General features: G+C 40.5%; 1 protein-coding gene across 1 annotated transcript; it reads left to right on the top strand.

The window, feature by feature from the left end:
- Window positions 1–33,234: 33,234 nt before the first annotated feature.
- LOC101829585 (vomeronasal type-2 receptor 116-like) lies at window positions 33,235–70,623 on the top strand. The gene is made up of 6 exons (XM_021223947.2): window positions 33,235–33,434; window positions 48,485–48,776; window positions 49,141–49,941; window positions 58,978–59,205; window positions 67,527–67,650; window positions 69,695–70,623. Exons 1-6 carry the CDS (start codon window positions 33,235–33,237, stop codon window positions 70,621–70,623), a joined length of 2,574 nt encoding a protein of 857 aa, XP_021079606.2.
- Window positions 70,624–72,089: the final 1,466 nt, after the last annotated feature.

Here is a 72,089-nt window from a genome sequence, read left to right as displayed (position 1 = left end):
AGGATTATTTGCCATCTTAAATGTTACTATATTACATTTGGACTACATAAAAGCACCAACAAGATTATTTAACATTCTTGCATCTTCCCTCTGCTCCAGCCCATCATCTTTCAGGTGCTCACTAACAAACACTGACAATCACACATGTCTCACACACTGCTGCACTCTTGTCTCTTTACCCTGTTCTCTGAGCTGTATTCAGTCTGTGCACTGCTTGTCTGCTGTTTGCTTCCCGCCACTTCTTTCATCGTCCTCTGCTAGAAGCGCATCTTCAAGACTAGAAAGTTCTGCCCAATTAAGAGGCTCCTTGACTCTACTCTTAGGAGTACAAAGGGACACAGTACCCCACTCTAAGACTACCAACTACATAACACCCTACAGGCACTGACTACTTCTATTTAAAAGGTTTGTTAGTAATTTATTTCCTGACTTTGGTTTGTTTGGGGGGAGGGGTGTTTGGTTTTCCCAGTCTAACCAGATAGTCTCACTTTATTCTTAAAAGTGTGTTTTATTGGTTTCTTTGCTTATGACTTTAACATAACGTTTACTGACTCTTTGGGAGTTACACATCATGCACCCCAATCCCACTCATTTCCCAGTCCCTCCGTGTCCACATTTCACCCTTGCAGCTTCCCCACCAGCTCCACCAAAGTAAAATTATAAAAGAAATAAAGATACAAATAAAAACATTGATGAAAAGCAAACAAAACAACAAAAAAAGAAAAACAGACAAACCAAATACAGTGCTCCTCCATCTTTCCCATCTGTCCATCACCTCTACATTAGGATTAATGGCACTGGGAGCTGCAGTGTGTCACATGTACCCATTTGTCCAATCAGCTTTACTTGCAATTGCTCAATGCAATGTGTCATTGGTCAGACCCATGGTTCCCTTCCACCCACCCAGGCCGACTGACAATGCTCAGGCTGTGGCTGTCCTCCATCTGCCCACTTTCCTTATGCTTTTTTAAAAATGGATTAATTTCCTAATGTGTATCATACTCTATTTCCATCTTGCTAATTTTCATAACATCTACTGTTCCCTTTTTTTAATTAACATCATTTCTGAACAGGATGTGGTGCTACTGATGGTACTACACTGGAGAAGGAAAGAAAATAAAGGGTTCAAGGACAACCTTGGCCACATAGCCACTCTGAGGTCAGCCTAAGCTATATAAAGCTAAAACAAAATCTGTATTACTGAGGGAATGTATTTTTCTTTTCTGAGCTCTGAAGAGAGTGGTAGAGGGAGAAAAGGCTTCCCATAAAGCATATCTGATGCTTTGTTGTCATTTGATTTGGCTCATCTATTGGTTGCATTGGTTGTGTTTTCTTATTGTGAAAACACATTTTCCAGGGAATTTTCATCCTTCTTTTTACTCTTCTTATACGATCTTTCTTGAGTGCTCATCAGTGCTTGTCTATAATTAAGTGGCCTTCTTTCCTTCATGAGGCTCACTTCCTATAAGTACAATCTGGTAAATGGTCTATTTGTGCTGCAGTAACAGGGTACCAGAGGCTGGCATTATAGAAGGAATGTGATCCTCACAGCTCTGCAGACTGCATCCAGGACTAAGATGCTGTCAAGCTTGGCTCTTGAGGCAAGACTGTCCCCCATCCCCCGATACTACCTTGAACACCAGAAGGAAAGAGCATCGCAGCCTGTAGTAGACAAAGTCAGAGAGCAGAGGTACACTCCCTGTTGTAAACTTTTTTGTAAGGAAACTTAAACTTGGTTTTGAGTCTTGACCCAGTCAGTTCCCAAAGGCTACATTCTGTTACATTAGGGACTGTGTTCAAGCATGAATTTTGATAGAGCCAGCAAGGTTCCAATACAGTCATCCACTACCAATGTCTTAGTTCAAGGAATCTGCCTTCTGTTGTAAATGGGGTTGGTCTACTATTCCCTCACACTTATGAACCAAACACATGGAGCTTTTCCTTACACAAACTAAAATCCAACTCTCAAGATACCAACCTACAATTTAACTCACCTCTGACACAAACTACTCATTTTAGAATAGATCTCCAAGGTGAAGGAGCCCAGTGTCACTAAGACTGCCCACCTCACAAAATTTCTACATTCCCATGACCCCATATCAACCTTATCCTAGTAAATTAATAAGGGACAGTATTCCAGCCACCATCATGCACAAGGGGAAGACCACGGCTGATGGGCAGGGCTGGAGGGCCATCCTGACACTCGTCACTGCCCTTGGCCATGAGCTGCTGCACTTTGATGTGTTCTCGGGGCTCTTCCATCTCAGCCTCCTTGTGGATCTCATCAATAGTCTTGGGACACTGATCCCCTCGGCACCCAATTGCTCTGCCGCAGATCCAGCACATCATATAACATAAAACGGATTCGAGATGAGGTCTTCTTTTCTTTTCTTTTTTTTTTTAATTTTATTTTCCAGTTTAAATTTAGATAAGAAACAAGGTTGCTTCACAAGTCAGTTCCAGGTCCCTCTCCCATTCCCTCCCTTCCTCCCGTGCCCTCCCCGAACCCCCCCCCCCCGTTATCCCCTCATTCCCCCAGGGAGGGTGAGGCCCTCCATGGGGGTGTCCATAGTCTGACATTTCATATAGGGCAGGGCCTAGACCCTTCCCCAAGAGTTCAGGGTGAGAGTGCACCTCACATTGTTCTATGGGAGTCCAAAGTCCGTGTGTATACTCGGGATGGGTACTGATCTGCTGCCCAAGGCTCAATAGATTCCCTAGGCCTCCTCACTGACACCCACATTCAGGGGGTCTTGACCAGTCCCATGCTGGATTACCAGGCTGATGCCTGGGATTCAAGAGTTAACCTTTGTCTGGTCAGCTGTTTCTGGGGGTTAAACCAGCCCAGTCTTAATCCCTTTGATCATCAGTTCTCCCTCTCTGTTACTTGCTTTTTTTGAGTTCAGCTCAGTACTTAACCAAGGGAGTCTGCCTCTTCTTCGATCAGCCACTAAATAAAGTTTCTGTTTCCCAGACTCTCTGGCCATAGGATTGTAGGCTGGCACTCCCCAGATCTATGTCTAAAATCCATATATGAGAGAGTACATGCCATGTTTCTCTTTTTGTGACTGGGTTACCTCACTCAGGATGGTTTCTTCTAGTGTCATCCATTTGCCTGCGAATCTCATGATTCCATTATTTTTTTCTGCTGAACAGTACTCCATTGTGTAGATGTACCACATTTTCTCTATCCACTCTTCAGGTGAGGGACATCTAGGTTGCTTCCAAGTACTGGCAATTACAAATAAAGCTGCTATGAACATAGTGGAACAGACATCTTTGTTGTATGAATGGGCATCTTTTGGATATATGCCTAAGAGTGGAGTTGCTGGATCTTGTGGTAGGTTTATTCCCAATTTTCTGAGGAATCTCCATACTGATTTCCAAAGTGGCTGAACCAGTTGGCACTCCCACCAGCAATGGAGGAGTGTCCCCCTTTCACCACATCCTCTCCAGCATAAATTGTCATTGGTGTTTTTGATTTTAGCCATTCTGACAGGGGTGAGATGGTATCAGAGTTGTTTTGATTTGCATTTCCCGATGGCTAAGGATGTTGAGCACTTTCTCAAGTGCCTCTCAGCCATTTTAGACTCCTCTATTGAAAACTCTCTATTTAGTTCTGCAGCCCACTTTTTAATTGGATCATTTGGTGTTTTGGAGACTTGTTTCTTGAGTTGTTTGTAAATTTTGGAGATCGACCCTCTGTCAGATATGGGGTTAGGGAATATTTTTCCCATTCTGTGGGCTGCCTTTTGTCTTGCTGACTGCGACCTTAGCCTTACAGAAGCTTCTCAATTTCAGGAGGTCCCATTTATTAATTGTTGAACTCACTGTCTGTGCTACTGGTGTTATATTCAGGAAGCTGTCTCCTGTACCAATTCATTCAAGGGTACCACCCACTTTCTCTTCTAAGAGGTTCAGTGTAGCTGGATTTATGTTGAGGTCTTGAATCCATTTGGACTTAAGTTTTGTGCATGGTGATAGGCATTGGTCTATCTGCCTTCTTCTACATGCCAGCATCCAGTTATGCCAGCATCATTTGTTAAAGATGCTTGCTTTTTGCCATTGTATATTTTTAGCTTCTTTGTCGAAGATCAGATGTTCATATATGTATGGGTTAATATCAGGGTGTTTAATTCATTTCCATTGGTCTACCTGTCTATTTTTGTGCCAATATCAAACTGTTTTCAGGACTATAGCTCTATAATAGAGCTTGAGGTCGTGGATAGTGATGGCTCAGATGTTGCATTGTTGTGTAAGGTTGTTTTGCGTATCCTGGGTCTTTTGTTTTTCCATATAAAATTGATTATTCTTTCAAGGTCTGTGAAGAGTTGTGCTGGTATTTTAATGGAGATTGCATTGAATATGTAGATTGCTTTTGACAGGATTGCCATTTTGCTACATTGATCGTACCTATCCAAGAGCATGGGAGATCTTTCCATTTTCTGAGGGCTTCTTTAATTTCTTTCTTTAAAGACTCTAAGTTCTTGCAATACAGGACTTTCACTTGTTTGGTTAACATTACCCCCAAGATATTTTATGTTGTTTGTGGCAATTGTAAATGGTAATGTTTCTCTGATTTCTTTCTCGTCCCTTTTATCATCTGTATATAGTAAGGCTACTGATTTTCTTGAATTGATCTTGTAGCCTGCCACTTTGCTGAAGGTGTTAATCAGCTGGAAGAGTTCCCTGGTAGAGTTCTTTGGGTCATTTATGTAAACTATCATATCATCTGCAAATAGTGAAAGTTTGATCTCTTCCTTCCCAATTTGTATCCCCTTGATCTCCTTTTGTTGTCGTATGGCTCTGGCTAGAACTTCAAGTACAATATTGAAAAGGTATGGAGAGAGTGGATGGCCTTGTCTTGTTGCTGATTTTAGAGGAATTGCATTGAGTATCTGTCCATTTAGTCTGATGTTGGCTGTTGGTTTGCTGTATATAGCTTTTATTATGTTTAGGTATGTTCCTGTTATCCCAGACCTCTCCAAGGCCTTTATCATGAAGGTGTGTTGGATTTTGTCAAAGGCTTTTTCAGCATCTAGTGAGATGATCATGTGATTTTTGTTTTTCAGCTTGTTTATATGGTGGATTACATTGATGGATTTTCGTTTGTTGAACCATCCCTGCATCCCTGGGATGAAACCTACTTGATCGTGGTGAATGATTGTTTTGATGTGTTCTTGGATCCGATTTGCCAGTACTTTATTGAGTATTTTTGCATCAATGTTCATGAGGGATATTGGTCTGAGGTTCTCTTTCTTAGTTGTGTCTTTGTGTGGCTTGGGGATCAAGGTTATTGAAGCCACATAGAAAGAGTTTGGCAAAGACCCTTCTGCTTTTATTGTGTGGAATTCTTTGAGAAGAATTGGTATAAGCTGCTCTTTGAATTTCTGGTAGAATTCTGCACTGAGGCCATCTGGACCTGGCCATTTTTTGGTTGGGAGACTTTTGATGACTGCTTCTATTTCCATAGGGGTTATAGGTCTATTTAAATTGCTTATCTGTTCTTGATTTAATTTTGGCAAGTGATAGCTATCCAGGAAGTCATCCATTTCCTTTAAATTTTCGAAGTTTGCTTCTTTGTGTTCTAAAGTTTTCAGCTGTGCTGTTAATTCTCTAGTATAACTATTCTCCAGTTTCTTCTTATGGGCAATTAGTGCTATGAACTCCCCCCGTAGCACTGTTTTCAAAGTGTCCCATAGGTTTTGGTATGTTGTGTCTTCGTTCTCATTGAATTCTAAAGTCTTTAATTTCTTTTTTTAATTTCTTCTTTGACCCAGCAATGGTGCAGTTGTGCATTATTCAATTTCTATGAGTTTGTAGGGGTTCTGCAATTTGTGTTGTTGTTGAATTGTAATTTTAATGCATGGTGGTCTGATAATATGCATGGATTATTCCATTTTTGTGGGTGCTGAGGTTTGATATGTTGCCAAGTATGTGGTCAATTTTTGAGAAGGTTCCATGTGGTGGTGAGAAGAATGTATATTCTTTTTTATGTGGATGGAATGTTCTATAGATGTCTGTTAATCCCAATTGTGTCATAACTTCTATTAGACCCTTTGCTTCTTGTTGAGTTTCTGTCTGGTATTCTTGTCTAATGGTGACAGTGTGGTGTTGAAGTCTCCCAATATGTGGGACTTTATACGTTATTTAAGTTTTAGTAATGTTTCTTTTACGAACATGGATGCCTTTGTATTTGGAGCATAGGTGTTCAAGACAGAAACTTCATCTTGGTGGATTTCACCTGTGATGAGTATTTAATGACCTCCTTCATCTTTTTTGATTGATGTTATTTTAATGTCTAATGTTTTAGATATTAGGATTGCTACCCCTGCTTGTTTCTTGGGTCCATTTGATTGGAAAAATCTTTTCCCAACCTTTAACTCTTAGGTAATGTCTGTTTTTGAGGGTGAAGTGTGTTTCTTGTATGCAGCAGAAGGATGGCTTCTGTCTTCGAATCCATTCTGTCAGTGTGAGGAGCCGCCCTCGCTATCGCTATTGCCGTTAGAAGATGGCGCTGACATCTGCTGTCAGTTAGAGTTAACCGTTTAAGCTGTGCCTCTCCCGTGGCGTCATCTGGGGTGATGTGCAAACCACCAATCCCGGCTCTACACGTCTCACTCGGAGCTCCTAGGCTTATATAAGGGGCTGGGTTTCTTAGCTTGGGGTCTCCCTCTAAGAAGCTGATCATCTATCTCTCAAGATGCATTAAAGCTTTACTGCAGAAGGATCCGAGTGTTCTGCGTCGTTCTTGCTGGCGAGACGGTAGCGCGGGACATCTGGTGCCGAAACCCGGGAACTCTTCAACATCGCCGGCGCCGCGGGAGACCCCTCGGAAGACGGGGCGGATTCAGAACTGCAGGGACGTAAGTTCAGAGAGGTATGCTTTATCCTGAATACCCCCTTTCTCGACTTTGGCCTTAGTTTGTCATCACCGTGGGACGGGTCAGTGGAGGCTTTGGTGCTAGTCCTGTTTGTCCTTCTCCTTCATCGTGGCTGGTGCTGACAGAACGGTGCTGTCAGTCTGGTGCTGTCAGTCTGGTGCTGTCAGTCTGGTAACGGAGTTGAGCGCCGTTTTTTAGATAAGCCGCCAGCGCGATGGGGTTGTCACAGTCAGTGGTTACTGCCCTACAGACTGTGCTAAAACAAAGAGATCTTAAAATTGCACCACGAACACTTCAAAATTTTGTGAAGGAGGTAGATAGAGTGGCACCATGGTATGCTTGTTCCGGGTCCCTCACTGTGGCCTCATGGAACAAGCTAGGTAAAGAACTAGACAGGAAGCATGCAGAAGGAGATCTCCACTTAGGTACCAAAGCCATTTGGAAGCTAGTTAAAAACTGCTTGGAGGATGAGGCCTGTCACCCTGCTATAATAGAAAGTCAGGGAACCTTAGAGGAAGTTCAGGATAGCATGTCAGAAACTGAACGGAGTGAGAGAATGGGAGCTCGCAAAAGGAAAGACATGTCTAAGAAAAAAGGCCCTCCCCAAGAAGTTAAGAAAGGGGGAGAGAGAGAAGGGAGTGATCATTCACCCCCTAACAAATCTAAGAAAAAGAAAAAGCCAGAATCTAGTCTATACCCTACAGTAGAGCTAGAAGCCTTGGAGCTAGATAATTCTGATTCTGACACTCTGTATTCTAGCGAAGAAGGTGGTCTAAAGGAGGAGGTGGCACGGTATGAGGAAGAAAGATATCACCCTGATAGACACCGGCCACTGAAAACAAAAATGAATGTGAGGCCACCGCCTATAAATCCGGCGGGCTCACGCCCCTCAGCGCCTCCGCAGTATGAGCTTCGGCTGAATACTGGTACTGACTCCTTTTTACCTTTAGAGGAACGGAGAAAAATACAAGTAGCTTTTCCAGTATTCGAGAATGCGGAAGGCGGAAGAGTACATACCCCTGTAGATTACAATCAAATCAAAGAATTGGCCGAATCCGTTCGTAATTATGGGGTCAATGCTAACTTTACCACATTACAGGTGGAAAGGCTTGCTAATTTTGCCATGACTCCCACTGACTGGCACACGACAGTGAAAGCAGTGCTTCCCAACATGGGACAATACATGGAATGGAAGGCTCTCTGGTATGATGCAGCCCAGGCACAAGCTAGAGTTAATGCCACGGCTGAAGATGAGAATCAGAGGCAGTGGACATTTGAAATGCTGACAGGTCAGGGTCAACATGCCCTTAATCAAACCAACTACATCTGGGGTGTCTATGGTCAGGTGTCGGCCGCCGGTATTAAAGCATGGAAGGCCCTCACAAAAAGGGGAGAGTCCAGTGGACACCTTACAAAGATTGTCCAAGGACCCCAAGAGCCATTTTCAGACTTTGTGGCCAGAATGACAGAGGCCGCCAGTCGCATCTTTGGTGATTCAGAACAAGCTATGCCCCTGATTGAGCAACTTGTCTATGAACAAGCAACCCAGGAATGTCGAGCGGCTATCGCCCCTCGCAAAAGCAAAGGTTTACAAGATTGGCTCAGAGTGTGCAGGGAGCTGGGGGACCCCTAACCAATGCAGGACTAGCTGCCGCCATTTTACAAACGCACAGGTATAGAGATTTATCTAATCGAAAAGCTTGTTTTAATTGTGGGAGAATGGGGCACCTTAAGAAAGATTGTCAAGCCCCTGAAAGAACAAGAGAATCGAAGCTTTGCCATCGTTGTGGTAAAGGTTATCATAGGGCTAGCGAATGCAGGTCAGTCCGGGATGTAAAAGGGAGGCTTCTGCCCCCTATTGAAGAACCCAAGGTACCCCAATCAAAAAACGGGTCACGGGGCCCATGGTCCCAGGGCCCTCAGAAATATGGGAACCGATTTCAGAAAAGCAATCAAGAGGAAGGAGAGACTTCCGAGGAACCCCCGGAATGGACTTGCGTGCCGCCTCCGACTTCTTACTCATGCCCCAAATGAATGTTCAACCGGTCCCAGTCCATTCCCCTGGACCTTTGCCCCCTGCCACCATTGGGCTTATTCTGGGCCGTGGCTCCTTAACTTTACAGGGACTCATTATATATCCTGGGATTGTTGACCCGTATCATAAAGAGGAGATTCAAGTTCTCTGTTCTAGCCCTCGGGGTGTATTTTCTATAAAGCAGGGAGATACAATTGCACAACTGGTGTTGCTGCCCTCCCTCGGGGATGGAGAAACCTACACTTTACAAAAAAGGGCTATGGGATCTTCTGGAAGTGATTCAGCCTATCTGGCTATACCCCTAAATGAGATACCTACAATAAAATTGTTAATTAATGGAAAAGAATTTGAAGGGATAATGGATACGGGAGCAGACAAAAGCATTATTTCACTCCATTGGTGGCCGAAGTCTTGGCCCACTGTTGTTTCATCTCATTCTCTACAAGGTCTTGGATACCAGTCCTCTCCTGCCATCAGTGCCTCAGCCTTAACCTGGCGGAATGCTGAGGGCAAACAGGGATGTTTTACCCCCTATGTGTTGCCACTCCCTGTAAATTTATGGGGACGGGATGTGTTACAAGCCATGGGCATGACCCTAACTAATGAATACTCCCCCAGGCATCAGCCATTATGGCAAAGATGGGGTATACAAACGGTAGAGGCTTGGGTAGGCAAGAACAAGGCAGAATAAAACCCATTACGCAACACGGAAATCGGGGTAGAAAAGGACTGGGTTTTATTTAGGGGCCGTTGAGGCTTCACGACCCATACCGTGGAAAACAGAGGAGCCGTTATGGGTCTCTCAATGGCCTCTATCCTCTGAAAAATTAGAGGCTGTCACAAGATTAGTGCAAGAACAGGAACGGCTGGGGCATCTAGAGCCTTCTACCTCCCCATGGAATACACCAATTTTTGTTATTAAGAAGAAATCTGGGAAGTGGAGATTACTCCACGACCTGCGGGCCATTAACAATCAGATGCATCTTTTTGGCCCTGTTCAAAGAGGCCTTCCTTTGCTTTCTGCACTTCCTCAAGATTGGAAGCTTATTATTATAGATATTAAGGATTGTTTCTTCTCTATTCCACTTTACCCACGGGATAGACCAAGGTTTGCCTTCACTATCCCTTCTCTTAATCATATGGAACCAGACAAGAGATTTCAGTGGAAGGTACTGCCGCAAGGCATGGCCAATAGCCCAACAATATGTCAGCTGTATGTGCAGGAGGCTTTGGAGCCAATTAGGAAGCAATTTACATCTTTAATCGTTATCCATTATATGGACGATATTCTTATTTGTCACAAAGAGTTAGATGTTTTACAAAAGGCTTTCCCCATGCTGGTGGCTGAATTAAAACAGAAGGGATTAGAGATTGCCTCAGAAAAGGTTCAAATTGCAGATACAGGCCTCTTTTTGGGCTCAATGATTACTCCCAAAAATATAGTTCCTCAGAAAATAGAAATTCGCAAAGACCACTTACAAACATTAAATGATTTTCAGAAACTTCTGGGAGATATAAATTGGTTGAGGCCCTTTTTAAAAATTCCATCTGCTGATCTAAAACCCCTCTTCGATCTCCTGGAGGGTGAGCCTCATATCTCCTCACCCAGAAAATTTACCCCTGCCGCCCACCGAGCCTTACAGATGGTGGAAGAGGCCTTACAGGAAGCACAATTACAACGTATTGAGGAGTCACTACCTTTTAATCTGTGTGTTTTTAAGACAGCTCAATTGCCAACTGCAGTCCTGTGGCAACATGGACCATTACTTTGGATTCATCCAAATGCTTCCCCTGCTAAGATTATTGACTGGTACCCTGATGCTGTTGCACAGCTCGCGCTCGCGGAATAAAAGCAGCTGTTACACATTTTGGCAGGGATCCTGATTCCTTGATTGTGCCTTATACTGCTGCACAAGTTCAGACCTTGGCAGCCACATCTAGTGATTGGGCAGTTTTAGTTACTTCCTTTTCAGGACAAATTGATAATCATTTTCCAAAGCATCCAATTTTACAGTTTGCCCTAAACCAGGCTATAGTGTTTCCACAAGTGACAGCTAAAGACCCACTCCCAGATGGGACTGTGGTGTACACTGATGGATCAAAAACTGGTATGGGAGCTTATGTGGTCAAGGATAGGGTTATATCTAAACAATATAATGAAACTTCACCTCAAGTTGTAGAATGTCTGATAGTACTGGAGGTTCTTGAGGCTTTTCCAGGACCCCTCAATATTGTATCAGATTCCTCTTATGTGGTTAATGCAGTTAATCTCCTTGAGATAGCTGGAATAATAAGATCCTCCAGCAGAGTTGCTAACATCTTTCAAAAGATACAAGCTGCCTTGTTAAATAGGAGATTTCCTGTTTTCATTACCCATGTCCGAGCACATTCTGGACTCCCAGGTCCCATGTCCTTAGGGAATGACTTAGCGGACAAGGCTACAAAGCTGGTGGCCGCTGCCTTGTCTACCCATGCACAAGCAGCAAAAGAATTCCATAAGCGCTTTCATGTGACGGCTGAGACCTTGCGCCGTCGTTTTGCTCTATCCAGGAAAGAGGCTAGGGAAATTGTTACTCAATGCCAGAATTGCTGCGAATTCTTACCTACTCCCCACATGGGAATAAACCCACGTGGCATTAGACCATTGCAGATGTGGCAGATGGATGTTACTCATATTCCCTCTTTTGGAAGGCTTCAATATGTTCATGTTTCTGTTGACACCTGTTCTGGCGTAATGTTCGCCACACCCCTAACAGGGGAAAAGGCCTCATATGTGATTCAACATTGCCTTGAGGCCTGGAGTGCTTGGGGAAAACCCAGAATTTTAAAAACAGACAATGGACCAGCATATACCTCTCAAAAATTCCGACAGTTTTGTCGGCAAATGGATGTTACCCATCTAACTGGCCTACCTTATAACCCTCAAGGACAGGGCATTGTGGAACGTGCCCATCGTACACTCAAATCATATCTGATTAAACAAAAGGGGAGTATTGAGGATGTTCTACCCTCGGTACCAAGAGTTGCTGTATCCATGGCACTTTTTACCCTTAATTTCTTGAACTCTGATGCCCAAGGCCACACTACGGCCGATCGCCACAGTTTAGAGCCTGATAGGCCAAAAGAATTTGTAAAATGGAAAGATGTCTTGACTGATCTCTGGAAAGGCCCGGATCCTATTCTTATAAGATCCAGGGGAGCTGTGTGTGTGTTTCCACAGGAGGAAGAAAACCCCCTGTGGATCCCTGAAAGACTCACTCGAAGAGCTCCTTCACAACTCCAGAATAAGAAGGATGGAGGCCAAGTGGGTGATGAAGACTCTCCTACTCGGGATGATGGTTCCTAGTATGATGGGAGAGTTACGGTGGGCCATCATGTCTACCTTCCCCCTACCGATGCCAGTGATGCAGAATGCCCAGGTGTTCCCTAGATTTTTCACAACTAATAGAGAGTTGGGGCTTGCCTTTTTGCCTTTAGATCCTCAGATACAGAGTTTTCAGGATGAGAGAACCTTGTCATTAGTAGGAAGCTTGTGCTTTACTGTGATTTCTTCATTAAAGGATAATTTTATTCATATGGATCCAGAAAGATCTAATGCTAATCCTTTTGAATTAATGGAAGCTGTACTGATCTTTCTCCTATGGCAATGATTGCTGGAGGATATAGTGAGAAGGGACAGATTACTTTTGATTGGAAAGGGGCATTAGGCAACAGTCTGAGTGAGGGACAGAGCTATGGATCATCTGATTGGTCCTCCTCCAATGTTAAGTATACCCCTTTTAAGAGAACTAATTATTCAGCTGCCCTTTATTTGGGTTGTGAGTAATGATACCTTAGGTAAGAATCAGAAAGAAATAAATTGCTCTGCTTAGAATTGTTTTTATGCATTATGCTGGGATGCTATTAAGCACCCTTTTGCTTTGGTAATGCGCATGCCTCGATTTGTTCCAGTTCCTGTTGAGACGCCAAGTAATTTGAGTTTGTTTAGGGAAAAGCGAGATTTTTGGGATCTCTGCTATTATTGTGGGCCTGATAGCCACCGCCGCGGTTACTGCTTCGGTTACCGCCTCGGCCCTTGCACTTTCTGCCACTGTGCAGACAACTCAAACCATTAATGAACTATAGGCCACTGTGACCATGGTCCTAGATAAACAGGCCACTGCCAATTCTCAGATACAAGGAGGCCTGATGTTGGTAAACCAACAGATTAATTTGGTTCAGGAACAATTGGATATATTGTGGCAGATGGCCCAATTGGGATGTGAACAAAAGTTGCCTGGCCTTTGTGTCACTTCAGTACAATATGAGAATTTTACAAGAGCAGCTAACCTGTCAAAAGCTCTGTCTCAACATTTATTACAGAATTGGACTTTTGAGTTTGAGCAGACACTCCGTGAGTTGAGAATGGCGATCCTGCAAGTGAATTCGACGCATCTGGATCTTTCTCTGATGGAAGGCCTCTCCTCCTGGATTTCATCTGCATTTTCTTATTTTAAGGAATGGGTGGGGGTAGGATCATTTAGCCTAGTTCTCTGCTGTGGAATAGTGTTGATGCTTTGGATGGTGTGTAAGCTCAGAGCCCAAACAAAAGAGACAAAGTGGTGGTGGCACAAGCACTTGCTGCCTTAGAACACGGAGCCTCCCCTGACATTTGGTTAACCATGTTAAAGCAATAGGTCGCTGGCCTCCCAGCTCTTGCACCCCACGAGGCTAGTCTCATTGCACGGGATAGAGTGGGTAGGCTTCAGCAGCCCAAGGAGTTGCAAGGCTAAGCACTGCACAGGAGAGGTCTGCGGTATAACGACTTTCTCCTGGGAGATAAGTCATCTTGCATGAAGGTTCTATGTCATGATCTCCTTCCCCCAGAAAAACGACATCGGACTGGTCAGGGCTCCCTCTGGGGATAAGACCCTGGAGAGGAGCTTTGTACATGTTCCGAATTTGCACATGGGGATTTGACCTCTATCTCCACTCCAAAGTTGTGGGTGTCCTATTGCTTCAAAAATAAATGAATAGGGGGAGATGTGAGGAGCCGCCCTCGCTATCGCTATTGCCGTTAGAAGATGGTGCTGACATCTGCTGTCAGTTGGAGTTAACCGTTTAAGCTGTGCCTCTCCCGTGGCGTCATCTGGGGTGATGTGCAAACCACCAATCCCGGCTCTACACGTCTCACTCGGAGCTCCTAGGCTTATATAAGGGGCTGGGTTTCTTAGCTTGGGGTCTCCCTCTAAGAAGCTGATCATCTATCTCTCAAGATGCATTAAAGCTTTACTGCAGAAGGATCCGAGTGTTCTGCGTCGTTCTTGCTGGCGAGACGGTAGCGCGGGACATGTCAGCCTGTACGTTTTTATGGGCAAATGAAAGCCATTAATATTGAGGGATATTAATGACCTTTCATTGCTCATTCTTCTTTGATTTGGAATGGTTGTTGGTGGTGGAATTATGTGTGGAATTCCACCCCTTTGTTCTTTTGGCTGTTGGTAGACTGGGATTCTCTAATGCCTATGTTTTTCTGGTTGGAGTTAACTTCCTTAGGTTGGAGTTTTCCTTCCAGAACTTTCTGTAGGGCTGGGTTAGTGGATACATATTGCTTGAATCTAGTTTGTCATGGAATATCTTGTTTTCTCCATCTACAGTGATTGAGAGCTTTGCCGGGTATAGTAATCTGGCCTGGCATCCATGGTCTCTTAGTGTTGGTAGAATATCTACCCAGGACCTTCTGGCTTTCAGAGTTTCCATGGAGAAGTCAGGAGTAATTCTGATAGGTTTGCCTTTATATGTTACTTGGCCTTTTTCCTTAGCTGCTCTTACTATTCTTTCTTTATTCTGTATGTTTGGGGTCTTGATTATTATGTGGCCAAGGAACTTTTTTTGTGATCCACACTATTTGCTGTTCTGTAAGCTTCTTGTACCTTCATTGGCATGTCTTTCTTAAGGTTGGGAAAGTTTTCTTCTATGATTTTGTTAAATATGTTCTCTGCCCCTTTGAGTTGGTTTTCTTCATCTTCTTCTATACCTATTATTCTTAGGTTTGGTCTTTTCATGGTGTCCCATATTTCCTGGATGTTTTGTGTTAAGGATTTGTTGTAGTTAAGATTTTCTCCTAGTGTATCTTCAACACCTGATACTCTCTCTTCCATCTCTTGTATTCTGTTGGTAATTCTTCTATTGGTAGTACCTGACCATTTGCCCAGCTTTTATATTTCCAGCCTTTCTTCAGATTGTGTTTTTCTCCTCTATTTCAGTTTTCAACCCTTGCACTGTTTGAATTGTTTCTTGCAATTTTCAGTTTATCTTTTCGTCCATTTGTGGCATTTTATGAATTTTTTTTGGTTTGTTTTTTCTTCCATTTCTTGCATTTTTTGGTTTGTTTTTTCTTCCATTTCTTGCATTTTTTAGTTTGCTTTTTCTTAAATTTCTTGGATTTTTGGTTTGTTCTTCTTCAATTTCTTGCATTTTTGGTTTGTTTCTTCTTCCATTTCTTGCATTTTTTGGTTTCTTTTTCCTTCCATTTCTTTGAGGGATTTTCCTATATCCTCTTTTAGGGCCTCTATCATTTTCATGAATGTGTTTTTAAGGTCATTCTCTTCTGCTTCATTTTCATTGGAATTTTGGCGTCTTGCTGATGTGGAGTCTCTAGAATCTGGTGGTGTCATATTTGTTTTTCTGTTGCTGAGTGTGTTTTTGTTTTGTCTCTTTCCCATCTCTTCTTCTAGTGGGAGCAGAAAGAGCCCCTCACTGATCTGGTGGTTAGGGGACCAGAGTTCCCTTTCAGTGGGTGCAAGCAAGTCCAATACTTTGGTAGTTCTTCTATTCTTCGTCCTAGTTCTGATTCTGTGGGTGGAGAAGAAGCCCAGGAATCTGGGGTGCATAGTATCCCACCTGGTCCCCTGGTCTCGTTAGTGCAAGAGAAGACCTGGGATCTGGGGTGCTTGGCTCCCGCTGGGATGGGAAGCTCTGTGGCAGTCTCCAGGCATTCCCCAGGCACTGTAATGCAGGCCTGGATACAGGGCCTGTTTTACCTGGTCCTGAAGCCTCTGGACCCGCTGGTCCCCTGGTCTCCTTGGTGGAAGAGAAGACCTGGGATCTGGGGTGCTTGGCTCCCGCTGGGATGGGAAGCTCTGTGGCAGTCTCCAGGCATTCCCCAGGCACTGGAATGCAGGTCTGGATACTGGGCCTGTTTTACCTGGTCCCTCTGCTGGCCCTGCTCAGGCTATTGCTTCTTATCAGAAACTCAGGTGAAGTTATTGACTTTAACTTCCTCTAGTTTGTCCTTTTGCCCAGGGCTGCTTTTATTGTGCAGTACTTTAAATTTAGTTCAATGAGCTACACCTACAGGTATTTTTACATTCACTTAACCCTGCCTACAATATCCTGTCTCATAGAAGGCTCTTATTCATCATTCAAAATCCATTCTTTAGTAGGGACACACAGATTGCCCTGGGAAGGGGAAATAGATGAGATCTTCTAGGTAACCTGGGGGTGAATGGGTGGTAAAGGGGAGGGGACAGGAGATAAGGACATGAGGGAATTGGATGGTGGAGTGGGTAAAGTATGTAGGAGAGCAATGAAAGATACATCTCCATGGAGGGAGTCACAGCAGGACTAGGGAGAAACCTGACACTAGGGAAGTTCCTAGGATTCCACAAGGATGACCCCAGCTAAGGCTCTTTGTAGAGGGTGCCCACACTGATTTTCTCCTGTAATCAGATTAGTGAATACCCTAACTGTCATCATAGAACCTTTATCCACTAACTGCAGAGGAAGGAGGGTTTATATGAGCAAGCAGGGTGGGTGGGTGGGTGATCAAGATCATGATGGGGGAACCCATAGAGACAGCTGACCTGAGCTAGTGGGAGCTAGTGGGGACTCGAGGCTGACAGCTGGGGATCCTGTGTGGGACCAAACTAGGCCCTCTGCATGTGGGGAGCCTTGTTTTTTTATGGGACCCCTGTCAGTGGGACCAGAATCTATCCCTGGTGCACGAGCTGGTTTGTATGTTTGTTTGTTTGTTTGTTTGTTTGTTTTTGAAGCCCATTCCATATGGTGGGATGCCTTACTCAACTTTGATGGGTGGCTTGGTCCTGCCTCAACTGAATGTGCCAGTCCTTGTTGACTTCCCATGGGAGGCTATATTTGTTTATATCCTGGCTTCTCCCTCTCCTGGGGTCCCGGGCAACCTAGCTCTCTCCCTGCTTCCCTCTCCTCTCCTTCTCCCACCACAGTGGTTTCAACTCAGTTCCTGCCTGTCACTCCACACCAGTCCTGGCCAGAGCCTGGGCCTTCTCCTTAGGGATCTTTTCCTGGTCTGAGGACCTCTCTAATACTTGGGCTCTGTCCCCTCCCTGGGATCGCTCTTCTATGGGCGACCTTCCCTTTCCTCGGGACCTATCTTTGACAGGGGATTACTCCTTGAGGACAGCTCCAAGGCTGTCAGAGGTTTCATGGCTACATACAGACTCTGCATGAAAAAAAGAATGCTTAACTAGACCCAGTCTTCCTGACATATGCAGGCTGATCTGCCTTGAAGCTGATTGTTTTAACCAAATGGAGCTAGAGAGATGTTGCAACACTTTAGAGCACTGTCTGCTCTGCCAAAGGACCAGGGTTCAATTCCCATCACCCACATGGTGGCTTACAACCACCTGTAACTCAGTCTTTAGTGGGTACAGCTCCCTCTTCTGGCTTTTATGGGTACTGCACACATGTGATGCACAGACACACATGCAGGCACAACATCCATACCTGTGTGTGTGTGTGTCTGTGTCTGTGTCTGTGTCTGTATGTGTATATGTGTATGTTCACAGTGGTAGGAGTGAGTGAGTAAGGATTATACAGATCCCTGATGACATACAGATCACAGAAAGATGTCACAGAAAGATGATAAAGATGGCAAATATCTACCTTCTTCCTCACTCTCCTGTTTTGAAACAAATGCCTGAAAGGCATTACAATAAGTTTCAATGTGGGACAAGGACATCTTTACTCAAAATTTGAACCTTTTAGCTTCCCTTTGTTTGTTTAATTATTTTGTATTTAAATGAGAAACAAGCTTGTTTCACATGTCAACCCCAGCTCTCTCTCTCTTCTCCTCCCCTACCCCACACCAAACCCCCACCCTCCACCCAGTCCCAACTCTGATGACCGGGAGGGTGGGGCCCTCCATGTGGCATATCCAAAGTCTGTCATATCATCCAGCCACAGCCTGAGCCCTACCCCTTGTGTCAAAGCTGAGAGAGCATCCCTCCATGTGGAATGGTTTCCCAAAGTCCACTAATATGCCAGGGATAAATACCGATCTACTACCCGAGGCCCCAAAGATTGCAAAGGCATGCTCACTGACACCCAAATTTAGGAGGTCTGAATAATTACCATACAGGCCTCTCAGCTGTCAGTCTGGGATCCATGAGCTCCCCCCTGTTCAGGTCAGCTGTTTCTGTGGGTTTCACTAGCCCATTCTTGACCCCTATGATCATTACTCTTCCCTCTCTGCAACTGGGTTCCAGGTGTTCAGTTCAGAGTTTGGCTGTGGGTGTCTGCCTCTGTTTCCATCGGTCATTGGATGAGGGCTCTAAGATTGCATATAAGGTAGTCATCTATCTAACTATTGGGGAAGGATATTTAAGGTAGTCTTTCCATTATTGCTTAGATTGCCAGTTGGTGTCATCCTTGTAGATCTCTGGAAATCTCACTGGTGCCAGATCTCTCCTCAAACCCATAAGGACTCCTCTGCTCTCTATTCTTCCCCCAACTCAATCTTCCTGCTCCCTCATTTCTTCCTCTCTCCTCCTGTGCTCCCTCTCTCTTTCTCTCTGGTCCCTCTTGTGTCAGCTCCTTTGGTGATAAATAAGACTCTTGCCCCATGGTTAAAAAAAATCAAAAGACCAGTGAAAATGAGTTTCTAATAAAGTTCTTAGCTGGAGAGGTGACTTGGTGGTTAGGAATACTACCTATTCCTACAGAAGATCCATGTTTGGTTCCTTTCGTCCAGATGGAGCTCACAACCTTGTCACATCAATAGCATTATTATAATCATTTTTAAGCTTCATTGCTTCCTTTACAGTTACCAAAAGCTGAACTTTGCCTTTTAAGAGAAACTGCAGAAGATTGGCACACTGATACTGACAAAGGTTTTATGCTGTTGAGTGGTTGATTTAATCTCAAGGCACTATAATTATTACCTTGTCTATATTTGCAACCAAAATAAAATCTGGCTTTTAGAAGTCTATGTCCTCTGTCTGTCTGTGTGTCATGTATTTACTCTGTGTATTAATAGTAGGCATTAAAGGCAGACAGTGTGTACAGATGAGAGCACAGAGGTCATCAGGATGCACCTCCAGTACAGAGTGTCTTCATCAGTTCCTGCAATTCAGTCATTGGTGTTCATGTCTTTTCATGCTTAAGAATATTGCCTGAATATATCCAAATGAGGCAAATTCATACAACAAGGGCATCTGCTCCACTATGTTCATAGCAGCATTATTTGTAATAGCCAGAACCTGGAAGCAACCTAGATGCCACCTCAACTGAAGAGTGGATAGAGAAAATGTGGTACATTTACACAATGGAATATTACTCAGCAGAAAAAACAATGGAATCTTGAAATTCGCAGGTAAATGGATAGCGCTGGAAGAAACTATCCTGAGTGAGGTAACCCAGTCGAAAAAAAAAACAAGCATGGTGGGTACTCACTCATATATGGATTTTAGACATGGATCAGGATAGTGCCAGTCTGCACTTCCACTGATAGAGAGTCTGGGAAACAGGAAAGAATCTAAAAGATATGCATATATGCATAGTACCCAAGAGAAGAGGATTGAGACAAGATCCTCTGAACAGATGGGGAACACAGCGAGGGGTGGGGGAGAGTGGGAGCTGGGAAGAAGAGGGGGGAGGGGAAGAGAGAGTAGGTCATGGGGGAACAGGAAGTTTGAGTGGGGAGGGTAGAATAGGGGGAAGAGGGAATCATAGGTTAGAAGACAGATCAGGCACCAGTGTGACCTCTAGTGATCTAAAGGGATGACACCAATTGGCAAGCTAAGCAATAGTGGAGAGACCACCTCGAATGCCCATTCCTGATAATGAACTTGATGTCTATAACCATCCGGGAGCCTTCATCCAGTGCCTGATGGAAGCAGAGGCAAACACCCACAGTTAATCACTGAACTGAACCCAAAGAACCCAGTGACAGAGAGAGGGGGGGGCGATGAGCAAATTGACAAAGAATGGGCTGGCAAAACCAGCAGAAACAGCTGATCCGAACAGGGGAGAGCTCTTGGACCCCAGACTGACAGCTGGGAGGCCAGCATGGGACTGATCAGACCCCCGAATGTGAGAGTCAGTGAGGAGGCCTGGGCAACCTATGGGGCCCTGAGCAGTGGATCAGTGTTTATCCCTGGAATACAAACAGACATCGTGTGTCCATAGCACAACGAGGGATGCTCTCTCAACCTGGACTCTTAGAGGAGTGCCTGGACCCTGCCCTGAGTGAAATGACAGACTCTAGATATTCCCTATATGGAAGGAATTGGCAATAGGGTGGGAGGCTGGGGGATGGGGGGAGCGGGAGGAGGGGAGGGAGAGGGAACTGGGATTGACATGTAAAACAAGCTATTTAAATTTTTTAAAAAAACTTTAAAAAAAGAATATTGCCTGATAAAACAAAATTCACTCAGAGCGCGCCTCCATTTATGACCCTTTGTAGACTAAGACATTTGGTCTGGATTGGCCACTGTGTTGGCTGGGTATTTGTCTCAAGAAATGACTAGACTATCCCACCCAGATAGACTAGAAGCCCTACAGGAATATAGGACAGATCAGGGTCTTTCTACACCTGATCCACTTAATATTAACTTAAGTTTTACATTGTAAAATGTGTTAGTTCCAGACTGACTTATGAAGCAACCTTGTTTCTTATCTAAATTTAAACTGGAAAATAAAATAAAAAATGTGTTAGTTCCAGAAAGATTTTATATTCTTATGTGTTTGTTAATAAGTCTGTTACATCGTGTGTGTGTGTGTGTGTGTGTGTGTGTGTGTGTGTGTATGAGAGAGAGAGAGTATGGTGTGTAGGTGTGAATGCACATGTATGTGCTGTGGTATGTGGAAGACAAAGTAATTAAAGAAGATACCAGAAAATGGAAATATATCCCATGCTCTTGGATAGGTAGGATCAACATAGTAAAAATGGAACTCTTATCCAAAGCAATCTATAGATTCAATGCAATCCCTATCAAAATCCCAGACCAATTATTCAAAGACTTTGAAAAGACAATTCTCAACTTTATATGGAAAAACAAAAAACCCAGGATAGCCAGAACAACCCTCTATAATAAAGGAACTTCAGGAGGCATCGCCATCCCTGACTTCAAGTGCTACTATAGAACTATAGTAATGAAGACAGCTTGGTATTGGCACAAAATATATAGGTAGACCCTAGAATTGAAGACCTTGATATTTACCCACACGCCAAAAACACCTGATCTTTGACAAAGAAGCTAAAACTGTACAAGGGAAAAAACAAAGCATCTTCAACAAATGGTGCTGGTATAACTTAATGTGGACATGTAAAAGATTGCAGATAGATGTATATCTACATTCATGCTCAAAACTTAAGTCCAAATGGATCAAAGATCTCAACATAAATCCAACAACACTGAACCTCTTAGAAGAGAAAGTGGGAGGTACCCTTGAATGAATTGTCACAGGAGATCACTTCCTAAAAATAAAGCCAGTAGCACAGACATCGAGATCTGCAATTAATAAACGGAACCTCCTGAAACTGAGAAGCTTCTGTAAGGCAAAGGACACAGTCAATAATACAAAATGACAGCCCACAGAATGGGAAAGATCTTTACCAACACCACATAAGATAGAGGGCTGATTTCCAAAATATACAAAGAACTCAAGAAGCTAGTCACCAAAACACCAAATACTTCAACTAAAAAGTGGGGTACAGGACTAATCAGAGATTGATTTCCATTTTCATGAGGAATCTCCATACAGATCTCCAAAGTGGCTGTAAAAGTTGGCATTCCCACCACGTGTGGAGGAATGTTATCCTTTCTCCCATCCTCTCCAGCATAAATTGTCATTGGTGTTTTTGATTTTAGCCATTCTGACAGGAGTAAGATGGTATCTCACAGTTGTTTTGATTTTCATTTCCCTAATGACTAAGGATGTTGGGCAATTTCTAATGTGTCTCTCAGCCATTTTTAACTCCTCTACTGAGAATTATCTGTTTAGTTCTGTACCCCATGTTTTAGATGAATTGTTTGACATTTGGAGAGTAGCTTCTTGAGTTCTTTGTAGATTTTTGAAATCAGCACTCTGTCTGATGTGGGGGGGAGGTAGGAGAAAGAGGAGGGGACAAGAGGAGAGGTAGGAGAACAGGAGTGATCAGGAAGATTGAGTGGGAAGAGGAATAGAGGAGAGCAAGGAAAGAGACACATGAATAGAGGGAGCCACTATAGGTTTAAAGAGAACTCTGGCACTAGGGAATTGTACAGAGATCCAAACTAATGACCCCATCTAGAGCCCAAAGCAATAGTGGAGAGGCTGCTACATTAAATGCCTGTCCCCTATAATGAGAATGATGACTACCTTAAATGCCATCCTAGAGCCTTCATCAAGTAGCTGATGCAATCAGAAGCAGAGATCCACAGCCAAACACTTAGCCAAACTACTGGAATCCAGTTTCAGAAAGGGAGGATTGATGAACAAAGGGGTCAAAACCACCACGGGGAAAACTCACAGAAATGCCTGGCCTGAGAAAGTGGAAACTCATGGACCCCAGTCTGACTGCTAGGGATCTGACATAGGAATATACCAGGCCCCCTGAGCGTGGGTGAACTTTAGGAGCACTGGGCATTCTATGGGGCCTCTGGCAGTGGATCCAGAATTTATCCCTAATTCATGAACAGATTTCAGGAGCCCATTTTCCATGAAGGGATACTTTCTTAGCCGAGATAAGCAGGACAGGACCTGCCCAAAATGACTTGAAAGATTTTAATGATCCCTCTTGGAGGGCCTCACCATTCCTGGGGAGTGGATGGGGGATATGATGGGGGGTCTTTTTGGGATATGGGAGAATGGGAGGGAGAGGGAACTGGGATTGGTATGTAAATTAAGATTGTTTCTAATTTAAATAAAATTTATATATAAAAAAGATCTACATTTACATTGGAGTAACTCTAACCAAGCAAGTGAAAGACCTGTATGACAAGAAATGTAAGTCTTTGAAGAAAGAAATTAAAGAAGATATCAGAAATGGAAAGGTCTCTTATGCTCTTACATAGTTAGGATCAACATAGTAAAAATAGCCATCTTACCAAAAGCAATCTACAAATTCAATGTAATCCCCATCAAAATCCAAACACAATTCTTCACAGACCTCAAAGGAACAATACTCAAGTTTATATGGAAAAAAGCAGTATAGCTAAAACAATCCTGTACAATAAAGGAACATCTGCAGGCATCATCACCCCTGATTTCAAACTCCATTGAAGAGTTATAATAATGAAAGCATCATGGCATTGGCACAATGGACCAGTGGAATCAAGTTGAAAACCCTGATTTTAACCTACACACCTATGAGAATTTTGGCAAAGAAGCTAAATTTATATGATGGAAAAAAGAAAGCATCTGCAACAAATGGTGCTGGCACAATTGGATGCTGACATGTAGAAGATTGCAGATAGATCCATGTCTATGGCCACACACAGTATTTAAGTCCAAATGGATCAAAGACCTCAACATAAACCCAGCTATACTGAACATCATAGAAGAGAAAGTGGGATGTAGCCTTGAATGCGATGGCACAGCAGACCACTTCCTGAATATAACACCTGTAGCACAAACACTGAGATCAACAATAATTGGGACCTCCTTAAACTGAAAGGCTTCTATAAGGCAAAGGACACAGTAATCAAGACAAACCTGCAGCCCACAGAATGGGAAAAGATCTCCAACTCCACATCTAGCAGAGGCTGATCTTCAAAATATTCAAAGAACTCCAGAAACTAGGCATAAAAATACAAAATAAGCAAATTAAATATGGGATACAGATGTAAACAGAGAATTCACAACAAAGGAATCTCAAATGGCTGAAAGGCACTTAAGGAATTGCTCAACATCCTTATCTATCTGGGAAATGCAAATCAAAACAACTCTGAGATAGCATCTTACACTTTAGTCAGCATGGGTAACATCAAAAACACTAAAGAGAACATAAAACCAGTAGCACAGACAGTGAGATCCACAATTAATAAATGGGACCTCCTGAAACTGAGAAGCTTCTGTTAAGACAAAGGACATAGTCAGCAAGACAAAAAGGCAGCCCACAGAATGGGAAAAAATATTCACTAACCCCATATCTGACAGAGGGTTGATCTCCAAAATTTACAAACAACTCAAGAAGCAAGTCTCCAAAACACCAAAGGATCCAATTAAAAAGTGGGCTGCAGATCTAAATAGAGAATTTTCAATAGAGGAGTCTAAAATGGCTGAGAGGCACTTGAGAAAGTGCTCAACATCCTTAGCCATCCGGGAAATGCAAATCAAAACAACTCTGATACCATCTCACTCCTGTCAGAATGGCTAAAATCAAAAACACCAATGACAATTTATGCTGGAGAGGATGTGGTGAAAGGGGAACACTCCTCCATTGCTGGTGAGAGTGACAATTGGTTCAGCCACTTTGGAAATCAGTATGGAGATTCCTCAGAAAAACGGGAATAAACCTACCACAAGACTCAGCATATATCCAAAAGATGCCTATTCATACAACAAGAATGTCTGTTCCACTATGTTCATAGAAGCATTATTTGTAATAGCCAGAACTTGGAAGCAACCTAGATGCCCTTCAACTGAAGAGTGGATAGAGAAAATGTAGTACATTTACACAATGGAGTACTATTGAGCAGAAAAAACAATGGAATCCTGAGATTTGCAGACAAATGGATGACACTAGAAGAAACCATCCTGAGTGAGGTAACACAGTCACAAAAAGAGAAGCATGGCATGTACTCTCTCATATATGGATTTTAAACATAGATCTGGAGAGTGCCATCCTACAATCCCATGGCCAGAGAGTCTGGGAAACAGAACCTTCATTCAGTGGCTGATGGAAGAAGAGGCAGACTCCCACGGCTAAGCACTGAGCTGAACTCAAGAAAGTCAGTAACAGAGAGGGAGGACTGATGACCAAAGGGACTAAGACTGGGCTGGTTTAACCCCCAGAAACAGCTGACCTGACAAGGGTTAAGTCTTGAATCCCAGGCTGATGCCTGGGAATCCAGCATGGAACTGGTCAAGACCCCCTGAATAGGGGTGTCAGTGAGGAGGCATAGGTAATCTATTGAGCCTTGGGCAGTAGACCAGTATTTATCTGGAGTAAACACATGGACTTTGGACTCCCATCCAACAATGTGAGATGTACTCTCACTCTGAACTCTTGGGGGGAGGGTCTAGTCTCTGCCCTGTATGAAAGACAGACTATGGACACCCCCAAGGAGGGCCTCACCCTCCCTGGGGAAATGAGGGGATATTGGGGGGTTGGGGGAGGGCACAGGAGGAGGGGAGGGAAACGGAGAGGGACCACCTGGAACTGACTTGTAAAGCAGCCTTGTTTCTAATCTAAATTTAAATTTAATGATAAAACTAAAAAACACTAAAGAAAGCTTTTGCTGCAGCTCCTCCATTGCTGGTGGGAGTGCAAACTTGTACAGTCTTTTTCTGAGAAAACTGGGACTTGATCTACCTCAAGATGCAGCAGTTCCACTCTTAGGCATATACCCAAAGAATGCACACTCATACCACAAGGACATGTGTTCAACTATGTTCATAGCAGCATTATTTGTAATAGTCAGAACTTGGAAGCAAACTAGATGCCCCTCAACTGAAGAATGGATAAAATAAATGTGGTATGTGTATACACAATGATATACTACTCAATGGTAAAAAAAATAATGACATCTTGAAATGTGCAAGCAAAGGGATGAAACTACAAGAAACCACCCTGAGTGAGGTAACACAGTCACAGAAAGATAAATATGGTATGTACTCACTCATAAGTAGATATTTGACATAGAGCAAAGGATAATTAGCCTTCAATCCACAACCCCAGAGGAGCTAAGACATTATATGACCTCTACCTCATTCTTGAAAGTTTAGAGCTTATGAGCTACAAAAGACTCATTACTGATAAACAAAATGGCACAAGCTACCCAGCACACAGGTTCGTAGATATTTATGAAAATGTACATTACGCAAGAAATTACAACTGCAATTAAGAAGAATTACAACTGTAGTCCCCAAAAGAATTACACAATGAATTACATATCATGTGTATTCATTGGGGAACAGCAATTCTGACTCTTATTCCTTGTGTAATCCACTCAAGACACTGCAATACCACTGTTGGGCAAATACCCAAAGGAGGCACATTCATACCACAAGGACATTTGCTCAAACATGTTCATAGCAACATCATTCATAATAGTCAGATCTTGAAAACAACCTAGATGTCCTTCAACCAAAGGATGTATAAAGAAAATGTGGTATATTTACACATCAGAATACTAGTCAGCAGTAAGGAACAATGACATCCTAAAATTCTCACACTGAAAGACCACAGAATGGAATGTATGGTTTAGCAACCTTAATTGCAGAAGGGCTGTAAACCCACAAAAGGCCAATTCCGGGCTGCTGACCACCTGTGACGAACTGACCAGGGCGTCAGAGATGAGCAAACAAGATTCGTGGGAAACAAGGAGATGATAACCACCATTTACTTAGGGACAGATGATTAACTCATACCAAGGTCTGAGGAATTTACAACAGGAAGACACCTACTTCCCCTGGTCAGTAGTCACGTACCCCCGGTCACAAGATAGGGACCCCTCCCAAAGGCTTGTGGTTTTTGTCTTTAAAAGCTGATTGTAACTGAACCTCAGGGCCAATCGGTCTAAAAGCTGACCGAAAGGCCCATCGGCAGATGCCTAATTAAAGCCTCTTGCGTGTTGCATCAATTGGCGCGTGGACTCTTGATTCTTGGGGCGACGAATCCAGCATGGGGACCCCTCCTCAATTCAGGGAACTCCAACAACACAAATGGGCAGAACTGGAATAAACCATCCTAAGTGAGATAAAGAACCAGAAAGACAAATATTTTGTGTTCTTGCTAATAAGTGGATGCCAGACATAAAGCAAAAGATACCCAGCCTACAATTCACAACCCTAGAGAAGCTAGAAACCTCTTCCAGAAATAGATGAAAGCAGATGCAGAAATCCACAACTAACCAATGGGTCAAGCTCCTGGAGTACAATCGAAGTGAGGGATGAACAAAGGAATAAAGACAAAGATAGGGAAACCCACAGAATCAGCTGACATGAGGTAGTGAGAGATCACTGACTCAGGTCTGACTAATGGTTAACTAACATAAAACCTAACTAGACTCCCTTAATATAAGTGACATTGGTGTGACGGGGACACTATATGAGGTCGCTGGCAGTGGGGCCAAGATCTAACTCTAATGCACAAACTGATTTAGTGGAGCCCATTCTATATGGAGAGATACCTTGCTCAGCCTAGACACAAGAGTGTGGGGGTGGAGAGGTGCCTTTGTCCTGCCTCACCAAGATGACAGGACAGACTTAGACTTCTGAAGGGGGGCTTTACCCTAGGAGCAAATGGGAGGTGGAGTGAGCGGGAGGAGAAGAGGGAGGAGGAATTGGGATTTGTAAAAAAAAAAATATGTAAAAAACAAATTAACAAAAAATTTAAAGAATTACACATCGTTTATGAAATGTTGATAAAATATGGAGAAATGGGTACTCATAAATGTTCAGGAGTCACAATATGCAATGTTGAAAAAGTGCAGAGAATTCTGCACTGAAGCTATCTGGACCTGGGCCTTTTTTTTGGTTGAGAGACTTCTGATGACTGCTTCTATTTCACTAGATATTATTGGTCTGTTTAGATTGCTTATCTGTTCTTGATTTAATTTCGGTAAGTGATATCTATCCAGAAAATTGTCCATTTCCTTTAAATTTTCAATTTTGTGGAGTACAAGTTCTCAAAGTATGACCTGAAGATTCTCTGGATTTTCTCAGTATCCATTGTTATGCCCCCTATTCATTCCCGATTTTGTTAATTTGCATGTTCTCTCTCTGTCTTTTAGTTAGTTTGGACAGGGTTTGTCTATCTTCTCGATACACTGATTCTTTGTATTGTTTTCTTTGTTTTGACTTTATTGATTTCAGCCCTCAATTTGATTATATTTTGGCATCTATTCCTCCTAGGTGAGTTTGCTTCCTTTTGTTCTAGAACTTTCAATTGTACTGTTAAGCCACTTAAGCCACTGGTGTGACTATTCTCCAGTTTCTTCATATGAGCACTTAGTGCTATAAACTTTCCTCTTAGCACTGCTTTCAAAGTGTCCCATAAGTTTAATATGTTGTGTCTTCAATATCATTGAGTTCTAGAAAGTCTTTAATTTCTTTATTTCTTCCTTGAACCAGGAATGGTGCAATTGCATGCTGTTCAATTTCCAAATGTTTGTAGGGTTTCTGCAGTTTGTGTTGTTGTTAATTCTAAGTTTAAAGCATGGTGGTCTGATAAGATACAGGAGGTTATTCTAATTTTTTGTACCTGTTGAGGTTCGCTATGTTGTCAAGTATGTGGTCAATTTTAGATGTGGTGCTGAGAAGAAGGTATATTCTTAGTGTTGGGTCATAACTTCTGTTAGTTCCTTTGTTTGTTTGTTATGTTTCTGTCTGGTGCTCCTGTCTAGTGGTGAGAGTGGAGTGGTGAAGTCCCCACTATATCCGTGTGAAAACTTATGTGTGATTTGAGGTTTCTTTCTCTTCCTTTTTTAAATTTAAGTTAGAAACAAACTTGTTTCATATGTCAATCCCAGCTCCCTCCCCCTCCTCTTCTCCCCCACTCTTCCCACCAGATCCCCGAGTCCCCCACCCAATCTCCACTCTGTTCCCCAGGGAGGGTGAGGCTCTCCATGGAGGATCTCCAGAGTCTGTCACTTCATCCAGGGCAGGGCCTAGGCTCTCCCATGTTTTGAGTTTTAGTAATGTTTCTTTTATGAACATGGGTGCCTTTGTATTTGGAGCATAGGAGCATAATTGAGACTTCATGTTGATGGACTTTTACTATGATCAATATGAAATGTCCTTCTTCATCTCTTTTGATTGATTTTAATTTGAAGTCTAATTTGTTATATACTAGGATTGCTACACCAGTTTGTTTCTTGGGTCCATTTGATTGGAAAATCCTTTCCCAAACTTTTACTCTGAGGTAGCATCTGTCTTTGATGTTGAGATGTGTTTCTGGTATGCAGCAAAAGGATGGGTTCTGTTTTCATATCCATTTTGTTAGTCTGTGTCTTTTTATAGGGAAGTTGAGACCGGTGATATTGAGGGACATTAATGACAATTGTTTGTTGATTCTTGTTTTTTGTATTTAATGATGGTGGCATTATTGTGTGTGGGTTTCCCTCCCTTTTTCTTTTGGTGTTTAGTAAAGTGGGATTATCTATTACCTATGTCTTTGTGAGTGTAGTTATCTTCGTTAGGTTAGAGTTTTCCTACCAGTAGTTAATGTAGGTCTGGGTTTGTGGATATGTATTTTTTTAATTTGGTTTTGACGTGGAATATCTTGTTTTCTCCATCTATGGTAATTGGAAGCTTTGCAGGGTACAGTAGTCTGGGCTGTCATCCTTGTTCCCTTAGCATTTATAGGACATCTGACCAAGATCTTCAGGCTTTCATAGTTTCCATTGAGAAGTCGGGTGTAATTTGGATAGCTCTGCCTTTGTATGTTACTTGGCCTTTTTCTTTAGCTGCTCTTAATATTGTCTCTTTAGTCTGTAGGCTTGATTATTATGTGGCAAGGAGACTTCTTTTTCTGGTCCAGTCAATTCGATATTCTATAAGATTCTTGTATTTTCATAGGCATATCCTTCTTTAGGTTAGAGAAGTTTTCTTCTATAATTTTGTTGAATTTATTTTCTGTACATTTGAGCTGTATTTCTTCACCTTCTTCTATACCTATATTCTCAGGTTTGGCCTCCTCACAGTGTCCCATATTTCCTGGATATTTTGTATTAGGTATTTGTTGGGCTTGAGATATTCTTTGGTCGATGACTGCATATCCTCTAATGAGTCTTCAACACCTGAGATTCTCTCTTCTGTATTCTATTGGTTATACTTATATCTGTAGTTCCCGATCGTTTACTCAGCTTTTCTATTTCCAGCATCCCCTCATTCTGTGTTTTCTTTACTGATTCTATTTCTGTTTTCAAGACTTGGACTGCTTGGGTTTTTCTTCACTTTTTTGTTCGCTTTTTCTTGACTCTCTTTAGATTCTTTTAGAGATTTGTTTATTTCTTCAATTTTTTTGGTTTGTTTTTTTCCTCTATTACTTTAAGGGATTTCCTCATTTCCTCTTTGAGGGTCTCTATCATCTTCATAAAATAATTTTTAAGGTTTGTTTCTTCAGCTTCATCTATGTTGTGATTTTCAGGTCTTGGCGGTATGGAGTCTCTAGATTCTCATGGAGTCATATGGGTCTTTCCATTCCTGAGTGTGTTGTTATATTGTTGTCTTCCCATCATTCTTTGATCTCCACTGGTCTCACTGAAGCCACTGTCAGGTGTGGGGAGAGCCAGGGGTGGGGTCTGGAAGGACCCAAGTCTTTTGTGTGTGTGTGGGTCCTCTCAATGCCAAGATCAGCCCCCAGAAGATGGAGGGAATGTGTGATGGGCAGGGAAGAGATCCCCAGGCAGACCCTAGCTTACCTGAATATGGGTGCACAGGTGTTAATTGATGCAAATTTAAGGTCAATTTTTTTGTACTGTATGTTCTACTACTATTAAGGTACTATGTATGTGTGGCTCACTTAAAAATGATATTCATATGCAGAGATATATTTCAGGTGGATGGGGTAATCATCAAATACTTCTAAGACCTGCAGAGCATGGTATTGAAAATGTTTTAAGAACTTAGACAGTGAGACATGTCTACTCCTAGCAACACCATTTGCTTCAAGAGGATGATGGGCATCAAATAAGCTCCTTATGGAGATTGCTTTCAATGTGGCAAGACTAGCCATTTGAGCAAGAAACTGCCCTTGTCTGGACTGCCTGACTGCATGCTGTATGAAGTGTACATGTAGGATTGCTGCTTATGGAAGAGTCTGCCAAACATTCTACAGGACACAGAGAAAAATGATTAACAAATTGCCAACATTCAGACTTCCTGCTTCACTGAGAAGTCTGCTGGATATTCTAGGCCTGTAGGCTGAAAATGGATGCCACAATGTTACAGAAGAACTTTGGGTGACTGTGTGGGCAACCAGATATCTCTGTTATTTCTAGAGTTTTAGAAGTTGCTCACAATACACTTCCTAAATATTTACTTAGGTAAAGTTACATCCTTCTGGGGTCTTTAATGAAGTTGAAGACTAGATAGTTATAGTTTTCCTTCATTATAATAGAATAAATTAGATATAAAATACTCACAAGCCAGGTGTTGTTGGTGGCACACACCTTTAATCCCAGTACATGGGAGGCAGAGGCAGGGGGATCTTTGTGAGTTTGAGGCCAGCCTGGTCTACAGTGTGAGTGTCAGGACAGGCTCCAAAGCAATACAAAGAAACCCTGTTTCGACAAACCAAAAAAAAACTCACAAATTTTGCCAAATACAGACTAGATATTATAACTGCAATTCTTATTTGATAGCTGTTTTGTTATATGTAGTTTCACAACATTAAAGTTAAAAACTTCCTTTTTGACAGAAACATATATGTGTGTGTGTGTGTGTGTGTGTGATAAAGAACAATTGCATGGCTCATTTTCAATTACCTAGGAGTTTGTTTGCTGAAAATTATTTGCAACAGCCCACTCATTCATGTATATAGTGCCTTCTTCTGGTACTGCTATAAAACAAAACCAAAACTGAGTGTTTTAATGTATGAGAAATCTGTTGTCTCATAATTCTGGAACAGAGAAATTCAAACTGAAGGTTTCCCTGTCCTTACTTATACTCTGTATCTCAGACTATAAATGACAAGCTTTTTCTGAAAGTCACTGCAAGAACTGTCAGTCTGGGCTTCTATGTTTGCAGTCATGGTGATCAATCTTTCCAGCTATATCATGTCCAGAAATTAAGACCTTACACATATGGATCACCTCATAAAACAACCCATTTAAATCACAAGCTACCTGATGTATTCAACTTTGTGAGTTAGGGTAGGTAAACTAGTAAAATTGGAGCTATGTGAAACTATGGCTGAGATTTATTTATTTGTGAACATTAAATTTACATTCATGGCATTTTGTACTTTTCAGATTACCTTCATTTTAAGGTATATTTCATACATGATGAGTGGTGTACACAAGATCTTGTTTACTTTATTTGAGGAAAATGGAAGAGAGCTTTTAATACTTTATATTTAAAAAAGCATAAATACTGCATGAAATCTCATTATCTGGATATAGGAGAGAATCGGGGTTTTATAGTGAATGGATGATTCAAGATTGAAAAACACACAATAGCCCAGTAGGTCAGAATTCAAAAAGCAGACAGAAAACCTCCTCTCATCTTGTTTTGAGCCATTGATTTGAAATTCATGAATTATCCTATTAGTTTCCTAGAAAAGAGAATGAAAATATTTTGGACTACAGGGTGACATGAAAGAAATATTGGTATTCAAACATGCAAGATTTCTACATAAAGTGTTTTCAGACTCCTCCAGGCCATTGACAAGCTACTTTGGCATAGTTGATAATTAGTTTTACAGATCAGGGTTTCCCACTGATTTTCACTGGGTCAGTCTTGTTGGAACTATTTCAGGATGTTTTCTCACTCATCTCCCTTGGCATCCTCCCTTGTAAGGTCCTTGCATCATCCTAATTCAATGTCTTGTTTAATTTTTGCAGTAGAGAGCTCTAGGCATGTCAATTCAAAAGGAGTCATCCCTGGGGTCTTTCTGTCTGTCCTCTTAGATGAAATCATGGGGCCGGTGGTTCAATGAGATCCCAAATGTCTTTTGAAGCTTGTTTTGATTTTGAATGAAGCATTATCATATGTGAAGTCTCAGGGATGAAAATTTTTCCAAAATTCTCCATGGAGTATAGATAAGGCTTGTCAAAAGAATAATGTGATTAGAGTGATGACCTCAGTCACCAATAATATTACAAACCCTTGTGTTTACAAACACATTAACTCTATATGTAGCTGCTGAATTCACTGGAATCTATGTGCCCCAAACGTACACTGTGGTTGGTAGTTCTCTTTATGATGTTCTCTTGGATTTTTCTTTTCTGGTTCCTGCAGAATCTTGTTCCCTTTTATTCCTTTGATTCTTCTCAATGCTATTCAAAAGAACAAAAGCATTTGCATCGAGATGGAAATGTGGTGATTGCTACACTTGTTCCACTTTATAATCATGTTCGTGAACAAACGATTAATTTTACAGGTGACAGAAAAACTTATACCAGGTAAGTGTTTTCAAAATTTATCCCTTTTCATTGTTCAGATTTCACTGTCCTCAAGTAAGTTTGTATTGACATAAATTTAATTGTATTCCCCATCCTGGCATTCCTTCTCTCTTCTTCACAAATCTCTATTTCAGGTATGTCTTCCTGTTCCCTTTTCTCTCTTCTCAAAGAAAAACATAGTTTGTGTTTCATGTTATTTTACACATTTGATATTCTTAATCTTTCTACAGTCCTTTGAGGTGCCTTCAACTGTCCAAGGTTGGAACATTTACATGGTTTTCTCTGCAGATGAAATATCTTGCTATTTGACTTGTTGTTTTGGACCATTTGCAACGTGTAGTTTTTCTCCATTCAGAAGAAATGATTCCAGTGATCACAGTGACTACAGTGTCCCTATGTGATGATCACAGGGTGACAGGGAATGCCTGTGCTATCTGCTGCTAATTAGGAAGTCAGAATGTGAGAATATGGGGTAGGGAGCTCATCTTCTTAAAATTCTTCAAAATTATTTATAAATTTTCAGTATATTTTTATTAAAAACCTTGTAGAATCTGTTAATTTTTCACCATTTGCTCCACTTCATTTATGTTTTTCTAATTATGGATATTTTCTGGAGCTCACATAGATGTTTATTGTGACCTTTGAGGGCAGAATCCTAGTTTTGTGATTTTTACAGTGGATGAGAGTGGCAGTTAAGTTAGTAAAATGTCTTATACTCAACTGTAGAGAAATGCATACACAGAATTTATGCATAATTAACTGTAGCTGTAAGATCCATGAGACCTGAGAGTGAGAAAAATAGTTTATACTCAATTTTAACACAATGCTGGGAAATGGAAATGCAGAAGTAAGGGTCAATTGGAGAGTCAGCACATAGACAAGTATAAGTGAAGATGAATTTAGGTCCTTGTGATATGATTGTATTTGTACTGAAACATGGTTGAGGTGATCATTCCTCAGCACAGGGAATGTAGAGAAGGAGAAATGACCAGAGAGGAAAAGTTGATAGATTAAGTATGTTTTGACACTTAGTCTGAAATAGACCCAGCAAGCATGTTGACAGAAATCCATCTACAGGAAGGTGTCTATGTGACTGTATGTGGAAAATGGGTTTATTTTGTCTTTTACACTCTTATACATGTTCTTTCTGATAATCATAAAAAAGAAATGGAATGTGTGGCCAGGAATATGTTCCATTAAAATAATTTTTTGTTAATCTCTAAGTTTATTTTATATTTGTAAGATTACAATTTATAAGTAAACATCATATATTTACACCTATATACTTTTATGTATACACACATATATTTTTATTATAAATATATTAATATATGCTTTATTGAAATACAAATCATATGTATCTCATTTTTTCAAAAGCAATTATGTGAATGAGTAAATATTCACAAATCCAAAGTGAATTTTTCCATTCTTCATGTCTTCCTGCTGATGTGTCTTTGTATTTTGAACATTGTCACTCCACTCAACAAACTGGAGGAATCAATACATAATTTTTTATATTTGCATTTACCTGATGATTAGTGATTTTTTTAAAATATTGTAATGTAGTTGAAATCTGTATGTACTTTTCTTTTTTATCATTTTTATTTTAATTTTAAATAGCTTGTTTTACATGTCAATCCCAGTTCCCTCTCCCTCCCCTCTTCCCGCACTCCCCTTCCCCCCTCCCTCCCACCCTATTGCCAAATCCTTCCACATAGGGGATATCTAGAGTCTGTCATTTTACTCTTGGTAGGGTCAAGGCACTCCCCTAAGAGTCCAGGCTGAGAGAGCATCTCTCTTTGTGCTATAGGCACATGAAAACAGTTTGTATACCAGGGATAGACACTGATCCACAGCTCAGGGCCCCATAGGTTGCCCAGGCCTTCTCAGTGACACTCACATTTGGGGGGTCCAGATCAGTCCCATACTGGCCTCCCCACTGTCGGTCTGGGGTCCAAGAGCACTCCCCTGTTCAGATCAGCTGTCTCTGCTGGTTTTGCCAGCCCATTCTTTGCCAATTTGCTCATCACTCCTCTCTCTCTGTCACTGGGTTCCTTGGGTTCAGTTCAGTGATTAGTTATGTGTTTGCCTCTGCTTCCATCAGTCACAGGATGAAGGCTCCCGGATGGTTATAGACATCAAGTTCATTATCAGGAATGGGCATTCGAGGTGGTCCCTCCATTATTGCTTAGCTTGCCAATTGATGTTATACCTGTGGATCACTCGAGGTCACTCTTGTGCCTGATCTGTCTTCGATCCTATGATTCCCTCTTCCCCCTATTCTACCCCCACCCCCTCAACTTCCTGTTCCCCCATGACCAACTCCCTTCCTCTTTACCCCCTCTATTCTTCCTGGGTCCCACTCCCCCCCTACCCCTCGCCGTGTTCCCCATCCATTCAGAGGATCTTGTCTCCATCCTCTTCTCTTGGGTGCTATGCATATATGCATATCTTTTAGGTTCTTTCCTGTTTCCCAGACTCTCTATCTGTGGAAGTGCAGACTGACACTATCCTGATCCATATCTAAAATCCATATATGAGTGAGTACATACCATGTTTGTCTTTTTGCGACTGGGTTACCTCACTCAGGATGGTTTCTTCCAGTGCTATCCATTTCCCTGCGAATTTCAAGATTCCATTGTTTTTTTCTGCTGAGTAATACTCCATTGTGTAAATGTACCACATTTTCTCTACCCACTCTTCAGTTGAGGGGCATCTAGGTTGCTTCCAGGTTCTGGCTATTACAAACAATGCTGCTATGAACATAGTGGAGCAGATGCCCTTGTTGTATGAACTTGCCTCATTTGGATAAATGCCTAAGAGTGGAATTGCTGGGTCTAGTGGTAGATTAATTCCCATTTTCCTGAGGAATCTCCATACTGATTTCCAAAGAGGCTGTATGAGTCGGTACTCCCACCAGCAGTGGAGGAGTGTTCCTCTCTCTCCACATCCTCTCCAGCATAAATTGTCTTCGGTGTTTTTGATTCTAGCCATTCTGACAGGAGTAAGATGGTATCTCAGAGTTGTTTTGATTTGCATTTCCCTGATGGCTAAGGATGTTGAGCACTTTCTTAAGTGTCTCTTGGCCATTTTAGCCTCCGCTACTGAGAATTCTCTATTTAGCTCTGTACCCCACCTTTCAAGTGGATCCTTTGGTGTTTTGGAGACTTGTTTCTTGAGTTCTTTGTAAATTTTGGAGATTAGCCCTCTGTCAGATGTATGGTTAGTGAATATCTTTTCCCATTCTGTGGCCTGCCTTTTTGTCTTTTTGACTGTGTCCTTTGCCTTACAGAAGCTTTTTAGTTTCAGAAGGTCCCATTTATTAATTGTCGATTTCAGTGCCTGTGCCACTGGTGTTATGTTTAGGAAGTGGTCTCCTGTACCAACTCGTTGAAGAGTATCTCCCACTTTCTCTTCTAAAAGTTTCAGTGTGGCTGGATGTATGTTGAGATCTTTGATCCATTTGGACTTAAGTTTTGTACAAGGTGATAAACATGGATCTATCTGCAGTCTTCTGCATACCAGTACCCAGTTATGCCAGCACCATTTGTTGAAGATGCTTTCTTTTTTCCATTGTACAGTTTTAGCTTCTTTGTCAAAAATCAGGTGTTCATAGGTGTGTGGGTTAAAATTAGGGCTTTCGATTCGGTTCCATTGGTCTACCTGCCTATTTTTGTGCCAATACCAAGCTGTTTTCAGGACTATAGCTCTATAATAGAGCTTGAAGTCAGGTATGGTGATGCCTCCTGAAGTTCCTTTATTGTATAGGGATGTTTTGGCTATCCTGGGCCTTTAGTTTTTCCATATAAAGTTGATTAATGTTCTTTCCAGGTCCTTGAAGAATTGTGATGGAATTTTGATAGGGATTGCATTGAATCTATAGACTGCTTTTGACAAGATTGCCATTTTTATTTTGTTGATCCTACCAATCCAAGAGCATGGGAGATCTTTCCATTTTCTGGTATCTTCTTTGATTTCTTTCTTCAAAGACACAAAGTTCTTGATATACAGGTCTTTCACTTCCTTGGTTAACATTATCCCCAGATATTTGATGCTGTTTTTGGCTATTGTAAAAGGTGATGTTTCTCTGATTTCTTTCTCAGTCACTTCATCATCTGTATATAATAGGGCCACTGATTTTTTTGAGTTTACCTTGTATCCTGCCACATTGCTGAAGGTGTTTATCAGCTCTAGGAGTAACCTTGCGGAGTTTTTTGGGTCACTTATGTAAACTATCATATCATCTGCAAATAGTGAAAGTTTGACTTCTTCTTTTCCTATTTGTATCCCCTTTATCTCCTTTTGTTGTCTTATTGCGGTAGCTAGAACTTCAAGTACAATATTGAAGAGATATGGAGAGAGTGGACAGCCTTGTCTTGTTCCTGATTTTAGAGGAATTGCTTTGAGTTTCACTCCATTTAGTTTGATGTTAGCTGTTGGTTTACTGTATATTGCTTTTATTATATTCAGGTACGGTCCTGTTATCCCTGATCTCTCTAGGACCTTTATCATGAAGGGGTGCTGGATTTTGTCAAAGGTTTTTTCAGCATCTAGTGAGATGATCATGTGGTTTTTCTTTCGCAGATTGTTAATATGGTGGATTACATTGATAGATTTTCTAATGTTGCACCATCCCTGCATTCCTGGGATGAAGCCTACTTGATCATGGTGGATGATTTTTCTGATGTGTTCTTGAATCCGGTTTGCGAGTATTTTATTGAGTATTTTTGCATCAATGTTCATGAGGGAAATTGGTCTATAGTTCTGTTTCTTAGTTGTGTCTTTGTGTGGCTTGGGTATCAAGGTAATTGTAGCCTCGTAGAAAGAGTTTGGCAGTGAGCCTCCTGCTTCTATTGTGTGGAATACTTTGAGGAATATAGGAATGAGCTCTTCTTTGAATTTCTGGTAGAATTCTGCACTGAAGCCATCTGGGCCTGGGCTTTTTTTGTTTGGGAGACTTTTGATGACTGCTTCTATTTCATTAGGGGTTATAGGTCTGTTTAGATTATTTATCTGTTCTTGATTTAGTTTTGGCAAGTGATATCTATCCAGGAAATTGTCCATTTCCTTTAAATTTTCAAATTTTGTGGAGTAAAGATTTTCAAAGAATGCCCTGATGATTCTCTTGATTTCCTCAGAGTCCGTTGTTATGTCCCCTTTTTATCCCTGATTTTGTTAATTAGCATGTTCTCTCTCTGACTTTTGGTTAGTTTGGACAGAGGTTTGTCTATTTTGTTGATTTTCTCAAAGAACCAACTCTTTGTTTCATTGATTCTTCTCAGTGTTTTCCTGGTTTCTACTTGATTGATTTCAGCCCTCAATTTGATTATTTCCTGGCATCTGCTCCTCCTGGGGGAGTTTGCTTCTTTTTGTTCTACAACATTCAGCTGTGCTATTAATTCTCTAGTATGACTTTTCTCCAGTTTTTTCATGTGGGCACTTAGTGCTATAAACTTTCCTCTCAGCACTGCTTTCAAAGTGCCCCATAAGTTTGTATATGTTGTGTCTTCATTCTCATCGAAATCGAGGAAGTCTTTAATTTCTTTTTTTATTTGTTCCTTTACCCAGGGATGGTGCAATTGTGCATTGTTCAATCTCCATGAGTTTGTAGGGTTTCTGCAATTTGTGTTATTGTTGAATTCTAATGTTAATGCATGGTGGTCTGATAAGATGCAGGGGGTTATTCCAATTTTTTGTATCTGTGGAGATTTGCTATGTTTCCTATTATGTGGTCAATTTTAGAGAAGGTTCCATGTGGTGCCGAGAAGAAGGTATATCCCTTTGTATTTGGGTGGAGTGTTCTATAGATGTCTGTTAAACCCAGTTGGGTCATAACTTCTATTAATTCTTTTGTTTCTTGCTAAGTTTCTGTCTGGAGGTCCTGTCTAGCGGTGAGAGCGGAGTGTTGAAGTCTCCTACTGTTAGTGTGTGAGATTTTATGTGCATTTTGAGCTTCAGTAATGTTTCTTTCACGAACGTAGGTGCCTTTGTATTTGGGGCGTAGATGTTTAAAATCGAGACTTCGTCTTGATGTATTTTTCCTTTGATGAATATGAAGTGCCCTTCTTCATCTCTTTTGATTGATTTTAATTTGAAGTCTAATTTGTTAGATATTAGGATTGCTACGCCCGCTTGTTTCTTGGGGCCGTTTGATTGGAAGATCTTTTCCCAGCCCTTTACTCTGAGATAACGTCTGTCTTTGGTGTTGAGATGTGTTTCTTGAATGCAGCAGAAGGAAGGGTTCTGTCTTCGTATCCATTCTGCTAGTCTGTGTCTTTTTATAGGCAAGTTGAGGCCGTTGACATTGAGGGATATTAATGATCATTGATTGGTGATCCTTGTTTGTGCTTGATTTATTGTTAGTGAAGTTATTTTGTGTAGTTTCTCCTCCCTTTTTCTTTTGGTGTTTTGGTAAGTGTGATTATATATTGCCTGTGTCTTTGTGAATGTAGTTATCTTCCTTGGCTCTAGGTTTTCCTTCTAGCATTTTCTGTAGAGCTGGATTCATGGATACGTATTGTTTAAATCTGGCTTTGTCATGGAATATTTTGTTTTTTCCACCTATGGTAATTGAGAGCTTTGCTGGATATAGTAGTCTGGGCTGGCATCCTTGTTCCCTTAGCGTTTGTAGGACATCTGTCCAGGATCTTCTGGCTTTCATCGTTTCCATTGAGAAGTCAGGTGTAATTCGGATAGGTCTGCCTTTGTATGTTACTTGGCCTTTTTCTTTAGCTGCTCTTAACATTTACACAATGGAGTATTACTCAGCAGAAAAAAACAATGGAATCTTGAAATTCGCAGGGAAATGGATAGCACTGGAAGAAACCATCCTGAGTGAGGTAACCCAGTCGCAAAAAGACAAACATGGTATGTACTCACTCATATATGGATTTTAAATATGGATCAGGATAGTGCCAGTCTGCACTTCCACAGATAGAGAGTCTGGGAAACAGGAAAGAACCTAAAAGATATGCATATATGCATAGCACCCAAGAGAAGAGGATGGAGACAAGATCCTCTGAATGGATGGGGAACAGGGCAAGGGGGGGGTAGTGGGACCTGGGAAGAATAGAGGGGGTAAAGAGGAAGGGAGTTGGTCATGGGGGAACAGGAAGTTGAGGGGGTGGGGGTAAAATAGGGGGAAGAGGGAATCATAGGATCGAAGACAGATCAGGCACCAGAGTGACCTCGAGTGATCTAAAGGTATAACATCAATTGGCAAGCTAAGCAATAGTGGAAGGACCACCTCGAATGCCCATTCCTGATAATGAACTTGATGTCTATAACTATCCGGGAGCCTTCATCCTGGGACTGATGGAAGCAGAGGCAAACACACAACTAAGCACTGAACTGAACCCAAGGAACCCAGTGACAGAGAGAGAGGAGTGATGAGCAAATTGGCAAAGAATGGGCTGGCAAAACCAGCAGAGACAGCTGATCTGAACAGGGGAGTGCTCTTGGACCCCAGACCGACAGTGGGGAGGTCAGAATGGGACTGATATGGACCCCCCCAAATGTGAGTGTCAGTGAGAAGGCCTGGGCAACCTATGGGGCTCTGAGATGTGGATCAGTGTCTATCCCTGGTATACAATCTGTCTTCATGTTCCTATAGCACAAAGAGAGATGCTCTCTCAGCCTGGACTCTTAGGGGAGTGCCTTGACCCTACCAAGAGTAAAATGATAGACTCTAGACATCCCCTATGTGGAAGGATTTGGCAATAGGGTGGGAGGGAGGGTGGAAGGGGAGTGCGGGAGGAGAGGAGGGAGAGGGAACTGGGATTGACATGTAAAACAAGCTATTTAAAATTAAAATAAAAAATGATTAAAAAAATTAAAAAAAATAATTTTCTCTTGACTCTGTAGGTTTGATGTTTTGATTATTATATGGCAAGGTGACTTCTTTTTCTGGTCAAGCCTATTTGGTGTTCTGTAAGAGTCTTGTACTTTCATAGGCATATCTTTCTTTAGGTTAGGGAAGTTTTCTTCTATGATTTTGTTGAATATGTTTTCTGTACCTTTAAGTTGAAGTTCTTCACATTCTTCTATACCTATTATTCTCAGGTTTGGCTTCTTCACGGTGTCCCATATTTCCTGGATATTTTGTGTTAAGGATTTGTTGGTTTTGAGATTTTCTTTGGTTGACGACTCTATATCCTCTAATGAGTCTTCAACACCTGAGATTCTCTCTTCTATCTCTTGTATTCTATTGGTGATACTTGCATCTGTAGTTCCAGACCGTTTACCGAGCTTTTCTATTTCCTTCATTCTGTGTTTTCGTTATCGTTTCTATTTCAGCTTTCAATCCTTCAACTGTTTGAGCTGTTTCCTTAATTTTCTTGGTTGTTTTTTCTTGGTGCTCTTTAGATTCTTTGAGAGATTTGTTTATTTCTTGAATTTTTCCCCCATTTCATGGATTTTTTTGTTTGTTTTTTCTTCTATTTCTTTAAGGGTTTTCCTCGTTTCTTCTTTGAGGGTCTCCATCATCTTCATGAAATAATTTTTAAGGTCTGTCTCCTCTTCTTCATCTATGTAGTGCTTTTCGGGTCTTGCTGGTGTTGGATCCCTGGATTCTGGTGGGGTCATGTTGGTGTTTCTATTGCTGGGTGAGCTCTTATTCTGTCTTCTTCCCATCTCTTCTTCCAGTGGGTGCTGGTGGGGTCTTTCCGTCTCCACTGGTCTCCTTCCTTACTGCAGCTGAAGCTGGGGATGCTGAAGCTGGACTCGCTGGGGTTGGGGTCTTGGAGGGGCTGATCTCTTTCCTGAAGCTGGACTCCTTGGGGTTGGGGTCTTGGAGGGGCTGATGTCTTTCCTGTGTGGGCGGCTCTTCTGGAAGCCGGGAGCGGCCCTGAAGATGGAGGGGGATGGGTGATGGGCGGGTGGTCCCAGCCGGAGACCCAATCTCACCTGAAGCTGGACTTGCTGGGGTTGGTGTCTTGGAGGGGCTGATCTCTTTCCTGTGTGGGTGGCTCTTCCTGTACTTTTCTTTTGTACAGGTTCTTTTCAGGTCATTAACCCATTTGTTGATTGGAGGTTTTATTTCCTTGATTTACAACTTCTTCAGTCAATTGAAACCATTTGATATTAGCTTAAAATCCAAAGTTCAAATGGGAAGTATTTTCTCCCATATGTGATGTTCTAATGACTGTTTCCTTTCATCTACAGAATATTTTCCTTTTTGTGTAGTTGAAACTTAATTATTTGTAGTCTGGCTTAGATATCTAAGGATAATTTGTGTGACATTGCTGTTGTCTTCAGTACATTCCTGCCTACATCAATATCTTGACAATTATTAGGTGTTCTTTCCTTTACCACTTTCTGTATTTCAGTTTTAATTGAGGGACTTGATCCATTTTAATTGATTCCTATACAGATTGGGTGATAATGGTCTAATTTCACTCTACTGAATCTTGATACCCAGTCCATTAGCTGATTTTGTTGTATAGGCTGTGTGATCTCTACTCCTTATTTTGTCTCTTTGGTAAAAAAAAATAGTTGTCTGTTCCTTTTGTGTTTAAGAGAAAACAATTATCTAGAAGTAGTAGCATACCCCAGTATAATGTTTATCACTATGAAACCAACCACATATATTTGAAAGGCTGTTGACTAGGAAATATATTTATTCTCTGTGCAGGGGTGGGGGCCATGAAAAGTACAGAGATGTTGTGGAAATCGTTTTGCAGGCTACTCAAACTTTTAAAATTGAAATAAAATTACATATAAACAAGTTATTCTATCCTCATTTTCAAAAAACAGTATATCCTTTCTTGAAGATTTTCTATCTGTGTTAAAAGGGTTCTTATAATTTTTTGTTTTTTGTTGTAGCTGTATTATTTTGTAATTTTAAAACTTTTTTCAAATTTACTTTTTCAGTATACTTTTACATTTTTTCAATGTGTTTACATAACTAGACATATTTTTACAAAATATTAGCCATTTCTTCATGAGTCACACATTCTATTTTCTTTTTAGGTTTTCAAATGTATGTGTGTGTGTATTGAATTTGTGTATGACATAGAATAGTATGAATAATTTTGGTTTTTAGAAACAGCTTTTAAATTCTGTGAAAACAACCTTTTAATCATTAAAATGTTTATGTATATGTGTTCATACGCATATGCATATATATTGCATTTAAAAGCACAGATACAACTTATTTGCTTATAACTTGATGGCAATTTTCCAATATGAGTAACACATTCTGCTTTAGGCACAATAATATCTTAAAGATAATTGATACCCTTACGGGAGATGAACCATGTTGCAGAACTGGAGTTGGGATAAGCATGAAGGAAAAATTATGACCAGAATTTTGTATGTAAAACCTCTGGTTAATTGTGGTTAATTGTTCCAAAGAAGTGTTTACAAACATAGTTATTTTTCTTTATTTTGGCTGTGGTTATGTTGATTAAATACAGATTTTTATTTAATATTAGCATTAGGTTTAGCAAAATGAGCTATGGCAAAGTCAACAGTTTAGGTTGGAGGAGAATTTACTTATAATCAATTTGTTATTAAATACATGATGTGAACAACAAGCATAATCCATATGTAGGGTCTATGCATAAATACTACAGGAGACAAATGGTAATAAACCAAGTTTTCGTGGTTTACAAATTTATGACTAAGGAATGTTGGGATTAGATTTTATGAGTAGAAATGACTCGATATGAACGGTTCCTTCATGGGAAATACTTTCAATTTTCTCTAATAGTGAGAGTAACTCATCAATGGTGCCTTCATGGGAAAAAGAAAAAAAATAAGAGAAACTTCTAGTACAAAAAAAACTGGGGTCAGGGCATAAAATACTGAGTTAATTGCTGTTTGAATTTCCAGAGATAATAGTCACTCAATGAATAGAGGATATCCTCTTCTTTTATTGTCTAATTGATGTTTAAATGAATATTTAAGTTTCATAGTAAATGAACCAGAGAACAAAATTAATGATTTTGAGCTGTATTACTGGGTATGATCCTGTCTGTTTAGCAGTACTCAGAATTTTCCTCTGCTCTTTACATTGCTTTCTGAAAATTCTTGGTTAAATTCTATGAAAATGTAACACTCAAAATAAAACAGGTTGTAAGGTTATTAGATTATATTTTTACTAAGGTAAAAGCTCATAAAAAATAATCACTTACAGATAGATTTTATAAAATTTATTTTTCCAATAAATAAAATGTAGGTGAATTGTTCCACACTGTTAATAATTACCAAGTTACATTAGGGAGCTGGGATTGACATGCAAAACAAGTTTGTTTCTAACTTAAATAAAAAAGGAAGAAAAAAAGGTACTTGGCATCTGTATAAAAGATAAAGTTACCTCCCTCTGAGGAGTGATTGGGGGTTGGGATGAGGATTTAGTGGGGGGAGTGGGGGAACTGAAGGAAGAGGGAATTGTGATTGGTATGTAAAATGAGATTGCTTTTAAAAATTCTTTAAAAGTGTATCTAATGCCTTTATCAATGACTTATGCAAAAGGACTCTACAATAGAAGCTGGGGATTATAATTGTTCCATTTTTGTTACTCTCATATTTCAAAGGGAAAGCAGCTCCAATATGTAGGAAAGGGGTTTGAAGAATACAAGTAAGAAAATATTTTGACATATTTCTTCTAATAATGAAAGGTCAAAGCTAAAATTCCAAACAAATGACATTGAGGTTTCAGTCCTGCTGGATACCAAAACTGATGTATGTATAATGTCTCAAAACTCTTAAAATCCCAACTGTCCTTTAAAAGAAGTTTCTACTCAAATTTTGGACATTGTAACCTTATCTCAGGTAAAACATAATGTAGAATTGAAAAAGTACATAGGGCCTGAAGGACAAATAGAGATATGAAAGCCTTATTAAAGAGGTAATCACAGTTCAAAGGAGATGCTAGTTAAACAGAAGGGGATTATGAGGACCACAAAGGATGAACAACATAATGCTCTAATAACTTTAAAACTTTTAAAAACTAATTAATCAGGGACAACATGGAAAAAACTGCTCAAATATGTCAGCCTGTGTAAATCCAGGGGAAGTGTTAAGATGAGACTGAGGGTATACTTAGGTTTCCACAGGACACCATCAAATCTGATAAAATTCTGGCATGAGAAAGAGGAATCTCTTGGATGTTTAGGCTGCTGAGATGCCTCTGGAAAGAAAAGACAGGGAAGGCCTTTGGCGTAGACAGTCAATCCTCCCAGCTGTGGCCAGCATAGAATTTGTGTGACAAAAGAGAGGCACTTATTTGAATCTCTCAGAAACCTTGGAATGGTACAGCCTTGTTCCTTCCTGTGATGTAGGTGGTATTTGTGTAGGGAACAGAGACTGATCATAATTCTGGGCCTATATTCCCAATCATCCAATTGCTCAGCAGTTAAGTTGAAGTCCTGTGGTACTTCATGAATCTTCTTGTCGACCTTGTCCTTATGACAAGCCTGGTCCTGCTCAGCCAATGTAAGAGGGTAGAGACATTAAAAATAAACTTTAGGAGTACAAGGAATTCCTATTTGTATGGGAAATGGAATTCAATGTCTAAACAAAACCATTCAAATATGTATTCAATGCCACCCAAGATCATTGTAGTAAGTTTTATATACTTCATGAATCTGGATTTCAATGACATGAGATTAATGCTACTAGCTCCACACAACTACCCTTCTGATATGTGTGGGTTACCAGCAAGGACTCTGACTGAGAACATTAGCAACAATGTAAGAGTGAGAAACCTTGAGTGCTTATCAGTATCTCCCAAGGAGCCAACATTGACTGGAGCCCTTAAGGCTTCCCTTGAGGAAAATTTTCTCAGTTAAGATGTTGGTGGTATAAACCATGTGTGTGCAATAAACTAGGTTTTATTATCTGTTCGAGTTGAACTCACCTGCAGGCTTAAGTAATCACATCCACATCAGGTCATTCAAGGCTGTGTAATCCACTTTGCTGGGGATGTAGGAACATAGTGAAGGCATAGAGAAAGAGGAAGGCAGGTGAGAGAAAATGCAGCATCTGAGCACACAACCCTCCCCCAAAAAGTCAAGCCATGACTGCAGGCTGTTGATCCATAGGAAGGTAACTCAGTCACTGTGCTCTTCCTTGTATGGTTCTCAGAAAAGAGAAGGAAATGGCAATGGGAGAGATGAATCTGTGCTTGGGTGAGGGATATTTAGCCCCTCCAAAGAGCAGATCTTAAATTTGCGTTAGGATTGATGTATGCAACTCAGGTAGACATATCCATAAGCATCATTGATTCTTTTTTTATTTTTAAAATTTAAATTAGAAACAAGGTTGCGTCACATATCAATTCCATGTCCCTCTCCCTTTCCCTTCCCTCATGCCACGCCCTCCCACCAACCCCTCCAATATCCTCTCATTTCCCCAGGGAGGGTGAGGACCTTCATGGGGGTGTCCATAGTCTGTCATTTCATCCAGGGCAGGGCCTAGACCTCCCCTGGGAGGCCATGGTGAAAGTGCATCTCTCATTGTTGGATGGGCGCCCAAAGTCCATTTGTATACCCAGGATAAATACTGATCTGCTACCCAAAGCACAATGGATTACCTAGGCCTCCTCACTGACACCCAGGTTTAGGGAGTCTTGATCAGTTCCATGCTGGAATCCCAGCCATCAGTCTGGGATTCAAGAGCTAACCCTTGTCAGGTCAGCTGTTTCTGGGGGTTAAACCAGCCCAGTCTTAACCACTTTGCTTATCAGTCCTCCCTCTCTGTCACTGAATTCCTTGAGTTCAGCTCAGTGTTTAGCTGTGGGAGTCTGCCTCTGCTTCCATCAGCCATTGAATGAAAGTTCTGTTTCCCAGACTCTCTGGCCATGGGATTGTAGGCTGGCACTCCCCAGATCTATGTCTAAAATCCATATATGAGAGAGTGCATGCCATGTTTCTCTTTTTGTGACTGCGTTACCTCACTCAGGATGGTTTCTTCTAGTGTCATCCATTTGCCTGCAAATTTCAGGATTCCATTGTTTTTTTCTGCTGAATGGCATTCCATTGTGTAAATGTATCACATTTTCTCTATCCACTCTTCGGGTGAGGGGCATCTAGGTTGCTTCCAAGTTCTGGCTATTAAAATAATGCTGCTATGAACATAGGGGAACAGATGTCCTTGTTGTATGAATGTGAAACTTTTGGATATATGCCTAAGAGTGGAGTTGCTGGGTCTTGTTGTAGGTTTATTCCCATTAGCTTCTGTAAGGCAAAGGACACAGTCAGCAAGACAAAAAGGCAGCCCACAGAAAGGAAAAAAGACACTCACTAACCCCACATCTGACAGAGGGCTGATCTCCCAAATTTACAATATCTCAAGAAGCAAGGCTCCAAAATACCAAAGGATCCAATTAAAAGGTGGGGTACAGAACTAAATAGAGAATCCTCAATAGAGGAATCTAAAATGGCTGAGAGGCACTTGAGAAAGTGCTCAACATCCTTAGCCATCAGGGAAATGCAAATCAAAACAACTCTGAGATACCATCTTACTCCTGTCAGAATGGCTAAAATCAAAAACAACAATGACAACTTATGCTGGAGAGGTTTGGTGAAAGGGGAACACTCCTCCACTGCTCGTGGGAGTGCCAACTTGTACAGCCATTTTGGAAATCAATAAGGAGATTCCTCAGAAAAATGGGCATCATTGATTATTAATTAGAACAACTGAAAGGCTGTAGTCTCTCCATCCATGTACAGACAGAGAGAATGTGGGGTAGAGGTCTTGGGGTGTTATAGTACAGATTGGAGAGACTTTATGGATGCAAGTTTCCTTCTGCTGGTTATTTCACTTAAGCATTAAAGTATATGAGTTTTTATGTGTTTCTACTTACTAGGAGATTCTATGGGTGATATAAATTCAAGTCAATCTTCTTATCCAGAAATTTTAGCTCCATCTGAGGCTTTTATGTAATTAATATCTCCACTTCCTACATACCCTGTCATTTAGATAATACCCATGATAACAAAAATTATTGTTTTCAAACATATAACATAGAAGGAATAAGAACCACTGCATCATACTGTTATATGATATGAGTCCCAATCATAAATATTGATAATCCTTCTCTGCAGGTTCAGGACAGCTGCCTACCAGTATTCTTTGTCCTTCATTTTCGCCATTGAGGAAATCAACAGAAACACTCACATCTTACCTAACATATCTCTAGGATTTGATCTCTACAATGTCAATAGCAATCAATGGGATACTCTGGAGGCACCTTTTCTTTGCCTCACAGGAATGGGAATAATGATTCCCAATTACACTTGTAGAAGGCAGAAGAAGGCTGCTGCTCTACTTACAGGAGTATCGTGGCCAACATCTGCACATATTGGGAGACTGTTGAATCTCTACAAATATCCACAGGTGAGGAAAAAGCCTTTGAAAGAGCAAGAAGCCTGTATTAAACTTTAGACATTTCAGGAATATTAAAATGTACAGAAGTGAGAATATGCCATTATCAATCAAAGAGAATAAATCAGGCATTCGGTTATAAAGCCTCAGATACTTTGATGGAGATAGAGAGGAGGAAGAGTTTGCACCTGTAATGGGTGGCTAGAAAGTGCTGTGTCTTGTGAGCTATTATATATAAATATCCTCATATCAACATAGAGTTTAAAGCATGATGAGCAGAAGTTAGCCTCTACCAATCCAAGGTAGTGCCTTGGTTTTTTCATTGTGTTCTATTTCAACGTTTTCCCTCTTGTTTAATATTTGAAATTTCCTTCAGGTTTCTTTTGGGCCATTTGACTCTATCCTGAGTGACAGACGCCAGTTCTCTTCTCTCTACCAGACAGCACCCAAGGACACATCTCTGTCACATGGCATTGTCCTTTTGATGCTGCATTTCAGCTGGACATGGGTGGGACTGGTTCTCATAGATGACCATAATGGGGCTGCGATTCTCTCAGACCTGAGAGGAGAGATGGACAGGAACCGTGTGTGTGTATCATTTGTAGAAATGATCCCAGACAATGTGGTTTCCTTTTACTTTAATTCTTTAACGATTTTCCAGATCATGATATCAACTGCAAATGTGGTTATCATTTATGGTGACATTGAATCTTTAGGTGGTATAATCTTACAGATAGGGGAATTTTTAATGAATTGGAAAGTCTGGGTCCTGAGGTCACAATGGGATCTAAGTGTTGTTACTCGTTATTTCATGTTGGATTCATTACACGGAAGTCTCATTTTTTCACATCATCATGTTGAATTTTCTGAATTTAGGAAGTTTATCCAGACATATAACCCTTCCAAATACCCAGATGACCATTATCTAGGTCTTGCTTGGAATACACACTTCAATTGCTCTTTTTCTGGACCTGATTGTAAAATTCTGGGTAACTGCCTACCCAATGTTTCCTTGGAAATGTTGCCTAGAAATGCCTGGGAAATGGACATGACTGAAGAGAGTTACAATGTATACAATTCTGTGTATGCTGTGGCTCACAGTCTCCATGAAATGACCATCAAAGAAGTGCAAAATTATCCCCAAGGAAATGGGGAGGTAAACACTAACCCTTGGGAGGTAATTTTCACTTTGTTTATTTTAAGAATAGCACAGTGACAAACTGAGGTTTCTTATTTAAATTAGAAACAAGTTGCTTCACATGTCAATCCCAGCTTCCTGTCCCTGCCTTCCTCCCCTGACCCCCACCAATCCCCCTACCCCTCACTCAATCTCCCCTCTGCTCCACAGGGAGGTTGAGGTTCTCCATGGGGGAATCTCCAAAGTCTGTCATATCATCCAGGTCAGGGTCTAGGCCCTCACCCATGTGTCCAGGTTTAGAGAGCATCCCTCCATGTGGAATGGGCTCCCAAAGTCCATTTGTAAGCCTGGGATAAATACTGATCTAAGACCCAAGGCCACATAGATTGTCCAGGCCCCATCACTGACACAAAAATTCAGGGAGTCTGGATCTGTCCAATGATGGCCTCCAGCCATCAGTCTGGGATCCATGAGTTCACCCTTGTTCAGTTCAGCTGTCTCTGTGGGTTTCACCAGTCTGGTATTGACTCCTTTGTTCACATCTCCTCCCTCTCTGCAACTGGGTTCCAGGAGTACAGTTCAGTTTTTAGGTCTGGGTGTCTGCTTCTTCTTTCATCAGTCACTAGATGAAGGTTCTAGGATGGCATAAAAGTTGTTGTCCATCTTATTATTGGGGAAGGACATTTAAGGTAGCCTCTCCTCTATTCCTTAGATTGCCAGCTGGTGTCAAGCTTGTAGATCTCAGGAAATCTCACTAGTGTCAGATCTCTATTCAACCCTATAATGTCTCTCTCTATTGTGGTGTCTCTCATGCTGCCCTCCTCTATTCTCCACCCAAGTTAACCTTCCTGCTCCCCCATGTCCTCCTCTCCCCTCTTCCTCACCCCCTCTTTCTCCCTTCTCCTCCTTCTCTCCCCCATGCTCCCAGTCAGCTCAGGAGATCTTACCCCATTTCCCTTCTCAAGAATACCATACATATCTCACAAAGGGTCCTTCCTATTTCCCAGACTCGCTGTAGTTGGGATTATAGGTTGACAGTCCCCTGCTCCATGTCTAAAATCCATATATATGTATATATATACCATGTTTGTTTTTCTTTATTTATAGCTGGGTTACCTCAAACAGTCTAGTTTCTTCTAGTGCCATTAATTTGCCTGTGAATTTCAAGATTCCATTGTGTAAATATACCACATTTTTTTCTATCCTCTCTTCACTTGAGGGGCATCTAGGTTTCTTCCAGTTTCTGGCTGTTACAAAGAATGTTTCTATGAACATAGTTGAACAAGGTGAACATAGTTGAACAGATATCCTCATTGTATGAATGAGCACATGCCTAATCTTTTGAGTATATGCCTAAGAGTGGAATTAATGGATCTTGTGGTAGACTGAGTCCCATCTTCCTCAGGAGTCTCCATATTGATTTCCAAAGTGGCTTTACAAGTTTTCGCTCCTACCAGCAGTGGAGGAGTGTTCCCCTTTCACCACATCATGCTTCAGCATAAACTGTCATTGGTATTTTTACTTTTAGCCCTTCTGCCAGGAGTAAGATGGTATCTCAGAGTTGTTTTGATTTGCATTTCTCTAATTACTAAGGATGTTGAGACGTGTCTTAAGTGTCTATTAACCAATTTAGACACCTCTATTGAAAATTCTCTATTTAGTTCTGTACCCCATTTTTAATTGGATCATTTGGTATTTTGGAGACTTGCTTCTTGAGTTCTTTGTAAATTTTGGAGATCAGCCCTCTGTCAAATGTGGAATTAGTGAACATCTTTTCCCATTCTGTGGGCTGCTGTTTTGTATTGTTGATGGTGTCCTTTGCCTTACAGAAGCTTCTCAGTTTCAGGAGGTCCCATTAATTAATTGTCAATCTCAGTGTTTGTGTTACTGGTATTATGTTCCAGAAGCTTTTTCCTCTACCAATTCATTCATGGGTACTTCCCACTTTGTCTTCTAAGAGGTCCAGTGTGGCTGGACTTATGTTGAGGTCTTTGATCCATTTGGACTTAACTTTTGTTCATAGTGACAGATATGGATCTATCTGCAATCTTCTACATGCCAGAATTCAGTTATATCAGCACCATTTGTTGAAGATGCATTCTTTTTTCCATTGTATAGTTTTAGCTTCTTTGCCAAAGATCAGGTGTTCATAGGTGTGTGGGTTAATATCAGGGTCTTCAATTCATTAACATTAATATGCATGTCTATTTTGTGCCAATATCAAAATATTTTCGTTGCTGTAGCTCTATAGTAGAGCTTGAAGTCACAGATGGTGCTGCCTCTGGAAGCTCTTTTATTGTAGAGGGTTATTTTGGCTATCCTGGGTCTTTTATTTTTCCACAAAAATTTGAGGATTGTCTTTTCAGGGTTTAGGAAGAATTTTGCTAGGATTTTGATAGAGATTGCACTGAATCTGTAGTTTGGTTTTTGTTTTTTTTTTTTCAGTCTTTCAGTTAGTGAGTTATCCATGCCTTTTCTAAAGTTTTGCTTACAAGTTTCCTTAGGTTAATTAAAATTGGTTTCCTTTCAATTTTCTTTCTTTTTTTACCATTTTTATTTTAATTTTAAATAGCTTGTTTTACATGTCAATCCCAGTTCCCTCTCCCTCCCCTCCTCCCGCACTCCCCTTTCCCCCCTCCCTCTCACCCTATTGCCAAATCCTTCCCCATAGGGGATATCTAGAGTCTGTCATTACACTCAGGGAAGGGTCCAGGCACTCCTCTAAGAGTCCAGGCTAAGAGAGCATACGTCTTTGTGTTATGGACACATGATGTCTGTTTGTATGCCAGGGATAAACACTAATCCACTGCCCAGGGACCCATAGGTTGCCCAGGCCTCCCCACTGACTCTCACATTCGGGGGTCTGGATCAGTCCCATGCTGACCTCCCAGCTGTCGGTCTGGGGTCCAAAAGATCTCCCCTTTTCAGATCAGCTGTCTCTGCTGGTTTTGCCAGCCCATTCTTTGTCAATTTGCTCATCGCCCCCCCTCTCTCTCTGTCATTGGGTTCCTTGGGTTCAGTTCAGTGTTTAACTGTGGATGTTTGACTCTGCTTCCATTAGTCACTGGATGAAGGCTCCAGGATGGTTACAGACATCAAGTTCATTATCAGGAATGGGCATTCGAGGTGGTCTCTCCACTATTGCTTAGCTTGCCAGCTGGTGTCATCCCTTTAGATCACTAGAGGTCACACTGATGCCTGATCTGCCTTCTAACCTATGATTCCCTCTTCCCCCTATTCTACTCCCCCCACTCAACCCTCCTGTTCCCCCATTACCTACTCTCTCTTCCTCTTCTCCCCCACTCTTCTACCCAGCTCCCTCCCCCCCACCCCTCGCTGTGTTCCCCATCTGTTCAGAGGATCTTGCCTCATTCCTCTTCTCTAGGGTACCATGCATATCTTTTAGGTTCTTTCCTGTTTCCCAGAATCTCTGTCAGTGGAAGTACAGACTGGCACTATCCTGATCCATGTCTAAAATCCATATATGAGTGAGTACATACCATGTTTGTCTTTTTGTGACTGGGTTACCTCACTCAGGATGGTTTTTCTAGTGCCTGCGAATTTCAAGATTCCATTGTTTCTTCTGCTGAGTAATACTCCATTGTGTAAATGTACCACATTTTCTCTATCCACTCTTCAGTTGAGGGACATCTAGGTTGCTTCCAGGTTCTGGCTATTACAAATAATGCTGCTATGAACATAGTGGAGCAGATGCCCTTGTTGTATGAATTTGCCTGTACCAACTCGTTGAAGAGTATCTCCCACTTTCTCTTCTAAGAGTTTCAGTGTGGTTGGATTTATGTTGAGATCTTTGATCCATTTGGAGTTAAGGTTTGTACAAGGTGATAAACATGGGTCTATCTGCAGTCTTCTCCATACCAGTACCCAGTTATGCCCGCACCATTTGTTGAAGATGCTTTCTTTTTCCATTGTATAGTTTGAGCTTCTTTGTCAAAACTCAAGTGTTGCGTGTGGATTAAAATCAGGGTTTTCAATTCGGTTCCATTGGTCTACCTGCCTATTTTTTGCCAATACCAAGCTGTTTTCAGGACTATAGCTCTATAATAGAGCTTGAGGTCAGGTATGGTGATGCCTCCTGAAATTCCTTTATTATATAGCGTTGTTTTGGCTATGCTGGACCTTTTGTTTTTCCATATAAAGTTGATTATTATTCTTTCAAGGTCTGTGAAGAATTGTGCTGGCATTTTGATAGGGATTGCATTGAATCAGTAGACTGCTTTTGGCAAGATTGCCATTTTTATTATGTTGATCCTACCAATCCAAGAGCATGGGAGATCTTTCCATTTTCTGGTATCCTCTTTGGTTTCTTTCTTTAAAGACTCAAAGTTCTTGATATACAGGTCTTTCACTTCCTTGCTTAACATTATCCCCTGATATTTGATGCTGTTTAGGTATTCATATGGTGGATTCCACTGATGGATTTTTGTATGTTTTACCATCCCTGCATCCCTGGGATGAATCATACTTGATCATGGTGTATGATTTTTCTGATGTTTTCTTGGATTTGATTTGCTAGTATTTTATTGAGTATTTTTGTATAAATGTTCATGAGGAAGATTGGTCTGTAGTTCTCTGTCTTAGTTGTGTCTTTGTGTAGTTTGAGTACAAAGTTAATTTTAGCATCTTAAAAATAATTTGACAATGCTTCTTCTGCTTCTATTGTGAAGAGTATTGGTATTAGCTCTTCTTTGAATTTCTGGTATAATTCTGTTTGAAACATTCTGGCCTTGGACTTTTTTATTGGAAGAACTTTGATGGCTGCTTATATTTTGTTAGGGGTTATAAGTGTCATTAAATTGTTTATCTGTTCTTGATTTAATTTTGGTAGTTGGTATCTACCCATAATATTGTCCATTTCCTTTACATTTCCAATTTTGTGGAGTACAGGTTTTCAAAGTGTAACCTGATTAGTCTCTGGATTTCCCCAGTGTCCTTTGTCATGTACCCCATTTCATTTCTGATTTTGTCAATTTGCATGTTTTCTCTGCCTTTTGGTTATGTTGGATAAAAGTTTGTTTACTAATGCAGAAATATTAAACTACACAAACTATGGATGTCCTATGATATTTTATTGACAGAGAAATCACTTATTTCAAAAGCCAAGAAAGCCAAGAACCAAACGTCCACAAAATGCTCTCCAGGTCCAAACCAAAACCCAAATAGAGAGCATCTCCTCCCTTTAGCTCTATTTATCCCCCATATGTTCTATGTACTGGTGAACACACCCACACCAGAGTGGTTAGTGTCATAGATATATAAAATCTCTCTCTACAGTTTATGTTGTTTTTTCTCAAAGAACCAACTGCATGTTTCAGTGATTCTTTGTAGTATTTTCTTTGTTTCTACTTTATTGATTTCAGCTCTCAGTTGAATTATTTGCTGGTGTCTGCTCTTCCTGGGTGACTTTGCTTCTTTTTGTTCCAGAGCTTTCAGGTGTTCTGTTAATTCTCTAGTGTGGCCATTCTCCAGTTTCTTCATGCAGGCATTTGGTGCTATGAAATTTCCTCTTAGAACTGCTCTCAAAGTGTCCCATATGTTTGAGTATGTTGTGTCTCCATTTTCATTGACTTGCAGGAAGTCTTTGATTTATTTCTTTATTTCTTCCTTGACCCAGGAGTGATGCAATTGAACATTGTACAATTACCTTGAGTTTGTGGGGTCCCTGAATTTTGGGTAGTTGTTGAATTCCAATTTTATGCCATGGTGGCCTGATAAGATACAGGGGATTATTTCAGTTTTTTAATTCTGTTGAGGTTTGCTTTACTACCAAATATGTGTTTGATTTTACAGAAGGTTCCAAGTGGCACTGAGAAGAAGGTATATTCTTTTGTGTTTGGATGGAATGGTCTATAGATGCCTGTTATGGCAAATTGGATCATAACTTCTATCTAGTTCCTTTGTTTCTTTACTAAATTTCTGTCTGGTAATCCTGTGATGAAAGAGGGATGTCGAAGTCTCCCACTATAAGTGTGTGGGGTTAAATCTATGATTTGAGTTTTAGTAATGCTTCTTTTATGAATGTGGGTGCCTTTGTATTTGAGGCAAAAATGTTCAAAATTAAGACTTCATCATGATGGATTTTTCCTATGATGAATATGAAATGACCTTCTTCATCTCTTTTGATTATTTTTAGTTTAAAGTCTAATTTGTTATATATTAGGATAACTTCACCTGCTTGCTTCTTAGTTCCATTTGATTGGAATTTTTCCAACCCTTAAGTCTGAGATAAAGTCTGTCTTTGAAGGTGAGGTGTGTTTCTTGTATGCAGCAGAAAGATAGATTCTGTCTTCATGTCAATTCTGTTAGACTGTGTCTGTTTATAGGTGAGTTAAAACCATTGATACCGAGGGATACTAATGAACAGTGACTGTTGATCCATGTTTGGTTTTGCTGGTAGTACTGTGTGTGAATTTCCCCTGTATTTCTGACTTTTGGTAATGTGAAATTATATATTGCCTATTTTTTGTGAGCGCCAGAACTTTCTATAGGGCTGGATTTGTGGGTATTATGGTGTAAAACTGGTTTTGTCATGAAATATCTTGTTTTCTCCATCTATCATAATTGAGAGTTTTTCTGGGTATAGTAGTCTAGGCTGGAATCTGTGGTCTTCTGGCTTTCAGAGTTTCCATGGAGAAGTCAAGTGTAATTCTGATAGGACTGCCTTTATATGTTACTTGGTCTTTTTCCTTGCTGTTCTTAATATTCTTTCTTTACAATATATGTTTGTTTTTTAATTAATATGTTGTCAGGGTACTTTATTTTTTTAGTCCTTTCTATTTGGTGTTTGGTAAACTTCTTGTACTTTCATAGGCATGTCCTTCCTCAGGTTGGGGAAGTTTTCTTCTGTGATTTTGCTGAATATGTTTTCTGCCCCTTTGAGGTGGGCTTCTTCACCTTCTTCTATACCTATTATTCTTAGGTTTGGTCTTTTCATGGGGTCCCATATTTCCTGGAGATTTTGAGTTAGGAATTTGCTGTATTTAAGATTTTCTCAGTGTTTGATGAATCTATTTCCTCTACTTTATCTTCAGCATCTGAGATTCTGTCTTCCATGTCTTGCATTTTGTTGGTTATGCTTGCATCTGTAGTTCCTGATCATTTACCCAGATTTTCGATTTCCAGCATTCCTTTAATTTGTGTTTTGTTTATTGTCTCTATTTCAGTTTTCAGGTCTTTGTTGATTATGCTTGCATCTGTAGTTCCTGATCATTTACCCAGATTTTCTATTTCCAGCATTCCTTTAGTTTGTGTTTTGTTTATTATCTCTATTTCAGTTTTCAGGTCTTGAACTGTTTTAATTGTTTCCTTCATCTGATTGATTGTTTTTTGGAGGGTTTCCTTGCTTTCCTTAAGAGATTTCTTGTATTTTTGGTTTGATATTTTTTCTGTTTCTTCAAGTGATTTTTCTCATATCTTCTTTCAGGGTCTATATAATTTTTATGAGGATATTTTGAAAGCCATTCTCTTCTGTTTAATCTCTTTGGGATGTTCAGGTCTTGCTGGTGTAGAGTCCCAAACTGAGGCTTTATAAAAAGCACTCAGTATACAGAGATATTGACAAAAAGCACCTGAGAGACTGTACACAACTCATCATCTAGAATTTATTGCAGATGTATATGCCATTTTTCCTGATGAATGGAAGGCAATACATAGGTTTAAATGTGTGTATGCCATTATCTACTTTGTGTTACAATTAACCTCAGAATATTCTCGTTATAATATAATAAATTTTAAATCCCTTATCTCTAAGTATATTTCAAAAGAGAAATATGGGAGCTAGATTCGAAATGCTCAGATTTTACTAGGTCATTAAAGCTCAACTTCTAAGGCTATGTTTATGTTACTTAACTGACCATCTAATCATTTTCTTAATGTTTAGATACAAACACTGAAATTTACAAGTTGAAACTAGCATTTCAAGAGATTGGATATTTGCCTGAATTAAACTCTTGGAGAGGAGTGGATGTTATGGGGCAGCAGTAAGGTTGAGTCAGGTGAAGAATTGAGGAGATCAGGATGAGAGATAATATAATAGAGGGAATCATTATAGGCTTGAGGAGGGAGCTAACACTAGTGGGATTTCCAGAGATCTACAAGGATGACACCAACTGGCAAACTAAGCAATAGTGGAGAGACTACCTTAATATCCCCTCCCTGATAATGAGACTGATGGCTACATTATATGCCATCATAGAACCTTCATCCAGTAACTGGTGGAAGCAGACACAGTAACCCATAGCTAAACATTGAACTGAACTCATGGAACCCAGTGACAGAGAGGGAGGAGTGATGGGCCAAGGTATCAAGACAGAGCTGGTGAAACTCACAAAAACAGAGACCTGACAAGGGGAAGCTCCTGGACCCAAGACTGATGGCTGAGAGGCTAGCACAGAACTGATCCAGACACCCTGAATGTGGTGTCAGTGAGGAGACCTAGGCAATCTATGGGGCCTTGGGTAGTATTTCAGTGTTTACCATGGTGTACGAATGAACTTTGAGAGCCCATTCCATATTGAGGGAACCTCTCTCAGACTGGGAAAATGGGGGAGGGCCTTAGCCCTGCCCCAGATGAAGACAGACTCTAGAGATCCCCCATGGAGGGCCCCACCCTCCATGGGGAATGATGTGGGAATTGGGTAAGGGATTGGGGGGCTGGTAAAGGGGCTAGGGAGGTAGGGTGGGAGAGGGAGCTGGGATAAAAAAATCTAATGAGAAAAATCTCTCTCTGCCTCTCTCTCTCTCTGTGTGTGTGTGTGTGTGTGTGTGTGTGTGTGTGTGTGTGTGTGTGTGTCAGTGTGAATACTTTTTTCTGATCCTGACTGGCAGTCTAGAAACATGATGATGTGTTCATTTTTGTTCTTCATCCATTAAAATGGTTTTTTTTTTGTTTTTACGAGACAGGGTTTCTCTGTATTGCATCCATTAAAATGTTGAAAAGTAGATATAGCTTGAAATTAAAGTCAGGTAGTTAGTATAAATAGTACCATTGCTTGATTGGATGGTGTTTAACTTTTCTGGGAATGAATTCATCATCAGATTCTGCATTTCTTTTAGCTTAACAATTTTCTCAAGAATACCCATTTCAAAAATGCTGCTGGAAACACTGTCATTCTAGACCCACAAAGGAAATTAGATGCAGAATACGATATTCTGAACCTCTGGAATTTTCCACTTGGTCTCAGACAAAAGATGAAAGTTGGAACATTTTCTCCAAAAGCTCCACAGGGCCAAGAACTGTTTTTGTCTGACCACATGATACAGTGGGCCACAGGGTTTACAGAGGTGAGTTAGAGCTTATCTCATTGCTTTGATCTCCATCAATAAGCATTCATTTGTGGATGTAATGTTTTTTGGTTCTTGAACTGTTTGGTCCCTTATTCTGATTAATGGGATTGTTTATTTTTTCATTCTATTTTTTCTTTGGGCCCTTATTTCCAGTTATATATACAGTGTATATTCATTAACATTTCATACATGTGCTGAAACCACCTGACAAGAGCATTAGTTTGGATCTCTTGAACTGGGAATTGCAGCAAATTTGACTGGCCCCTGGAGGACTAAGCTACGAGGAGTCTGCTGATAGAGAACAGAAGGCAGAGTACAGAATGCACAGGGTGGAGTATCTGAGACTCATCTGCACACACCATGAGACCCGTCAGTGATCTAGATTTGCTTGCACCCAATGGAAGAGAACCTTGGACCCATACTCACCAGAAAGTGAAGAGACCCCACCTGTACCCACTGAAAGAAGGAATGGGAGGATGACAATACAAGAACAAATTCAACAATAGAAAAAACAGTGTGACACTACCAGAGTCAAGGAACTCTACATCAGCAAGATCTGAACATCACAACACAGATGAAACAGAAGAGAACAACTTCATGAAGATGATAGAGACCCTAAAAGAAGAAATCAGAAAATATTTTAAAGAAATGGAAGAAAAAACAAACCAAAAAATGTGAGAAATGGAGGAAAAACAAACCAAAAAATCTAACAAATGCAAGAAAAGGCAAACCAAAAAATCCAACAAATACAAGAAAGAGAAGAAAAGACAAAGCAAAAATTGCAAGAAACAATTCAAACAGTGCAAGGGTTGAAAGCTGAAATAGAGACAATAAAAAACACAGTCTGAAGGAAGGTTGGAAATAGAAAAGCTGGGCAAATGGTCAGGTGCTACAGATGCAAGCATAACCAACATAATACAAGAGATGGAAGAGAGAATCTCAGGATTTGAAGATAAACTAGGAGAAATAGATTCATTGACCAAAGAAAATCTTAAGTCCAACAAATCCCTAACACAAAATATCCAGGGAATATGGGACACAGTGACAAGACCAAACCTAAGAATAATAGGTATAGAAGAAGGTGAAGAAAACCACCTCAAAGGGCAGAAAGCATATTCAACAAAATCATAGAAGAAAACTTTCCCAACCTAAAGAAAGACATGACAATGAAAGTACAAGAAGCCTACAGAACACCAAATAGAGTCGACCACAAAAAGTCCCCTCGCCACATAATAATAAAGACCCCAAATATACAGAATGGAAAAAGGCCAAATAGCATACAAAGGCAAACCTATCAGAATCACACCTGACTTCTCCATGGAAACTCTGAAAGCCAGAAGGTCCTGGATAGATATTCTACTAAGAGACCACAGATGCCAGCCCAGACTACTATACCCAGCAAAGCTTTCAATCATTATAGATGGAGAAAACAAGATATTCCATGAAAAAAAACAGATTTAAACAATGCATATCCACAAATACAGCCCTACAGAAAGTACTGGAAGGAAAACTTCAATCTAAGGAAGGTAACTATGCTCACAAAAACATACACAATAGATAATCCAAATTTACCAAAGGACAAAAAAGGGATAAATCCACAAACAATTACACCACCAAAAACAAAAAAGAATTAACACTCAATGGTCCTTAGTTTCCCTCACTATTAGTGGTCTTAATTTGCCTATAAAAAGACACAGGCTAACAGAACAGATACAAAGACAGAATCCATCCTTCTCCTGCATACCAGAAACACACCTCTACTTCAAAAACAGACATTACCTCAGAGTAGAGGGTTGGGATAAGATTTTCCAATCAAGTGGATCTAAGAAACAAGGTGGTGTAGCTATCCTAGTATCGAACAAATTAGACTTCCAACTAAAATGAATCAAAAGAGATGAAGAAGGCAATTTCCTATTCATGATAGGAAAAATACATCAGGATGAAGTATCAGTTCTGAACAGCTATGCCCCAAATACAAGGGTGCCCTCATTCCTAAAAAAAACATTACTAAAACAAAAATCACACAAAAGATTTCACACAGTAATAGTGGGAGACTTCAACACCCCACTCTCACCACTAGATAGGACCACCAGACAGAAACTCAAAAATGAAACAAAGGAACTAACAGAAGTTGTGACCCAAATAGGTTTAACAGACATCTATAAAATATTCACCAAAACACAAGAGAATATACCTTCTTCTCAGTGCCACATGGGGTCTTCTCTAAAATTGACCACATAGCTGACAACATAGCAAACCTCAACAGGTACAAAAAATGGAATAACCCCCTGTATCTTATCGGATCACCATGCTTTAAAGTTAGAATTCAACAACACAAATTGTAGAAATCCTACAAACTCATGGAAATTGAACAACATGAAATTGCACCATTCCTGGGTCAGGGAAGAAATAAAGAAATTAAAGACTTCCTAAAATTGAATGAAAATGAAGACACAACATACCCAAACTTATGGGACACTTTGAAGGCAGTACTAAGTGGAAAGTTCATAGCACTAAGTGCACATATGAAAAAACTGGAGAATAGTCACACTAGGGAATTAACAGCACAACTGAAAGCTCTAGAACTAAAAGAAGGGACCTCACCAAGGAGGAGAAGATGCCAGGAAATAGTCAAATTGAGGGCTGAAATCAATAAAGTAGAAACAAAGAAAACAATACAAAGAATCAATATAACAGAGTTTGTTCTTCAAGAAAATCAACAAGATAGACAAACCTCTGTCCAAACTAACTAAAAGGCAGAGAGAAAACATTCAAATCAACAAAATCAGGAATTAAAAGGGGTACATATCAACAGACACTGAGGAAATCCAGAGAATCTTCAAGTCATACTTTGAAAACCTGTACTCCACAAAATTTGAAAATTTAAAGGATATGGAAATTTTTCTGGATGGATATCACTTACCAAATTTAAACCAAGAGCAGATAAGCAATCTAAACAGAACTATAACTCCTAATGAAATTGAAGCAGCCATCAAAAGTCTCCCAACCAAAAAAAAAGCCCAGGTGCACATGGCTTCAGTGCAGAATTCTACCAGAAATTTAAAGAAGAGCTAATTCCAATACTCCTCAAAGTGTTCCTCATAATAGAAGCAGGAGGTTCATTGCCAAACTCTTTTTATGGAGCTACAATTACCTTGATAACCAAGCCACACAAAGATACAACTAAGAAAAAAACTTCAGACCAATATCCCTCATGAACATTGATGCAAAAATACTCAATAAAATACTGGCAAATCGGATCCAAGAACACATCAGAAAAATCACTCACGATGATCAAGTAGGTTTCATCCCAGGGATGCAGGGATGGTTCGACACATGAAAATCTGTCAATATAATTCATCATATAAACAAACTGCAAAAGAAAAACCACATGATCATCTCATTTGATGTTGAAAAAGCCTTTTACAAAATCCAACATCACTTCATGATAAAGGTCTTGGAGAGATCAGGGATAACAGGAACATACCTAAACATAATAAAAGCTATATACAGCAAACAAACAGCCAGCATCAAACTAAATGGAGAGAAACTCAATGCAATTTCTCTAAAATCAGGAACAACACAGTCTGCCCACTCTCTCCATACTGCTTTAATATTGTACTTGAAGTTCTAGCAAGAGCAATGAGAGAAGAAGTGGATATCAAGGGGACACAAATTGGAAAGAAAAAGTCAAACTTTCACTATTTGCAAATGATATGATAGTTTATATAAGTGACCCAAAAAAATTCTACAAGGGAACTCCTACAGCTGATACACACCTTCAGCAAAGTGGCAGGATACAAGATTATCTCAAAAAATCAGTAGCCCTATTATATACAGATGATAAATGGGCTGAGAAAGAAATCAGAGAAATGTCACCCTTTACAATAGACCCAAACAACATAAAATATTTGGGGATAACACTAACAAAACAAGTGAAAGACCTGTACAGCAAGAACTTTGTTTTGTTTTTGTTTTTTATTTTTAAATTTAAATTTGAATTAGAAACAAGGTTGCTTCACATGTCAATCCCAGATCCCTCTCCCTTTCCCTCCCCTCCTCCCATGTACCCCCACCTACCCCGCCAATACCCTCTCTTTTCCCCAGGGAGGGTGAAGCCATCCATGGGGGTATCCATAGTCTGTCATTTCATCAAGGACAAGGCCTAGACCTTCCCCCAAGAGTCCAGGGTGGGAGTGCACCTCTTGTTGTGGGATGGGCACCCAAAGTCCATTTGTATACTGGGGATAAATACTGATCTACTACCCAAAGCTCCATAGATTGCCTAGGCCTCCTCACTGACACCCACATTCAGGGGGTCTTAATAAGTATCATTCTGGATTTCCAGCCATCAGTCTGGGATTCAAGACCTCTCCCTTGTTCAGATCAGCTATTTCTGGGGGTTAAACAAGCCCAATCTTGACCCCTTTGCTCACCAGACCTCCCTCTCTGTCACTGGATTCCTTGAGTTCAGATCAGTGTTTAGCTGTGGGAGTCTGCCTCTGCTTCCATCAGTCATTGGATGAAGGTTCTGTTTCCCAGACTCTCTAGGCGTAGGATTGTAGGCTGGCACTCCACTGATCCATGTCTAAAATCTATATATAAGGGAGTACATGCCATGTTACCCCACTCAGGATGGTTTCTCTGAGATACCATCTTACTCCTGTCAGAATGGCTAAAACCAAAACACCAACAACAGTTTATGCTGGAGAGGATGTGGAGAAAGGGGAACACTCCTCGACTGCTGGTGGGAGTGCCAACTGGTACATCCACTTTGGAAATAAGTATGGAGATTCCTCAGAAAGAATCAGCCTACCACAAGACCCAGCAATTCCACTCTTAGGCATATATCCAAAAGATGTACATTTGAACTTTGAGGGTCTTTTGTTTTTTTCGAGACAGGGTTTCTCTGTATTGTTTTGGAGGCTGTCCTGGAAATTGCTCTGAAGACCAGGCTGGTCTCAAAATCACAGAGATCCGCCTGCCTCTGCCTCCCTAGTGCTGGGATTAAAGGCATGTGCCACCAACACCCGGCTGAACTTTGAGGTTTTTAAAGAAAGAAATTAAAGAAGATACCAGAAAATGGAAAGATCTCCCATGCTTTGGATTGGTAGGATTAACAGAGTAAAAATGGCAATCTTGCCATCAAAATACCGGCAAAATTTTTCACAGACCTTGAAAGAACAATACTCAATTTTATATGGAAAACCAATAGACCCAGAACATAAAACAACCCTTTACAATAAAGGATCTTCCAGAGGCACCACCATCCCTGTCTTAAAGCACTATTATTTAGCTATCATCCTGAAAACAACTTGGTATTGGCACAAAAATAGATGTGTAGACCAATGGAATCAAATTGAAAACCCTGATACTAACCCACACACCCATGAACTCTTGATTTTTTACAAAGAATCTAAAATTATACATAGGAAAAAAGACAGCATCTTTAACAAATGGTGCTGACATGACTGGATGCTGGCATGTAGAAGACTGCAGATAGACCTATGTCTATCGCCATGTACAAAACTTAAGTCCAAATGGATCAAAGACCTCAACATAAACCCAGCCACACTGAAACTCTTAGAAGAGAAAGTGGGAGGTACCCTTGAACAAGTTTGTACAGGAGACAGCTTCCTGAATATAACACCAGTAGCACAGACACTGAGATCGACAATTAATGAGTGGAACCTCCTGAAACTGAGAAGCTTCTGTAAGGCAAAGGACACAGTCAACAAGACAAAAAGGCAGCCCACAGAATGGGAAAAGTTATTCACTAACCCCACATCTGACAGAAGGCCAATCTCCAAAATTTACAAAGAACTCAAGAAGCAAGTGTCCAAAACACCAAAGAATCCAATTAAAAAGTGGGACACAGGACTAAATAGAGAATTATCAATAGAGGAGTTTAAAATGGCTGAGAGACACTTGAGAAAGTGCTCAATATCCTCAGCCATCAGGGAAATGCAAATCAAAAATAACTCTGAGATGTCATCTTACTCCTGTAAGAATGGCTAAAATCAAAAACACTAATGACAGTTTATGCTGGAGAGGATGTGGAGAGAGGGGAACACTCCTCCACTGCTGGCGGGAGTGCCAACTCATACAGTCATTTTGGAAATCAATATGGAGATTCCTCAGGAAAATGGGAATCAGTCTACTACAAGATCCAGCAATTCCACTCTTAGGCGAAGACCCAAAAGATGTGCATTCACACAACAAGGACGTCTTTTTCACTATGTTCATAGCAGCATTATTTGTAATAATCCAAATCTGGAAGCAACCTAGATGCCCATCAACTGAAGAGTGGATAGAGAAAATGTGGTACATTTACACAATGAAGTATTACTCAGCGGGGAAAAAACAATGGAATCTTGAAATTTGTAGTCAAATGGATGGCACTAGAAGAAACCCTCCTGATTGAGGTAACCCAGTCACAAAAAGACAAGCATGGTATATACTCATTCATATATGGATTTTAGGCCTGAAACAGGGGAGTGCCAGCCTACAATGCCCAGTCTGAAAGTCTGGGAAACAGGGAGGACCCTAAGAGAGATATGCATGGTAACCCAGAGAAAGGGAAAATGACAGAATTTTCTGAGGGAATTGGGAGCATGGGGATCAGGGGGGGAGGAATCTGGGAGAAAGAGAGGAGGTGAAGAGGAAGAGAGACGAGAACATGGGGGAGCAGGAAAGTTGAGTAGGGGAAAGAATAAGGAGAGAATTTTGAGAGATAGCATAATAAAAGGGGCCATTATAGGTTTGAAGATAGATCTGGTACTAGAGAGATGTCCAGAGGCCTTACAAGGATGACGCCAAGTGGCAATCTAACCAATAGTAGAGAGGCTACCTTAAATGCCCTTCCCTATAACACGGTTGACAACATCCTTCTATGACATCCTAGAGCCTTCATCCAGTGGCTGAAGTAAGCAGAGGCAAACACCCATAGCTAAACACTGAACTGAACCCCTGAAACCCAGTTTCAGAGAGGGAGGACTGATGAGCAAAGGGGTTATGACTTGTTTATGAAACCCACAGAATCAACTGACCTGCATAGGGGCACCTCAAAGACCTCAGACTGGTAGCTGAGAGGCCAGTGTGGGACTGATGAAACCCCCTGAATGTGGGTGTCAGTGAGGAGGCCTCAGGCAATAAATCAGCATTTAGCCCTGTCATCCAGATGGACTTTGGGAGCCCATTCGATGTGGAGGGATGCTGTCTCTGTCTGGACACATGGGGTAGGGCCTAGGCCCTGCCCCAGATCATTTGACAGACTTTCAAGAACCCCTAACAAGGGCCTCACCCTCCTTGGAGAGTGGAGTGGGGATTGGGGAAGGAGTTGAGGGAGTGTTAAAGGGGGTAGGAGAGGAGGAGAGGGAGAGGGAGCTAGGACTGACATGAGTGGCAAACTTGTTTCTAATTTAAATTGAATAAAAATAAATTAAAAATAAAAATAGAGCATTTGTTTGACCTCCAGATTAGGAAATGTAAGTTTATAGTCATTTTGCTTCAGACACCTGGAAGTATATAATAGCACGGAGGGTACATGATCATGGGTTAAATATGTGCCTTTCTGATAAAAAAGGAAACAATTTGTCAAAGACCAGTACCAAACCAACCAAACCAAATCAAACCCAAAACCAGGCAGACCTAACTAAAGAACATAGACTTCCTTTGGTCACACTTGGCGTTACCATTTCATAATGATTCAGGCAACCAGGCAGGCAAGAGTCTGAGAAATTGAGTCATGCTGTTTGTTCAGACAGGTAGTAGATATTGGTGAAGACTGCTCTTCACGTCCCTTTTTGCTTTCCATTCAGTAAAAAACAATGGCCAACAACAAAAAGGTGTTACCTATTGTAGTATATGACTTCTCACTTCAAGTAACGTAATCATCTTTCACAGAAAGTGACCAAGACTAGTTTATATGGTAATTCTGAATCAGTCAAGCTGAAACATGTAAATTATGCATCACCATTGGGAAACAAAGCTGTTCACTGTTGCTGTCAGGAAGTACACAATAGGATCACCATGGCATTAGAGTTGCTCCTTTAGACATGTACACATTGACCTAACTTTTTCTTATTTTCTCGACCTATAACATTTCCCCTCTTGTTCATATTTCTGTTGTTTTTGGATCATTTGATTAGATACATTGAACTTCATAACTTATAATATATTGAAACAGAAATTATGCATCAAAACATGGATTAAACTTATAAAAACTTGCCATCTTATTGTTCAGTATTAGAAAATAACATTTTTATTGTTTTAAAACTGCCCACTCCTGCGTATTTCACCATGTATTTCATTCTCAGCTTCCTCGCTCTGTGTGCAGTGAGAGCTGTTTTCCTGGATTCAGAAAATCTGCCCAGGAGGGGAGGCCTCCTTGTTGCTATCATTGCACTCGTTGCCCACACAATGAGATTTCCAATGAGACAGGTAAGTGTCATGCTCACTGGGGAACTTTGCACTTCTCCACCTGTTTGGTAATGTCTACCTCATGCCTCTTGGTTTTGATCTTTCTCTATTCTATATACCTTTTTCAAATTCTTACTCCATGGCTTGCTGTGCAGCTTGGTGGCTGGCCACTGATGTCCTCCTCTCCTCTTTCTTTTGCTTCTTGATTCTTCTTTCCAATATCTTCTCATCCTACATTTTCTTACTTCCTACAGGCCCTGCATGTACATTCACCTCCCTGTTTATTGGCCATTAATCTCTTTATTAGACCAATCAGGTATTTTAGACAGGAAAAGTAGCACAGCTTTACAGAGTTACACACATATAAAATAAAAGAATATAGCACATCTTTGCACCATGAAATAAATGTTCCAAGCATAAACAAATGTTACACAGCTTCATTTAATATTTCACAACAATAATATTTGAAAATATACCCAAGAAATAGAAAGTAGGTACGAGATAATTGAAAACAGTGACTGGAATGAGCACACTTAGACACAATGTTGAATATGGACAGAAAATCACAGAGGATCTCTCAAGCTTAATATTAATATCTACTGAAATTCTTCATATATAAATTGAAATATTTTTAGTAAAACAATGGCTTTCCTGAACACTCAGATATGTTAACATTACCTCATAAGGAGAGAAAGTTTCAAAGTTTTGGTGAGTTTGATGTTGCCTAAATTCAACATGTGCATATTGAGACAGACTATACACACCATCAAAGACTTAATGTGCGTATAGAGACTCTGTGTGCATTGGAGCCATGTTAAGTTCATGCAAATGTTAAATATATTCATTGGAGGAAACTAGAAGCAACACTATCATACCCTGCATTGTTGCAATTTAAGGAGACACTTCAAAATATATTTAGTAAGAAAGAAAAAACTATAACAAAAATGCTAAATATTTCAACAGTGAATCTCACACTTCAAAACATATAGAATAATATGTAACTATCTTTAAAAATATAATTTTCAATTTCTAAAATTATTTGTCATGACTTATATACCCATTGCTTTTATTAAAGAAGGTATAGGATTGTGCTTATGAACTATTGATGCTCAGTTTGAATTAATGGAAATAAACACAGAGGCTATAGAAGAGACACAGTACCTTGCAAATGAGAGAGTAGCATGAAGACAGATCTGGAAGAAATAACAAATAAATGCTGATAATGGAATAAAAGAGAGTAGGCACTAGCAGCATGATGATTTCAATAGATCTTTAAATGTGAATTTTTACCAAAACGTCTGAGTGAAAAAGCTTTGCAGAAATATTGAATATTTTAATAGAATGAAAATACCTAATAAATACAATGATATTTATATCTTTTGAATTCAAAATGGAACTCAAAAATTAAAAGTGATAAAGCATCACCCAATTATTTCAAGACTAAGACTAAAATGGCAGTTTTGTATCTATCTTGTAAACTGATCATTTCTCCCTAGAAAGAAATAAAATAGTTTCACAAAAGTGAGCTTTTTAAGCTTTGAAGAATCTAATAATTTCATTCTAACAAGCAGTATTGGAGAATTAGCACACTGGAAAGCTCATTGAATGAACACTATGGAAATAGATATATTTTGATCTTATGACTGAGAACATTAAAAGAAAAAAATTAAAAGCTCAAACTCCTTGTACTGAACTCACAGGACAAAGCCACATGAGGGAGGTCAAATGGAGATGATGCTTTGATTAAGATAGATCTATGTAATTCAAATCAGTAATTTATGACTATATAGATAAATACAAATCATTACTTAGATGAAAATGTATTTATGTGTACTAACAAAAAGAATAGACTTATTTACTTTATGCCCAATAAAAGACAGGCAATATCAACCTGGTATGATTAATTAGAGAGCATTTGGGAGTTTTCAGTATTGAGCACTGATTTACTTGAGTCTGAAACAACAAAAGATATGTGGGAAAATGCCAGAGACCTGGTGCTGGGAAGTCCTTTGGGATACAAGGGTAACATGAGCAGAGACTCACAGTAAGTTTAATCCCTGAGGAGATATGGATCATTGTTTGAGGTGTCCAGAAAGTCATTATGCAAACACAGAACAGAATCACTGCCTCCAGAAAACAGTGACCTTTCTGGCCTATGAAGACCCTTTGGGGATGGCAATCACCTCCTTGGCCCTGACCTTCTCTGCACTCACAGCTGGTGTTCTTGGTGTCTTTGTGAAGTACCGCCACACTCCCATCGTCAAGGCAAACAACCAGGCTCTCACTTACATCCTACTCATCACTCTGACTTTCTGTTTTCTCTGTCCCTTGCTCTTCATTGGCCACCCGAACACAGTGACCTGTATCCTGCAGCAGAGCACATTTGCAGTTCTATTCACAGTGGCTCTCTCCACAGTCTTGGCCAAAAGTGTTACTGTGGTTCTGGCTTTCAAAGTCACAGTTCCAGGGAGACTGACAAGGTGGATAATGACATCAAGAGCTCCTAACTTCATCATTCCCATCTGCACCCTCATCCAACTTGTGCTCTGTGGAATTTGGCTGAGCACCTCTCCTCCCTTTGTTGACTCAGATGCTTTCTCAGAACATGGACTCATAATTATTATGTGCAACAAGGGCTCTACTATTTCATTCCACTCTGTGCTGGGATACCTCTGCTTCATTGCACTTGGGAGCTACACTATGGCTTTTATGTCCAGGAACCTGCCTGACACTTTCAACGAAGCCAAGTTCATATCCTTCAGCATGTTGATTTTCTTCAGTGTGTGGATCACCTTCCTTCCTGTCTACCACAGCACCAAGGGGAATCTTGTGGTTGCCATGGAAGTCTTCTCCATCTTGGTTTCTAGTGCAGGCCTCCTGGGTTGCATCTTTGTACCCAAGTGCTACATTATTTTGTTCAGACCGCATAAGAATGCACTTTATCATGTCAGGAACAAAGCACATTCTAGAGTAAGAGTCAGTTTTGCAGTTTAGTTCATGTTTTTCTTAATTATATAGAAGCTTTCGAGCCTATCCAGTTGACACAGATAACACAGCAATGGAATGTTTTATATTTATTGGCTTCATTTATTAATTAATCAATCTTTATTCTCTCATCTTTGACTATTGCTTACATATGTCTCCAATTTAGATAGCTTACTTTAAGAAATATCTATTGTGTCTGGCAATTAATACTAAGGAAAAGATGAATGAGATATGTATTCATTCTGCACCTCTTCAACATTGCATGAATTTGCATTTATAGCACCAAATCTTTTCATATATATCCATGTATTTTTGATGCCATTGATATATTTCCTGGATTCATCATGCTTACATTTCATGTATACTTTTGTTATGCATGAAGGAACATTTTAAAAATGAATATGAATTTTATATGAAGTAATACTCTGTCAAATGATTACCTAATGAGCTGCATAATACAGTAGAATGAAAACCAATTTATTTCTTAATAATAGCACAAAGCCAGATATCAGTGATCATATACCTACCCAAACAGACAATTACATGAAGCTTCCTTTTTTCATCTGTGAAGAATTTGAAATACCCTGCTGTAACCACTTCTATAGAATTTATGCCCATGTCTATCTCTGACTATAAATATCTAAGCAGTTTGTGTACTTACTGATTCATAATTCAATTTTAATTCATTGTTCTATATTCTTTCAACTCTAAGATGTGCATTTTGTGACTCCTGAACATTTATGAGATCTCTTTTCTCCTTATTTTATCAACATTTCATAAAAGATGTGTTATTCTTTAAATTTTTTATTAATTTATTTTTACATTTAAATCCCAGTCCCTCCTCCCTCCTCTCCTCCTGCTTTCCCTACCTCCCATTTGCTCCTCGAGAGGGTAAGACCTCTCTTTGGAAGACTACTGAATCTGTGCTGTCATCTTGGTGAGGCAGAACCAAGGCACCTCTCCACTCTTACACCCTTTTGTCTAGGCTGAGAAAAGTATCTCTCCATATAGAATGAGCTCCACCAACTGTTTGTGCATTAGAGTTAGATCTTGGACCCACTGACAGTGGCTTCATATAGTGTCCCTGTCTCATCATTGTCATCTATATTAAGGGAGTCTAATTCGATCTTACACAGGTTCCCCATTTGTAAGACCTGAGTCAATGCTCTCTCACTACCTAGGGTGGGCTGATTCTGTGTGTTTCCCCATCTTTGTCTTGATTCCTGTGTTAATATTGTAGCTCATTCCCTACTTTGATTGTACTCCAGAAGCTTGGCCCATTGGGTAGTTGTGGATTTCTCTATCTGTTTCAATATGTTCCTGGAAGAGGGTTCTAGCTTCTCTGGGATTGTGGATTGTAGGATGGATATCTTGTCTATCTTTTGCTTTATGTCTGGTATCCACTTATTAGTGAGTACACAATGTATTTGTTTTTCTGGTTTTGGGTTACCTCACCCAGGATTTGATTGTTTTTA

This window comes from Mesocricetus auratus, unplaced genomic scaffold (genome assembly GCF_017639785.1).
Source record: "Mesocricetus auratus isolate SY011 unplaced genomic scaffold, BCM_Maur_2.0 Super-Scaffold_100025, whole genome shotgun sequence".
NCBI classification, from domain to species: Eukaryota; Metazoa; Chordata; class Mammalia; order Rodentia; family Cricetidae; genus Mesocricetus; species Mesocricetus auratus.
The sequence above is the reverse complement of the archived record's forward strand: the minus strand, read 5'-3'. Positions and strand labels throughout refer to the sequence as shown.

Excerpts from the sequence above, each read along its gene's own strand:
- LOC101829585 (XM_021223947.2), top strand. The coding sequence starts at position 33,235 with ATGTTCTCTTGGATTTTTCTTTTCTGGTTCCTGCAGAATCTTGTTCCC. Across the intron at positions 48,777-49,140 it reads ATCTCTACAAATATCCACAG|GTTTCTTTTGGGCCATTTGA; the intron begins GTGAGGAAAAAG and ends AATTTCCTTCAG. Across the intron at positions 49,942-58,977 it reads TAAACACTAACCCTTGGGAG|CTTAACAATTTTCTCAAGAA; the intron begins GTAATTTTCACT and ends CATTTCTTTTAG.